The following is a 72,089-nucleotide window of genomic DNA, read 5'->3' as shown; positions in this document are numbered from 1 at the left end:
CTTCCTTCTTCCACCCTATACGAAACCTCAGTGGGATCTTAATTATTTTGTAGAGACATAATAAATGATTCTTGCTGAAACTTTTCTACTTTGTCTAATAGCATCCATATTGCACCTGGAAGAAAGTGGAACTATGTGGAACATAATGTTTGTGGTTAGAGCTTTTACTTGGGCAAAAATATCCTAAGTTTCAGTCTTTTTCTCAAGGACAAATTAGCCTAAGAACCATTGATTCTTATGACCAAGTTCAATATTTATTCATTATGGTTTATGTCCTCCTTCACAGTTATGGAAAAAAGTGGGAGGAGACTTCAACTAGATATAATTTTTTTAACATTTTTGTGACACTGAAATTCTTTAGAAGATGGCTATTGAAACAAAAATGCTCTTAACTGGCATTAATGTTTTTGTGTTTGAAGATAAGCCAAGATTTTTTAGTGAAAGGACAGAGAGAATTCAATTCCTCTGGGCACAGAACCAAAGCATACCTAAATTATATTACATTATTAAACACTTATTTCCTGAGATTTTTGTGTTGTAAGTCTTGTCAATGGAAAAACTTATATTGAAGTTCTACCTTCACTTGAAGCTCGCATATAAGCTGACCAAACTGTTCATTGCCTTTAAAAGTATCATCTCCTGAGGCTATATCAGGATCTATAAAACTATAAGTTTTTATGAATATGGTCACAAAGTTCCTCTGGATTCTTTTACAAACACAGTTTTGTTAAGAAAAAGTAGGTATGCCACCACCAATATACCTGCCAAATGTTGGAACCATTCAGGATTGCTTAAAATAACTGTTTAATCCCTGAGCAATTTGGCGCATGCATCCCGCTCTGCTCTCATGAATTTTCAGTTTAAATTGTCTTGTTTCTGACCATATGTAATGCACTCACTCCTTTCTGCTCAGTGTGCTGGCATGCTGCTGTGACTTCTCACAGGAAAAGCTTTGGAAGCTGCAGGACACATTTAAGCTCTTGAATGAATTTTCCAGTAATGACGTATGGGTGCCAACATTTTCTCCTGCCCTTTTTAATAAGCAGTCTCTTATTTGGACACACTGCTGATTTTGCTTTTAGCTCTGGATCCCCTGGTGAGCATGGGGTCAACATCCTGTTTTTTGTATTGCCTCTCTCCACAGATATGCTTTCTGCAGATTCACAACAGTAATGATTTTACCTTCTTTCTTGTTCTTAGTGTAAAGTTCAATCCAAATGAATTATGACATACAAATATGGGGCTCTCTCTGGTTTCATGAGGGAATTTCCTAGAGTATTCACCATAGATTTTATTCTAACAGAACTCACTAAGAGGAGAATAAAAAAAAGGAAGTTCGTGGCCCATTAGGTTCACAATTAAAATTTCAAATCTCTGGGGGAGGAAGGACAGGGAAACAGGAGAAAATCAAGTATCTTTTCCTGGTTTGATAAATTGAACAGAATAAATTTGCAATTGTTTTAACATGGTGACATCCATTGAATCTAAATTGCCTGGAGGGAGAGATTTGACATCTCCTTTTCTTGCCAAAGGAATTATGGTTTACATTTGCTGTGGAATACTGCCCTCCATACTCCTGTCTGCTTAGTTGAAGAATCCTCCTCCAACTCAGAAGTAACCCTAAACCTACTCAACTGGCACTTCAGTAGTGAAGCTTCATGGGCTCCCAGAACATAAAGAATCAGTATCACTTACATCACAGAGACTCTTAATTATAAGAAGATATGTAAATAAAACAGATTATTTTATTCATTAAACTAGAGTTAAATAATATTTAATAGAAAAAAAATCAAAGGATAAGTAAACTCAGTGCTAGGTTATGCTTTTAGGTTTTCCTTTGTTTTTATACACTTAATTTAAAAAAAGAAAAGGGGCCAGAAACTGTTCTCTGGTATGGAGGTAAAATGTCCCTGACTACATCACAGCTGTGTTGCATAGGGCTGGTTAGCTCTTTAGCAGTTTGTTTAGGAGAGAGCTAAACAGAGAAATCCCAGAGAAAAACAGTCAGCTAACAAGTAAGCACCAATGTAGACTGCCAGTCCAGTGCTCTTGCTGACCCTTCTGTATTTTAGACTTCATACATTTCCTGGTCTGGGAGGTTTTAGGTACTAATGAGATATTAATAAAAAAAATATTTATAATGCATAAAGTGACGGTCTTAGAGTTTTCTCACCCAGAAGGCTAGAGAGATGAGATAAAACACAATGTCTATCAGCTATCTCAACTTATGGCAAAATCACCTAATGTTTGTTGAATGCTTTCCAGTTAAGGTCTTCCTCTCTGTTCATGGAAACTTTGTACTAGGACATCAATAAGCAAAAAATGTAGTCACTTTCTTCTCCCTTCCTTCATCAAATTTCTGCCATTTTACTTTCCATATTGCTTATTTTAAAGGTTAATCTTTATATAACTATCGTCTTAGAATTATAGGACTTAACAAGCTGCAAAATTTCTTATTAAACTCAGGCACAGTAGACCAGATGGTGAAATAAAGACATGGAATGCCTAGAATAAGTAACACGGCTCCTGTATGCACTGTGAGCTTTTGGAAGCCCTTTTTGGATAACGTGTTAAAGGTAGTTGTCATGCTATACAGACAGCATCATTTTTTAAAACAAGATGGAGTGTCTAATGGCATAATTTGGTTCTTCATCTGTGCAATGACATTTAATCAGCAGTGCTTCACATAATAATGTCACAGAACTACAGATATTAAATGCAATTACTAATCTAAAATGCACTACTAAGTAAAATATACAAGGTAGTTTAATTAGCTGACGTTCTGTGACCACAGATATCTGCAGCTTACTGTTTTCTAGTTCATCTCTACATTCATCAGATTCATGTTTGTATTCTGAAATGGTTATAAATGGTTATATAGAAAATGAAATGGGTATAACATAAAATATATTTTCTGTTCTTATTCAGAATAGCATCTGAATTATTTTCACTTTGATCAATATAGGTACAAGAAGGAGTTAGTTGATGGATGAAGCGAGAAATCCACATAATAATTCTGTTTACTTTAAAAATATCTGCATTTGTCTTAATATTCTAGGTAATAATTATAAATTATAATAGTTTGCAAGAAAATACATAGTCTTGGAGCTTAGAATCAGATAGTCTAAGAGTACCTTCTTTAAAAAGATACACAGTGAAAGTTGCAATTTCTTACTTAACTTCTCCTTGCCTGAAACTTGCTCTTATTCAGTGGAGATGCATAAACAAATTTTAGTAAAAAAAGTAGTGGCTTATAAGGTCACTTACCTATAATAATGTACTGACAAGGTACAGTCGCATTTAAAGGAATAGCATTTCAAAGGCTTCTATTTCCTAGGGAAATTTTGTTCAAATGTAAACCCAGTTCAAGATTTACACTGGTTATTTCTATGTTGTTAACAGCACAGGTATGTATCTGCTTGCAGAGTAGGTTGGTGTGTTGTGTGTGTGGTCTTTTAATTATCATTCTAAATCAATAGAAAGAAGACAATCACTTTCTAAAGCCAAGTATTATCTTACAGAGTTTGACAGAAAAAGAAATCTGATTTGTTATACACAGTAAAATCCATGACTAAACACTGTAGAATGGGGAGGAATACATTACTGGGTTTATTGCTGAATGAAAAAAATATTCTTGGATAAATGCCTAATAGAAACAGTGATGGCTTTGAAGGAATTTCCTTTCAGATACGTTATACTATATAACCGAAGATTTGATTTTAGGATGTTTTTGATTAACAGACTAGTGCCAGGTAGGTATTGTTCTGAAGAAAGATTATTTTTTTTAATTCTTGCTTGAACTACTTATGCCAAAAGTTAAGTTTGTCCACTTACATTTTGTTTCAGCAGTCAAACAACTTTACTGACCTTGGAACTCTGCAGCGCCTTACTTAAGGAAATAATTCTGAGTAGTTTCACACTTCTACATAACTGAAGTATTGAAACCTATGCATCGATTTGAAATGATCAGCTATCTGTGGAGAAATATTCTGAATGGCAGAACATGTAGATATATTTCTGCCTGCTTTTATTTGTAAGGTAAATGAAATTCCAGTTATCCATAAAAAGCATTTTTTAGCTATTGGTTAGTTTGGTCATTATTGCATTGAATAAATATTTGTCAACCTAAGCCTTTCAAGGCAATGTACCTTCTATGAAGATTAGGCTTAATTTCCTTTCTATAAATGTCACAGTTCTGATATACAAAAGAGGAGGAGGCTGCGGCTAAATAATCATCCCTTATCACTCCAGTTGGTTGATTCAAAAAAGAGTCAATAACAAGATATAAAAAATTAAGAATTACAAAATAAACCATTACAATATAAACAATTGCCGGCAACACCCCAGCTGGGTGGTTCTGTCGACACACTGCAGGGAAGGGATGCGATCCAGAGCACGATAGGCTTGAGAGGTGGGTTTGTGTGAACCTCATGAAGTTCAACAAGGGCAAGGGCAAGGTCCTGCACGTGAGTCAGGGCAATTCCAGGCACATATATGAGCTTGGAGGAGAATTGATAGAGAGCAGCCCTGACGAGAAAGCTGGATGAGAAGCTCAACATGACACATCGATGCACACTTGCAGCCCAGAAAGCAACCAAATCCTGGGCAGCACCAAAAGCAGTGTGACCAGCAGGTCAAGTGAGGTGATTAGTCCACTCCACTCCACTTTCATGAGAACCCACCTGGAGTGCTGTGTCCAGCTCTGTAGCTCCCAATATAGAAAGGATGTGGATCAGTTGGAGCAAGTCCAGAGGAGGGCCACAAATAGGATTAAAGTGCTGGAACGCCCGTCCTATGAAGACTATTTCCAAAGAGCCCTTATAGCAACCTTCCAGTACCTAAAGGGGACCTACAAGAAACATTGAGAGGGACTTTTGACAAGGGTATATAGTATTAGGGCAAGGGGAAATGGCTTCAAACAGAAAGAGTAGGTTTAGATTTGATATAATGAAGACATTCTTAACTATAAGGGTGGTGAGGCACTGGAACAGGTTGCCCAGAGGAGTTGTGGATGCCCAATCCATGGAAAGGTTCAAGGCCAGGTTGGATGGGTCTTTGAGCAACCTGGTCTAGTGGAAGGTGTGCCTGCTTTCTACAGTGATGTTGGAATTAAATGATCTATAAGGTCCCTTCCAACCCAAACCATTCAGTGGTTCCGTGAATTAGGTTGTTTATATATTTGAAAGAAGAATGAAAGAAAAATATTTATATATCATGTATAGTCTAGTTCAAGACATTCCTTACAGGAACAGAAGAAATGGTCCCTAAGAGACAAAGAATTTTTCAACTTACTGAAGCAAAGAGTTGTTTACTAGATAGGTAAACACAGAAAATGCTTCCTGAGTAGCTATGTTGCCATCCACAGAAGGAAAACAAACTTCATTCTAATTAAGAAGATGACATGAATGTCTTCTACTTAAAATAAAATAGAGGACATTTTCAAATTAAAGGTTAAAGTGGTCTAGACAGTCCAGATACCTTACAAAGGGCAGTTTGGCCACAATAGCTATCCTTTTCCCTCAAAAAAGAAGGTCACCAAAAGGTCTTAAATGCTGACTTCTCTTTTCTGGGGAAAGAAACAGGTAGTCAGCTGTATAAGGGAAAGAGTGCTTTCAGATGTATCCTCAGTGGAAAGAAGTGAGTCTTATTTTTTCTTTATTGCTAAATATATGTTTATTTTAGGTGTCATAACTGGTCTACTCTGGCCTCCAATCGGGAGGCCTGGAGACACGCCATCTATAACGCAGCTGTCTCCTTTGAGAACACACGCAGGATCACTCTCGAGGAGAAAAGGCAACGCAGAAAGAACCGTGTATTGCAGAATACACCATCTAAGGAGTCTTTCTGCTGTGCCTTTTGCAATCGCATATGTCTGTCACGTATTGGCCTCATAAGCCACCAGCGTGCCTGTAGCAAATGTGGATAGAGCCTTCCCAAATCTTCGTTCGCGAAGCCTAGCCATGATGATGAGGTGTCATAAATAAGTCACTTTTACACTTTACTTAATTGGACATATGTAAGGCATGATTTTTTTACCTGTAGAGTTGTACACTGAACATTTATATGTTCTAGATATCTGTGACACTACAAAAGAGCTGAAACTCTCAGCACATCTTCATTTTCATCAAAGCATTAGTTGACTGGGTCCACTGCTTAGTTCTATGGCACAAATGAAGGTTGCACTTAAAGGGTCAAGGGAAGAAAATGTTTTCCAGAACATTTGAGAGATATCAATGAACTTCTGGTGCAAAATAAGAAATTAATAATAAAAATTTAAGCCTTGAGGAGTACCCGAGGAGTACCCTATGAAACATGCAGAATTTATTCCTTGAAGATATTCATAAGTGAATTTTGACTGAAATTATGTGCACTCTCTGTGCAGTCACTGTGTCATTACAGTTCTACTTCTCTCTAAGACATAAGAAGGCAAAGAATGCTTTATAAAAATAAACTTAAATAACTTCAAGATTTTTGCATGCAACATTTATTTCAATTTTTTTTACTTAAGATAAATGAATATTATTATAGTAACCAAGTATGGCATTTTTAGTGCCATCTACAAAAAAATTTAAGGAAAATGCTGTAAATGTCAATATGGCTTTTAGAAGAACATAACATGTAAATTTGGGGGGGGAGGGTTGTTTGTTTGTTTTAACAAAAACTTGGCTGAGAGAAATGTTGTATATGTAGGAACCATAAGATCTTTCCATCTGGTTGTTCCACACTTCTTCATAATTCAGTTTTACAAGCAGGGATATGAAAGGTAAAACTGATAAAAAATTTGGATTTGTTGCATTTTTTATTTATTTTTTAATTTTTAATTTTTGGGTTTTTTTTCATTTTCTCTCACTAAATGACTGTATAGTGACATCTATACCATCATAAAAGGGCATATATAAAATAGTAACTTAATGTCTTTAAATTATTGAGAGCAGTGAAACAGTCTCATTTCAGATTTGTTTGCGTTCTTTATACACTTCAGAGTCAGGTATCTGTTTTTTCTGCGAGATGCATTTCACGGATTATTAATTATGCAATGCAGTCTGAAGAACTGGTGCAGTGAGAACGGATGGAACTCCTTTTCTGCAAAAATCTAAACACCCTTGGGGTGTTCCATGGAATTACTTTCAAATTGAATCTTGAAAGTAAATGAGATAAGTCCCCTACTTTTCTAGGTTATCAGAAAACTATTAACGAACTTTAGTTTTGTTAAAAGAAATAATAATGGAGCTCCATTTCCACAACAATTTTTAAAATCTGGTTATATCACCAAGTTATAGGAGCATGTAGAATTTCTTTACCTACCCCATTCAGAACCCATCACAAAAAACCAAGAAATATAAGCTTTTATATTGCTGTGATTGGACGAGGAATTAGAAATCCATCTTTGAAACTTTGTATTTAAAGTCAGTGAAGTTGATCTATAGCAAATAAGTCTTGGCATAGATGCGCTGAACACTGGGGAGACATGCTACAACTGAAGGTCTAACTCTGAAGAGAGAAAAAAAAAAATAAAACACAATGACCACAAAACAGTTTGGGAAAACAGGGAGCAGGCTCTGTCAACTACATAATTGCTGACAAAGCCAGATTTCTCTAAACTGTTTTCTAAACTAATAGTAATCACAAAATTAGCCATTTTTTTTTTCCAATATTAATTTTCATTGTCAGTTCTGATAATTTCAATTTGAGCCTTGCAAACAGATGAGAGAAGTCCCCTGCTTTTCTATACTATAGAACAGGAATACCATCAAGATTGGTAAGGTGACTTGATATACACTGGTATGGAAAATAAGTTTTAGAATTATTAGTAGTATACTTAAGAACTATTCTGCTGCTCATGCTATTTTTAAGATCCTAAACATGCTGAAGTTAGTTTTTAATATGATTTTTCTGTAGAGTTTGTTCAGGTCTTTATCATAAAGAATAAAGCTAAAACAAGCATGAATGATATCAAGAAATTAGAGCTTTGATTAAGCAATCAAGTTGAAAAATGCAACAATAAAATAAATGTCTTCAAATTATTACCGTTTGATCTGGTTGTATTTCTGCTGGTTTATAATAATTTTGGCCCTAAAATCTAGTATTTTTACTAATGAAGTACATATATTTTCTCATTTTCTGACTAACTCTATAGTTAATCATATCTTACTCAGAGAATAATTAATTTGCTTATATTCTTGCAATTTCTGTTGTCATCAGTATAAATTAATTGCAAAGCATTTTGTTAACATCTAACAATTGATACCATAGAGACAATACATAGTACCTTTCTGTGATTTTTAAAGTATTGTCCACAAAAAGGAAAGTACATGACTTAAAATGGCTAAAGACTTTGACTGCATCTGAAATCCTTAGATGACCTGTCTATCCTGTAATATCTAAGCTCAAAGTCTTTTGTATATATGTACATATATACTAACTTCAGAGGCTAGGAAAAAACCCCAAACCTTTGACTAAGCTTTAAATTCATGGAGTTTATGTCTGTGTTCCTTAATATGGCCTTCCTAAACTCGTATAAAAACATTTATATGAATATGGAGTGAAAGTAAATATCTTTAACTATGGGTTACTGGATAATTAGTCCACTCCTGGGAGTACTAAAATTCTGCATAGTCATATGAGAAAGCTTATGAAAGTTTTGAATGAGGTTGATTACTGTAATACACATTTAAGACAGACTGAATTAATTCCTGAAGTGTTAAATAGTATATTCTTTGAGAATTTTAAATATTTTTTTTTAATTAACCATTTAAAATCTTAAGGTGTCATTAAAGATATCTACTTTTTGAAATAAAAGATCTGATAATCCAACATTCACAGCTCTACTTGCTGCCTGTGGCACAAGTAAGCAAACCTTTCAGTAAAATGAACCCTGCCTGCACAGCAGGACAAGATTAGATTATTGCAGCCGGGAGAAAACAAACATCAGAGCAGATGTTCATGTCTGTGAATCTTATTCATATTTTATGTAACATTTCCATTTAAATATTAAAGAAGATCGACTCTGGCATTTGTGAAACTTTTTATATGGGTTTCCTCTTAGAACAGTTTCTCTCCAACATTTTAATATAATTAATCAACCATAGCAGTCTGAGCTGCACACAGTTTGCAGCTTCCACAAAAGAACCAACTAAAACTATGGTTTGTAGAGGTGATCTAAGAATTTATGCCATAGTGCAGTGCTAGAAGAGATTTTCTAAATGAGACAACTTTTCTTTTAAAAATATGGATTAAATAACTAAAATGTGTTTAGATTCTTTTCTCCTTATAGCAACACATCATAAAGTATTACAATTGGTGTAATCAGTAGATTAGCAATATCTGAAAGAAACATGGCAGAGTTAATATTTAGTAGTCTTATTCCCTAAGATCTATGGTTACAGAAATCTTGCAGCTTTTCAAAGATGCTTTTCCTATTTAAACATTAATTTATCATACTACTTGTTTTTTATTAATATAAATAATAAAATAACTTTTAAATTTGTGAATATTGTAAAAAATCTTCTGAAATACTGATACAAGGAAACAAGAAATGCTGTCAGCTATTAAATGATCGTTGCTGGTACTTTGAAATTCACAAAGATTGTCCTTCCATATCCTCAAATAAAAACTAGGGGGAAAAAATATTTGAGAGATGATAGGTTCTAGTTTTACATATCTGGAACTACACCATGCATTTTAAATAAGTTGTAAGTGTATGTACCACACATTTGTAAGTGTGATCACACCTGTAACTTTTGCAGAACAGAGAAAATCAGCAGGGCTATAAGTAAACACCTTGTTTGTGAGAACAGTGCACCCTTTTTTCTGCCTTTTTTCCCCAGTTGCTACCATGCTGACTCTTCAGCACCATTAGCACTACCAACAAAAATATTACAGTCATTGTTGTCCTTTGCAGAATCCATATTCTTTTTTTCTCTTATTGAGATAAAGGTAAAAAGAAAATGAAAAATATGTCTTAAGCTGTTTTTTAAGCTGATTTTTTTTGAGCTCCTTGGCTACTACAGATTCAGTTGGAGCTGAAAATGCTCAGCATCTTCCTGAAGGCATTCAAGACAGAAACTGAATAACCTGCCTTTAGATGCCTACAATGGAGATGTCTGTGCTTGTCACCATAGGTTGGTTCCTTCTCTACTGTAGATGGAGAAAGAGACTTTTAAAGAAAAATTAATCTGATCTATCACAAACCTCCACTTTAGGGTGACATAAATTACTCACAAGATGCTTATTTCTCCCTGTTGACAACGAAAGTAGTGTTGAATGATTCGTTCAGGGAAATTTCATCAGTTTAATCCTGAATCTAGCATCTAAATTAAGAGTAGAAAAGTAAGAAAAGCACAAAAGCCAAAGGCGATAAAGTACAGTAAGATTCTGGCAGTCTAAATCTGTTAGCTATTTGACACATTCAGTGATGTAATTTGAATATGTTCTGCCTGTTTTTAAGCACTGGTATCCTACAACTGTACGTGACTCGGTCTATGTCATTCAGTAGACTATAATGTGAAATCAGTGGAGTACTGTTCAATGGAACATATTTATGCTTGTCATGGATCTGTCTTCAATGGGTGGACTTCAGCCAGTTCAGAAGGACTTGAGACACTCAATCTGATCAACATTTTTTTGAGTCAATAACATTTGTTCAACCAATCAGTGAGTTGGATTTCTATTAGAGCACATTAGAGAGAGAGGAAATAAACAAGCTTGATGGACAAGCACCACTTGAAAGTATCAATGATTTCCATGTAAATTAAAATTATATAGCTGAAAGGGAAATAACTACTCTGGAGAAATATTTGGCAGTCTGCCTGTTTGTTTAAGCTATTCAGGCAGCAAACAAGTGTGTAAGGGTATTTAGAATTACATCTGTAACTTTTCTTTGATGGTGAGTGTTTGGGAATTAGTAAATACTGCTTAAGGGTTGGTCTCGTGACTATGGGATGATGATGAAACCAATGAAGCTTGGAAGCACTGTAGGAGCGGCTGGACGGACAACAGCCCTCTGGATGATAAAAGAAGAAGAAGAAAATACTAAAGCAAAAATATTGTGGTCCTGAGCTAGCCAGAGATAGGATTAGTGTGTGTGTGAAAAGAATCACAAGGTCAAGCTGGAAAGGTGCTTAAAGCATGATTGTTCTTTGTGGCTGAAGCAATCACATGGGTATGTGTGGTATGTGGGGAGATAAAGAAACATCTGCCTGGTTGGAGAGCTCAGGGTCAGCAGAGAGTCCATATATAGAAATAGAGTAATAAAGTTACGATAGAGTTCTTCCTGGACAAAAGTCTGTCCAGCTTGAATTCATTCACCACAAAGGGTGCAGGGTGAGGACCTTTCTTCTGCATAGCGCTGCAGCTAGGAAGGCGGAAAAGCTTGAACTTTCCAATTTAATTATATAAAGAACATGATAGCCTTTATTTCACAGCAATTCTTTTAGATGATTCATTGCACATTTACATGGTCCTCAGGAGTAGTTATTTTGCTTATCTCACTAGTCAGACTATGAAAAAACATAACCTTGATTATTCTGATTACAAAATTTTATTCTGAATGCTTTTTGTACTGTTCCTCTGTTAAATCTTAAAGCAATCATTTCTAGAAGCAGAAAGCTAAACCCACTGAACAATAACAAGGCCTTCCTGAACTACTGTGGAATATATAAAAAATTAGAAACTGGTTTTTAAAAATATCCACATGATCTATAACAAAGCAAAGTGAGATGCACTAGATAGTTCCATAAAAGCTACAGTGAATATGAATGGAATGATGGATGCTGAGGCAAAGTTTTGTTGTCATGTTTTAAATGTCTGCCGCTTTGAGCAACAACATTTATTGCAATGAGTGACTCACCGTTCACAAATGACCCAATACTGAAAATGTGTAGTGAAAAAACAATACTGAAAAAATGCAGTTTGATTAAAAATGGTCAGAGGTTTATAAAAATGTTGCATGGGAAATATCTTCAACAGGTATGATAAAAAGATTAATAATACTACAAACAATCTTAATGCTATTTAGATTGATCATTTTTTTTACAGATGTTTTATAACAGTAGTTATCATACCTATAGTGTAAGATTATATTCCCGCTGATATAAAATGTAAAATTTCTATTGCATTCATAGAGCATTATTCATCCCTGAATTCCAGATATTTATTTTCACATTGGACCACTTCAGTGATAGAACTTGTGAAATAATAGTTGAGATGGAAAACAAATAAAAATATTTCGGTTTGAGGAGCCCTCTAAGATACTAGTTCCATCTGAAAACTTTTAACAGTAAAATTAATAACCAGGTGCAAAATAAACAGGTCTCTTATTTCCCCTTCACTTTCCCTCATTTATGGGCCATGTATATTATTTTACAGTTGTTGCGCTTTCTGGCTTACCTTTGAACTTGACTTTTATTTGCCTTTTTTTTTTCTCTTTTTTCACCCTCTTGTATTTAAAAAAAGGAAATGAAACATGGTTAGAAACAGAATGCCCCAGTTTTTTTGTTATTGCTTAGTCTTCTGGAATCTCCTTCCATGTAACTTTTGCTAAGATTAACTTTTGCATATTTAAAGCTTTTTGGTACAGTACATTTTGACTACACATTTTTTATTGAAACTGATGTACACTTACTCTTGCATACACAACCTCATTTTCTGGAGAGTTAGTGATCATTCAGGGGTAATTATTGTCACACTTAGTCTGCTTGTTGCAATTTTCTGAAAAAAATTCAAACACAGTACAAATTACGTTGATTTTTCCAGTTTTTTTTTGTAGAAGATCATAGAATAGAAATCATGTCTTCATAGATTTTCACCCCATGTTTGAGATAATCTAATTCTGAAAATTAAGAAAAGACAATTTTGTCATTTTTATCATTGTTGTTTTCTCTGATCTCTGTGTCATTTTGCAGAATATTTGACACTTTCCAGTTAAAAATACTTCTGAATGAGCTAGAGGAGAAAGAATGAGAAGAGAAATACCTAGATTTTCTATCCACAAAAATTTAGTCCTTGTTTCTTTGTCATTTTGCTCAAAATTGGGATAAAGAAAAAAATCCCGATTGTGAATCGTAACTGAAGGTAAACTCTTGCAAGAACTCAGAAACAAGTGTTAACTCTTTTGAGCTGGGGTAAGACTTTTCTGCATCCCATTCTAAGCAACCTAATTTTACTCGTACATTGCATATGTATTCACTGTATTCTTGGAGCACATTGAAAAGCTGGGTTTCTTCCAGCAGATTTGTAATGATTATTCTAATGCCTAAGACCTTGAGTGGTTCAACACACTGTTTTCACTTTTACTGTCAAATGTATGAAAGAAGTATAACTGCAGTCTCTTCCTTTCCATGTTACATCTTATGTTGTTATTTCAAACATTCAATTCTTCTCGTAAATTCTCCGACCCAATTTAACACAATTAATGCTTTAAAATTGAAAAGTGGATATGGAAAGTGTGTGAGATACTGATAGCTAGAAGAACAAAAAAGGTAGGAAAAGAAAAGTGTAAAATATTCAGCCATTTTCACAGAATATATTTTTGAGTGCAGGGATTGTTCTGGCAAGTTGAAATATCTATTAGATGTATCGTGAATGATGTAAATACTATTTCTCATACATTACATAAGTATGTCCTTTTTCTTAGACAGTTTATACACTACTCATATAATATATAACCATCTGTACAGAGACAGTGTGCCATTTTCTTTTATATCATGCTTCAAACATGGCATACCTTCCTTAAAAAAAAAATTAAAAAAATAAAAAAACTGATCTGAATTTATCTGCATCCTGAAGTTCTGCTAATAGAAAATTTTGTTTATAGATGTATAAAAGAAAAGCACTTTCTGAAGTGTCTATGCATCAGCATGAGCACATTAAGAAGTCCAATGTGAAATAGAATTAAAGTCATGAAGACCAGTTTCAGGTTTTGTCTGCTTCTTTTTCAAATATAATTCTGTCACTGAGGCAGTATCTTACATAATTTTATTTTCTGAACATTGACATGGCTATAAAACTAAGATAGATCATAGATGTCCAAACCTCTGCTCAAAATCTGTTCTTCATCAAGCCTTAAGTGAATGCAATTGTCTTCAATTTTGCATATTTTGTACATTATTATAGTGTTTAAAACAATGTTAATCCTTCTTATGCTGCTGTGTGCTGCACTAGATTTTATCCCTGTACCAAGAATACAACTGGAATTAAAAGTATATGGAGAGTGGGGAGTTCTCAGGTAAAAGCTCCATTTCGGATAAAAAAAGAAATAAATTTTATGTCATAGAAGCCTAAGAGGTCACAGGACACCATCACTTTGAACAGCCAATAGATACTGTTAATTTCTATTTAACGATAAATTATGATTTTTTTATGTTCTTTCACACCAATTTTTATTTTTCCAGATTACTTTCCTATTCTTACAGTTAGAATAACCAGTGGCAGATAGCAGTTCTTACTTTCTGAGGATATTTTCAGCATTTCCCAGACTATTTTTCACCTTTTCAGGTGATAAGTTACCATTACACCTCTATGCTTTTGCACTTATCTCAAGATGCCTCCCATTTCTAGGTACCCAGCTGTGCTTCAAATATGCCTGTTGCTCCCTGTAACAACCCTGTACCACATGTCAGATAGCTACATATGAGCCATTTCATTTCCTCCTCTAAGAGGAATTGTTTTCCAGCTCCCGAGTCCACAAGTTACCTTGGGTTTTTCTCATCTCTATACTGTGTACCACAGAAAACTTTTATGCTATTATTTCCTGTATGCAGTGAGAAGAAGGACTCACTATTTTTCCTGGAAGCAATGACTCAAATCATATTCCTGTTTGTTATTGGAACCTTAAAAAATAGCACAAAAGAATAGTATTTTTTGACTTAAGTAACACCATGAAGCACCTGAAAATGCACCTGAAATCTGCTTAGCAATGATTGTAAGGTATTGCAAAAGAAGATGGCAATTAGAAATTTGACATTAAAATATGGAGAAGTGTGTCTTGAAATGTGACCATAATCCAGGAAGTGATCTCTGCAAGCTAGAATAATATACATACGAAATAATAATAAAGGCTATATATATAAAAGCTATTAAATATCCACTTAAATTTCTTTTGATAAGGACAGGGAAGGAGGCTTTGGTATTTCCTTTATTTTTTTTTTGTAATAAATAACTTTAAGTATATGCAGACTTTAACGAAAAGGTATTAAATTTCTCCTGCGGGCAGCATTGTTCAATAATCATCTGCTAAAGAGTATCTTTTTCTATCTTACTCTCTGTCAAAGTTAAGATATTTGGCTAGATAAACTACTGGTCTGATCCATTATTGCAATTTCAATGTTCCTATGGCTTTTTATTTCCTCGGTAATGATTACTTTGAACTAGATAATACAATTTAATGCCTACTTCCTCTGTTATTTGGAATGAATAATACTCAGTATAATAAGAAAACCTTACAAAAAGCTTTTACTTCTGAGTAGTGAAATGATGCACTGACATTTTCAATAGTGAATAGATTTCACAAATAACACATTAATAGCCTTTAAATGGAGAAAGGTCTGGTTGTACATCTTCAAAAAGCTTCTGAACTTGAGATAAGTCTTTCAGTAGGAAGACTTATTTCTTTTTAAGATTATATATTGCCCAGGTTTTGTTGTGTTGCTTTTGTGGATTTGTTTTTTGGTTTGTTTGTGTTTTTTTTTTTTTAAATTTCAAAATTCTGTGTCAAACTGATATTCATACATTTAATTAAGTTGATATTTTAAAAATATTATGCAGCTAAGGCTACCATTAAAAGTGCTATATCTTAACTGTCTCACAAGGCATAGATTTTGTGGTTTTTTTAAGGATGTTAGTGGATAACATGCAAGATCTTACGGATAATATTTTGGTCATGGCCCTATGTGTTTCTGAAAGGTATTAATTAGTATTGTTTCACTAAATAGTGACATCACAGTATTTCTGAACCATGTAACACAGGATGCTATTTTATGAGGATATTATGCCTAAAAATTAAACCCCCCATATTTAAATGATTTTCTCCTGCAAACCTCCAGTGGGATCTTGGACTAATCATTTTGGGGGCTAAGAATAGATAATATAAACAAGACAAAAATATTATTTTCTCCCTAATTTGCCCTTGCATCAGCAACATATCAAATGGATAGTGTTGCTGTTGATGGATCATTGTTAGAAGAAGACAGCATTTCTATTTCTATTTCAACAAAAAAATAATGGCAGAAATGCTGAGATAAGACACTGTAGATTACTTCTTCTTGAGTCTCTTGTTGTTAACAGTTTAAACAAATTTACGTCTTGACCTCTGCATGCAAGTTTCATGCCTAGGTTTCAAATGCTCCTTTTAGATACCTTATACCTCAATTCCTCACCAATAATATATATGAGTTCTTAGGCAATGTATGTGGTAAGAAAAAATTAATTTAAAAATTTTGAAACATTTAATTGCCACAGGGAGCTCTATGAGTATCTTTACTAGATTACAATTTGTATTTCAGATAGGTCATCAAATTACATTCAAGCATTAGCTCCAATTTGTGATATGACACACATTTAAATTCAGAAATGTGGAATGTATAGCTAATATTAATCCCCTAAACTATTCAATATCACTAAATTAAATTAAGTCTTTTCAGAAGCAAAGTAATTAAACCAAAATTCTAATGTCATGCCATTGTAGCATAACTTGCTTCTTAACAGAATATCTTTGATAAGACATTTGGGAATTTATTTTTTTTTAAAAAATCAGTACATGTAGACTTGTTACCTTTATAAAAGCAACTCTAGTAGAATAAATAAATCTGTAGTCCAGCTGTAATAAAACCAATAATTCATGCCACTATCAGGAAGAATACCTGGGAAAATGGACAATACGAAACACGTAGACTGAACATCAGTAAACACAAATTAATCTTTAATTTTACTTACAGGCTCCTTTATAAAAGATACCTTTAGAAAAAGGACAAAAATTAGTATACTTTTAAATGCATAATTAATAAGTAAAAGTAGATATGTTAAATATGCTTGCACAGATTTAAAATTATTCCAGGCAGTAATTTTAAAAAACTAAAACAAAGTCTGGTGATGTCATCCCAAGTGTTCCTTCACTTATAATCTGTTTGAATTATTTAACTCTAGGTGTTAGGGAACACCTTGATGCCAAACAGATCTTCCAGAAATGTTAACATTACTTGGGTATTTGTGTCAGAAAGGACTACTACTTGAGGCAATGAAGACTAAAACAGGTTTGTGCTGTTTTGTTTTTTTTTTTATTTACTTTATATTGTTTCAAAGAAGTCTAATACTGTTAAAAATATTTAAGTCCATGCAAATGTAAAGATTTTAAAATTAAATTACACTTCTAGAGGGAGCTTTAATAATAGTATCAATGTGAAAATCAATTTGGTTTATAACTCTCCTTATGTTCCAAACTGTCCTTTCATGCATGATCAGCTCACTTCAATAAAGTTACTGTTTTGATTTTAATAAAAAATTGTCATCCAGTTATTTCTGTTACTTTAGTTCTAAAAATTATATATACATATATGAATATATATATGATACAAATACAGCGTTCGATTTTTTTTTAAGTTAAACAAAAGAAGAAAAAGGTCTTCTGTATCTGTTGAGACCACCATCTAAATCTAAACCTAAAAATAAAACATTTTCCACTGAAAATTATAAAAACATGGTTTGATACTCTCTTATTAACACAACCATCAAACAGCAACTCTTTGTGGTAATTAACATTTTTGATGCCCATTTTCAGTAGATAAATTAATAGATTGTGTGAATGTCTGAATTTTATCTGAGTGTCTGTTTCTCTTTTACATGCACTCAAAAACACAGAACCCTAAGTAAAAATTTATTTTGTTCTAAAGATCAGGTTTTATTAACTCAGAAATTAAAACCAAAGTTAAACAATCCATCTTATCATTTCTTCAATGATTGTCTCCAAATTTGTCAGAAATACTTTAGAGAAAAATATATCTTGCTAACTATAATTAAATATTTAATTTTGATTTTAGATATCATATTCGTATGTGTAACTGTATCTTCAATTATAACCTTAAGTATTCTATACTCCTGTTTTTTAAATATTTGAATATTTCAGACTCTTCTGTATTTATTATCTCTTTTTTTTCAGTTTATAGGATTTATATTCCAAAAACCCAGTTTGATTTTAAGCAAAAAATTATATTTATAAGTTGATACTCAAAGAGTTTGCAATAAAATACTCAGTTTTATTGAAATAACCATGGATTCTGAAAAAATATATGCAAACAAACAAACATGCAAACAACTTTACCTCAGAAAAGAATGGAATATAAAAATATGGTAGAAGAATGTAAAAAAATCCTTTTGCTGGCTAACATTTTCCTATAGAAGAATGTTGTGTTAATAACATTTACTTAGTGACACAAGATGTGCTTGTTCTTTTTCTGAATATTTTAACTCTGTCTGTTTTCTGTATCTTTGACCAAACAATTGTGGAGATATAATAAATGTGATAGTATTCTAAAGACAAAAGGGATTTATCAAACAGATTCTTGAGTGCTTAACCTCTTCTAGCTGATATTTCTTGAAACAAGTTTTAAGAAGCAATTATAATACATATTGCAGCCACAAAAGAGTAGAAAAAGTGTGAAACAAACTAATGAAAAGAGAGAAAATTCGTACTGAAAAAAACCATGGCACTAATAAAATTCAGGTCCAGATATAACAAATCACTAAGTGCAACTTCAGCTGGAGCTGATGTAACTTACAACATGACCTTCATGAATGTTAAAATAGTGAATAGTTCATTAACCTTTCCTTAGTCCCAGAGCAGCACCACTGAACAGCTGCTAGTTTTCTGGTCCTAGTGTATGGTCTGTGCTGACAAAGAAAAGTGGTTTCCTTAATGGGGATATCCTGAAAAGGATCCTTACCGATGGTTGTAGGAACATTACAAATTTTATTCATGTTTTTATTTGCAAGAACCATAACATCATCTATAAGTGAAAAAGACAGACAAGAACAGTTGTGTCTATTTTCACCTTAGGCCAGATGTAGTCTTTTGTCACATTCTTCTATTGATCCTACTATTGTAGACCATAATTGACTCATTTGTCCCACAAGATAGGTAATAAACATAATGATAATGATAATATAACAATACTGAAATCCCACTCATGTTATAACAACAGCAATATTGACTTTTAAAAGTCTTTTAAAACAGCAACAAAAAAGATACTATTATGATCTGTATAACACACTGTTTAATTTCTCCATCAATAACTTCTATACCAAGGCCAAATGACTTGAAATACCAAGGCCTATTATACAGAGGTCAGACTAGAAGACTAGGAATTCCATCTAGATTAAAATCTGCTAATTTATGAACCTGTGGTTGAACTCATGCAGATCTTCGAAAAAGGTAAAACAAAACTACAGGGAAAAAAAAAAGAGTGAATGATGAGGAAGTTTACCATCATCTTCTCCACAAAGAGTAGTTTTCAGAAATGATATCTGAAATTTATTCACCAAAAAAAGACTGCTTCAAACGCTGGGACATATTTATCTGAGCTCAAAAAATGTATGTTGAAAATTAAAGAATTTTAAGAAAGCAATCTCATTGACCAAACCACTGGAAGTAAATATAGCAGTGATGTTTTCTATTCCTTTAATTCCTTTAACTGACAGTTTAGTATTTATAGATTTTTAAATTTGAATCTAATCAATTAGTACAGACAGTATATTTTACTTTCGCTCACCAGTTTTTAATCAACATCTTTGTAAATGCAAATCCCTTTTCTTTGATTTAATAAAACAATTTTGTCACATGGATTAATCTAAGCAGTAATTAGACTACCAAGAGAGTAGAAAAAATGTTAAGATATATGTTTAATATTAAGGGCAAAACATAGTACCTCTAAAAGCTGCCTGCTTTTAAAGAACCATTAAGTTTTTATCCTGTGAGCCAAATTTGTATCACTTGAAGTATGTATACATGCTAAATAAAATATTGATAGACTGTAGAATGAAATCTTGGGATAGTCTTTATTACCAGTTACTATAAAAATCTGAGGGTCTTGCCAAGTTTTTATATCTGGTTAACGTTGCCTACATGAGGTTATAGGCAGCCTGAAGTCACAAACTGTTTTAACCTTTGACTAAACCCAATTGATAGTCTACAGTGAACAATGAAACATGAAAGATAAAAATCTTACTTGGCCCTGCAGCTGAGTGTTTTTTTCTAATGTTTGTTTTTCTGCCTCCTAAAATATTTTAGGTTATCTTTAAAAAAAAAAATGTATTATTTTTTAGGAAATACTCACTCTGTCTCACACACACAGCATTTTGTCACCTAACTTTCAATATACAGCAATATAGTACTCAGTGGCAATTCCATACTCAAGTAATATAAAAGATAGAGACCTTTGGAAGACAAACGGTCTAATCAGACAAAGTTATTCTTGTAAGAAAGAACATTTTTGATTTTAAAAGTATTTAGAATTGACCCTGAAGATACAGAGAAATATTTTGCCTCCTTTAAAGTTCCATAAAAAAGCTGCAAATAAATAGATATATGTATCTTTTTCTAACTCAGGAAAATTAACCCCCAAATATGTTATTTTATATTAAAAGAAAAAAAAAGGCAGAAAATTAAAACAATAAAATAATACAGATTTTAGCATTAGATTAGGAAGACCTCCAGGGCTGAAATGAAAATTCAGACAGATTAAATATCTGGAACTAAGTAAGAGATCCCCGGTGTAATTCAGAGACTCATATTTACAAAACCACATTCATCAGAGTTCCTCGGCTATGCAAGCAAATAAGATGAGCTTAGGGGATTTACAGCTTTCTAATGTCCTTATCGAAACTCCTTAATCAAAAGTCCTTAGGTAATTTATCTCTATTTTCTGTGCTGGGTACTCTAGACACACACTAGAAAAGTGGATTAATGAAAAGACACTGATATATTTTTATTTTCTGACATACATTTCTCTAATGTTCTCTTCCAAAAAAATACTTTTCAGTGTCTATTAGTGGTTATTTAACACTTACAGTTTACTCTGTTTTAGGCAAAACAAACAAACAAAACGAATCCATATCCTAGGACACTTCAAAGCCAAAGCCTTAGTGCTACAAATAAAGGTTTTACCATTGATTCATAAACTTGCGTAAACACAAGCTTAAGCTAAGCAAAAAAATTAAATAAATTCCAATACCTTATACCTTGCAAATCTGCCTGCATGTAAGATTGTGGCCTACTGAGAAAATCTCCATTAAAAATTTGAAGCAAAGATAACTAAAATATTTCATACTTTCAATTTTAACTATTAACCCTTCATGCCTCCTCCTCCCAAAAAAACAAAAAACAAACACCACACACCCAAACACCTCCCCTTTTGTGATATTTAGGAGCAGGAGTGAGTTTGTCAGGTTTTCTTCTGTTTAGTAATAGGTTTTCTTCTGTTTTCATGTCCTGATAATTTTAAAAATAGCTATCAATAAAAGAATTTCATATAAGATTTTTGCCAACACCACTCTTAACAGTTATTTTGCAACACTTGATGAGTACATGCTTGAAATGTTCCACGTGTGCTTTGTGTGAGGCTTAATACCATGCAACAAGCAGTCCTTGAGTCATAATGAAAGTATTTTGGTCAGTAGGTAAAGACGAAAGACCACAAAGGTGTTAATTTTTTTTTAATTGACCTGAAGGTGAAAACTGGTAAGGCAGCTGGGGTTGATGGAATTCCACCTGAAGTCTGGAAACATGGGGTCCAAGTACTCTATGCTAAATTTCACGAGTTTGTGGTGCTGTTGGGAACTAGGCGAACTACCATCAGACCTTCGTGATGCAGTCATCATCACTTTGTATAAGAAGAAAGGTACTAAATCAGACTGTTCAAATTACCATGGTATTACTCTGCTCTCCATTGCTGGCAAAATCCTGGCAAGAATACTCTTGAACAGACTAATACCCGCTATAGCAGAAGGAATTCTACCTGAAAGTCAATGTGGTTTCAAAGCCAACAGGAGCACCACAGACATGGTATTTGTTCTCAGACAACTGCAAGAGAAGTGTAGGGAACAGAACAAAGGACTCTATGTAACCTTTCTTGATCTCACCAAGGCTTTCAATACTGTGAGCAGAAAAGGTCTTTGGCAGAATTTGGAACGTTTAGGTTGTCCCCCCAAGTTCCTTAAAATGATCACCTTACTTCATAAGGATCAGCACGGCCAAGTCAGATATGGCGATGAACTTTCTGACCCTTTCTAATAACTAATGGTGTGAAACAAGGCTGCATTCTTGCACAAACTCTATTCACAATCTTTTTCAGCATGATGCTCCAAAGGGCCACGGTAGACCTCAATGATGAAGATGGCATCTACATTCGATATCATACTGATGGAAGCCTATTCAACCTAAGGTGACTGAAAGCCCACACTAAGACCTTAAATCATCTTATCCGGGAGCTGCTTTATGCTGATGCCACCACCCTCATTGCCCACACAGAAGTAGCTCTGCACATTTAACATCCTGCTTTGCTAAGGCTGCTGAGCTTTTTGGGCTGAAAGTCAGCTTAAAGAAGACAGAGGTTTTCTATCAACCAGCACCTCAGGAAGTCTTCCATCATCCCCATATCACCACTGGTGAATCAGAGCTCAAATCAGTCCAGCAGTTTAATTACCTAGGTAGCCTCATTTCCTCGGATGGTAAGATTGATGGAGAGATAGACAACAGGTTAGCAAAGGCATAATAGTGCTTTTGGAAAACTCCATAAGAGAGTCTGGAGAAATAAACACCTGAAGAAAAGTACAAAGATCAGTGTTTACAGAGCCACTGTGCTATCTACTCTTTTATATGGGTCTGAGTCATGGGTCATCTACCGCCACCACCTGCAACTCTTAGAACGCTTCCATCAGCGCTGTCTCCGTACAATCCTAAACATCCACTGGTCAGTTTATGTGACTAATACATCTGTTCTAGAACAGGCAGCAGTTACAAGTATTGAGGCCATATTGATGAAAACTCAGCTGCGTTGGGTAGGACATGTCTCAAGGATGAAGGAGCACCACCTCCTTAAGATCGTACTTTATGGTGAATTTGCCACTGGCTGCCGCAAGAGAGGAGCCCCGAAGGGAAGATACAAGGACTCCCTGAAACAACAGCTCAGCCTTGGGCATATTGATCTTCATTACTGGTCTACTCTGGCCTCCAGTTGGGAGGCCTGGAGACACACCATCTATAACGCTGCTGATACCTTTGAGAATACACGCAGGATCACTCTTGAGGAGAAAAGGCAATGCAGAAAGAACCGTGCCTTGTCACCTAAGGCACCTAAAGAGTCTTTCTGCTCTGCCTTTTGCAACCAGACTTGTCTATCTTGCATTGGCCTTTTTAGCCCCCAGACTGCTTGCAACAAACGTGGGTAGAGCCCTTTGCAAATCTTCGTTAGCAAAGCCTAGCCATGATGATGATGATGTTGATCAGATGAAGAGTTAGTGTAAGTCATGAAAGTGTCATAAAGTGGTACTGAGGCCATAACATTTCTTTTTCTTTCTTCTTCCTTCTTCCTTCTTTTTCCTCTTTCCTTTTTCTTTTCCCTTTCTTCTCCCTCCCTCCTTCTTTTCTTTCCTCTTTCCCTCACTCCCTTTTTTTCTTTTCTCTCTCTTTCCTCCCTCCTTTCCTTCTCTCTTTTACAGTTAAAGCCAGATCACAATTCACAGTGGAGTGCTTAGGTTGCTGTATAGGAAACAAGTGCTTTTAAGCAGTTAGGACTCCTGAAACAGCTAATAACAAATGTCAGAGTACTGCTTGCCTAAATTTCTATTTCTATTCTACATCTTCTAACTTAATGAAGCTGTAACAAAGTTTACCAGATGTTGAACTGCTTTGGATTTTCCACATGAATATTTTTCAGAATAAATTGTAATATGACAGGGAGTCACTTTCTTGCAGAATTTAAATGAATGAGACATGAGAAACTCAAATTTCAATGCTTTTGTTTCTTCATTTTAAAAGAAAATTTTCCACTAAAAATTCAGCTAAATTTAAAAAAATGTGTGCAACCAGAGGTAAAGCTGTACCAAAGTTCAGCATCATACTCCTTCATGGCTGAACAGAACGTGAGTTGTAATCATCAGCAGTTTGAGTCATCTGAAAGGAGAAAAATGTGGAAGTCCTAAAGTTTGTTAGGTAAGTGGAAAAAAATAACCTGATGATATTTTGAGACCAAATTAAGTGAGTGAGAAGACTAGCTATCAGCCAGGGACGGGTTTTCTATTGAGTTGCTCTAGACATACACATTAAAAATTTATACTACGGAGAATATTTTAAAGTTCTGCATAACTGTCTTAAAAATCAGGAGATCAATTTCTAGTATGCATATATTCGCTAGACGTGTGTTTATGCAACTAGCTATTACTGCTTTCCAGAAGAACCCAGTTCAGTGGTTCTTTGTGTCAGATGGTTGCACTCTTTGATCTGAAATACAAGGCTTGAAAAATTCACTGAGGTATAACTCAGAGATAATAATTTCTGACAATTAGGCAATCTCTGCTGAGTGGATATATTCATTGCAACTTTCCAAAGGATCACTTCTTTTACTAATTTGTGTACATTTTCAGAAGGTCAATAAAGATGATATCGAGAGAACACTGCATGGAAGTTAAATCAGAAACAGCACAAAAGGAGAGCTTTACATAGAAACAACATCCACAATTTTTTTTCCATATATACAAGATTCTGTAATTTTTTCCTTCTGCTTTGGAAAATAGCAAACCATCTTTATTGCTTAATTTTTCTCAAATGCTTAAATATTTTTAAAATTATGATCAGTAGAAATCTGTCTTACAATAATAAATGCTGATAATTAGAGTAGATTTGAGCCAACTGACCTGTCTTTTACTGGAACTGGTTCAGAATAATCATATAAAAACTATTAAGACAATAATATGATTACTGCAGGAGCAATCAGGAAGTGAAGTTAATGTTCTTTTAACTTTAGAGTTAAAGTGATCGACTTTAATAAGGTACTCATTGTTTACGTCATGGTTCCATTAATATGATTGGAGGAAAAAGGATTCTAAGATATAATAAATAAATAAATAAGATAATAAATAAACTCTTCAGGAAAAGAACCACAAAAATCAGTCTCACAGAAACTATTTCTTTTGTCCATATTATTTCCCTCCTGCTTTATGACTCATTTAGTTAAGACCATGGGAAGGATTCTTATTGTCTACTAAAATTTACAATTTTTACAATTAATGGAAACGTTTCATTAGCATGTATTGCAATTTTCTGTTACATATATAATTTACAGTATAGGTAGATACTTTTTAGAATAGACAATTCTGTTATTGCATTGTTCTTACATTTTACCCTTATATGTGATTACTAATGAAAACAAACTGGCTATAAAAATTGTCTGATTTTAGAAAAATGTAATGTTTCAATTCATCTTTCTAATTGACAAATAATAACAAAGGACAACTGATTTAGAAGAAAAGAAACAAATGAAAAACTTCTGCTTATCATATCCACAATTCAATTAGCTCAAAATTTTAAAGCTTCGCTCTTCTTTTCTTTCAAAGCATGTGAGAACTGCTTAACCTCATTCTATTTTTGGGCTTCAAACACACATTCAAAAAGCAAGAGATGGTGTTTGGGAAATTTTGTCAAACATAAAATGACTACATTTTTGTATTGCAGTTGCGTGTCCAGGTTTTAGTAGCAGGAAGGCTACAGGGGTGCCTTCTGTGAGAAGCTGCCAGAAACTTCCTCCATATCCAACAGAGCCAATGACAGCCATCTCCAGTATGGACCCGCTACTGGCGAGCCAATCAGGAATGACAGTAACATCTCTGTGATAAACTATTGAGGAAGGAAAAAAAATTTGTTGGGCAGGTGAAAACTGCAGCCAGAGAGGAGCAGAGTGAGAACGTGTGAACAACTATGCAGGCACCAAGGTCAGTGGAGAAGGAGGGGGAGGAGGTACTCCAGGCACCAGAAATGAGATTCTCCTGCTGCCCGTGGTACAGACCATGGTGGAGCATCTGTGCCCCTGCAGCCCATGGAGGATGCCAAAATCCACATGCAGCCTGTGGAGGACCCCATGCCAGAGCAGGCGGATGCCTGAAGGAGGCTGTGACCTCGTGGGAGATCCATGCTAGAGCAGGGTTGTAGTGGTTTGATATAGGCCTTCCTTGGCAATCAGCTCGAAACTAGGGAAGTGGTCATATCCCAGTATTCCATTCTATTTCTTTACATAAGCTAAAATATTAATACAAAGGGGAAGGAAGTGAGACATCAGACCTCTTCTGTTGGGGTTGGAGAGAAGAGGTAGCCCCGCTGAGCTCCTGGTGTCAAAGTATAGGCCCTGGGAGGAGGCGGCAGCGGCGACAGTGGCGCGATTCTGCTTTCTCAAGGAAAGTATTAAGATTAATTTTGTTGGCTAGCTCTCTATTAGTTGCGTATATCTACGTATATTGGTTTTTTTCTGTTTTGGTTTTGGAGTGTTGAGTTCTTTTTTTCTTTCTTATATGTAAATAGTTTTTTTAATTGTATATAAGTTTAAATATACTGCTTTAGATCAGTTTATTCCTGGTCCTTTGATGGTATTGGGGTTTTTTTCCCTTTTTCCCTTTCCTTTAAATAAGGGGAGGGGGGCTTTTGGTGCGGATTTGGGGACTTGGCGTGGAGCCATGTCCAAAATGACACAAGGGTCCTTGCAGGGACCTGCTGACCCACGGAGAGAGGAGTTCACACTGGAGTAGGTTTCCTGGTAGGACTTGTGATTCTGTGGGGGACCCACGTTGAATCAGGCTGTGCCTGAAGGACTGTATCCTGTGGAAGAGTGATCCATATTGCAACAGTTGCTCCCAGTTCCCAGAGCAATAGTTTCCCACTATTGCCTGTGGGAAAGACTCATGCTGGAGAAGTTCATGGGGAACTGTCTCTCGTGGAGTAGGGAGAGGACTCCTATCTCTGAGCAGCGGCAGAAACAACCTGTGATGAACAACCAAAACTCTCACTCTTCGTCTCCCTGTGCCAATGGGAGGGAGGAGGCAGAGCTCGGAAAGAGGGAGGAATGGGGGGAAGGTGTTTCTAAGGTTTATTTTACCTCTCATTATCCTGCTCTGATTTTTATAGTAATAAATTCAACTAATATCCCCAATTCAAGTCTGTTTTGCCCCTAATGGTATTTGGTGAGTGATCTCTCATGGACATTATCTCATATTTTCTTATATTTTCTCTCCCCCACCCAGCTGAGAAGGGGAGTGATAGAGCTGCCTTGGTGCATGTCTGGCATCCAGCCAGGGTCAAGCCACTACACCCCACAACCCACAAGTCAGGGTTGCAGAACTCTGAGTAAATAACAGGCAAACTCTGAACGCAGGTAGGTGCCTACAAAGGTTATTGGCAAAACACTGTTTTCTGATCTGCTCCTGATCTAAAGCTTGCCTTCTTTATAGGCAGTACAGACTGAAACTTGTAATCTGCTTACACCTTTTACACCAGAGTTATGAAGCGTATTCTCTGTTCATCACTGCCAGCAACAGCTTGAATATCTTAGTTTAATTAGCTGGAGAGATGCACTCTGAATTAGACTAATTATCAAGAGGTAAGAGACTTTTCTTGTTGGTTCTGTCTTACTCCTGTAACACAATTTTGGCAGTTGCTAGTGGAAGTCTTACTTGGAGGAAGACTTACTTTGTTTTGAAAATATTCTGGCTGTGAAAATGTCATGTTTTTACTTGGAGGATATTAATGAATAATCACCATTTTACCTGTCTCACTCTGAAAAGCTAAGTCCAACAGTTGAAGAAGACAACACAGAAGAGTGAATGACCGAAAATGATTATCACTGCTTTAAATATATTATGGTTAAAATGTTCTACCCAGTTTTCCAGCAAAATTCTTTAAATTTGAGGATTCCATGCTGTGTGTCCCATATTCATTTGAATGGAAAAAGCCCCCCTACAAACCCTTTACACCACATTAATGCATCTATGCCACATGCAAGTGTGCCATTTGGTATTTGTTCCCTAGTAAAAAATTCCAGACACTTAGGACAAACTCTTTTCAGAATAATTGTCTACCTTCATCACCAATAGAAGGATAAGGAACATATAGCAGTAAAAATCAAGATTTTGAAGACTAAAAAAAAGAGTAATTTAGTAGTAGCATATAGATACCTTAACTTTATTGTTCACCAGTGTTGACTTACTCGAAAGACCAAATTAAATATTTTCCTTTATTCCTTTCTCACTTTAAGATTTACATTGACTTTCTTATGCCAAATAATGTTTTTCATTCTTCTGAGTGAAATATGGGAGTGTAAATCCAATTTTCTTTTTGGGGTGAATGTATCTTTAGTCTCTATGACATGCACAGCTTTGCAATCAATAGAGTTCCAGTTTCTTTCAGCTTGGAATCATAAAGAATTAGTGTGGAAATTATTAAAAATAACAAGAGTTGCTGATTATATTCTTGTATATACAATGCATATACAATGAATGTCACTAAAGATGTAACAAGTGTCAACAGATATTCATGACTTCTCAATAATTCATAGGATCATAAAATCATAAAATGGTTCGGGTTGGAAGGCACCTTAAAGATCATCTAGTTCTGACTCCCCTGCTATGGACAAGGAAGCCTTTCACTAGACCAGGTCGCTCAGAGCTCCATCCAACCTGGCCTCGAACATTTCCAGGGATGGGGCATCCACAGCTTCAATGCTCTAGGACCTCAATACCCTCACAGTAAATAATTTTTTCCTATAATTTAATTTCAACTTGCTTTCAGTTTGGATCCATTCCCCCTTGTCCCATCCCTACAGGCTCTTGTTAGTCTCTTCCCACTTTTCTTGTAGGCTCCCTTCAGGTACTGGAAGGCTGCAATTAGGCCATCCCTAAGCCTTATCTTTCTTAGGCTAAGCTATCCCAATTCTCTTAGCCTTTCCTCATAGGAGAAGTGCTCTCTCCCTCTAATCAACTTGGTAGACCTTCTCTGCACTCTCTCCAACAGGTCCAGGTCCTTCCTGTTTTGGGGGCTGCAGAACTGGATGCAGTACTCCACGTGGGGTCTCAGAACAGAGTAGAAGGGGAGAACCACCTCTCTCATCCTGCTGGCCACGCTTCTTTTGATCCAGCCCAGGACACAAGTGGCTTTCTTGCTGCAAAGCGCACATTGCCGGCTCAAGTACAGCTTCTCATCCACCAGCACCCCTAAGTCCTCCTCGGCAGGGCAGCTCTCAGTCTGTCCATCCTCCAGCCTGTACTGATACTGGAGTTGCCCTGACCCAGGTGCAGCACCTTGCTGCAGTTTAATGTGTGATCTTGTTAAACTGCATGAGATTCCCATGAGTCCACTTCTCTAGCTTGTCCAAGTACCTCTGGAAGGCATCCCATCCTTCAGGTGTGTCAATCACACTCAGTTTGGTAACATCTGCAAATGTGCTGAGGGTGCACTCCATCCCTTCATCTATGTCTTTAACGAAGATATTAAATAGCACTGGTCCCCATATAGACTCCTGAGGGATAGCACTTTTCACTGACATCCATTGTGAGTCAACCATTTTGATTGGTGTGTTCTATTAAAATTGCCTTTGAACAGTAACAGTTCCCCTTAATACCCATTTACACCCTCAGCAAAGCAAGAAAAACTAATTGAGAATTACCATTTTGTATAATTTGTACTCATGGGTGAATACACATCACAATCAGTGTAAGTTTTAAATATATAAAATATTGATCTAAAAAGGGAAAATTGCTAAGACCAAAATATTGCTTTACATCCAAAAGCTCAAGCTGAATGTGCTATTGCAATACTGTCATGCAGCAACTGAACTTAGCCAACACCTACTATGAACATCTGACCGGATAGGGTGTTTAGTTAAATATATAGAAAAATATATATAGAACATTATATAGAAAAAAAGCCTTTATCGAGAAAATCTTAAAAAGTAAAGATAAGGAACTGAAAGCAAATATACAAGTTCTCACTACTTAATCAGGTTATCCAAGACATTTTTAAGATGATAGCTTTCTCTTTTGACATTTTCAGCATATTTTATAATGTTGGACGGTTGATCCATAACTAGATTGACTGGATATCCTACTTTTTCAAATACTGGGAAAAATTATATTTATTTTCTAGATATTCATGGTTAATTTCCTAGCTGAGGTTAGCTTATTATATGCTCTTTTCACATGGAAAAAATCTTGAATAGTGATAAAAATGTTTTTGAAATCGCTGATTACATGAAGAAAGCTCAATAAAATAAGAGCTGATTATACATGCAACATGTTGAAATGGAGTTTTATTCATTTAAAAAGGAACGAATAAATATTTGAATATGACAAATGATAGAATTAGTCAGAATGCTAGTGATACATGTGGAATGTGCCACCTTGGTTTATGTGTGAAGAAAATATTCTTCTTCTACTTGGAAAGCAACTTTGCAGAAAGAGGTGGTGGGCAACCACCAAGTTGAGGTTACCACAGCAATATGCCCTTGTACCAAAGGTCAACAGCATACTTGGGGACATTTAGAGGAGCACTGCCAGCAGGTGGAGAGAGGTGACCTTTCTTCTCTATCAAAATTGATGAGACATGTCTGGAGTTCTTGCGTCAGGGATGGGCTTCCCAGAGAGACAGGGACATACTTGAGTGAGCACAAAGAAGAACCACGAAGATGTTTAAAGGAGAGAAGTATCTATGTATGAGAGTAGGGTGAGAGCTGGCACTGTTCAGCCTGGAAAAGAGTAGGCTCAGTGAAGATATTATCAGTGCATATAACATACATAGTGGACTGAAGTCAGACCCTTCTCAGAGGTAGCCAATGACCAGATGCAATGAGCACGAGTAAAAACACAGAAAATTCCACCTATTTGTCCAGTTCCTCATAAGACCTTTGAGTAAAAAATGCAGTTTATGCTGTTCTGCAACTCTTAGTGTTCTCATTTATTTGCATTGTTATGCTTATTTAAAGAACATAACATCATATATTTTTCATTTCATGCTCTTGTGTCACAACTAAAATGACCTCCAGTTCCTTGGGAATTTATTGACCACTTCTAATATTTTATTTTCTTGCTCTCATGTCCTAGGTGAATCAGGAAGACAGAGTGAGATCAAGAATACAAAGAGATGTATAAGATGCTCTATGACAGATTCCACTTAACTGCAAGAGATGAAATTAACAATTGAAAAAAAATAAAGAGGGGGCTAAAATAAAAGAAACTGTTGGTCCTTGCAATAACAACTTTTAATACATAATGTATTCCAGCAAGAGAAAAGTGCAACAGGGGCATCCCTGATGTAATTACAAAGGAATTGACCAGGTAACCTCTGATGGAAAGATTTTCCCTGACCACTTTCCAGGATGAGCCTCTAAGGACTGAATAGTTTTTATTTTACATAATATAATACTACTTCACAAGGGTGACACATAATCTACTTCTGTTTCCTTTTCATTGCAGTGAACTTTGCATATGCATTGGTAGTTCTGAAAGGAATATGCAGCAAATTAATATCCTGATTGTCTTGCTATTTGTGACTCTGCAAGGTAAAAGTCAAAGCTGAATTGTTGCTGGAAATCTGAAGTCTGAGAGACAATAAAATCTACCATTTAACAAGAGGACAGTGAACAATATTATTATTATATGATTTTGAAAAATAATTAAACATACACATGGTCTGAAAATAAATCATAGCAATTTACAAAAAAAACCCAAACAAACAAAGCAAACCTTGTGATCTAGATCCTAGACTTTTGAAAGCTGAAAAATTAAAGAAAAATTATAGCTTTTGAGTTTGCTTCTTTTATTTCCATATTTTTCTGTCCCTTTTGAGATCTACATATAAATCATGATTTCAGTGCACATTTTCTTTTGTTATGGCTATATATAGCATCTATTTCTTTCTTATCTGTTTTAAAGTATATGCTGTTAATATGAGGTTACTAAATTATCTAATACCTGAATTCCATATTTTTTTAATGACAGAACACAATGAACTCTGAAAGCATTTGTTATATTTCTTTGTAAAAATTCCGTACATGGACAAGTGATTTAACTGCAAACGAATAATGACTTGGAACAAGAAGCAGGAATACAGGAAATAGTTGAAGGATTATGATGATTTTTGTGACTTTTAGCTTATTACAGCTGTTTTGAAATTACAGGAGACATCCAGAACTTTTAATGAGTTTCTATATTAAGGGTAACACTTTGACTTAACGTTGGAATGAAAAGGCAAATGACTGCAAATAATGGTGAATATGTCATAAGTCATTGTTCTCCTAACAAGCGAGTAGCATATGATCACTCTATGAATTTTTCAAGAGGTCTTCAAATCCCTTATGCATTGGAATAATTCAAACACATGGACAATAGCAAGACAAGAGCTGAATCTATAACTAGCTATTTCAGTTTATATATGGCTTTCCGAGTCAGTGGACATAGTACTTCTCACATTTGAAGTGAAATACATGTATTTTCTTTGACGGATTGCTATTTAGACATTGCATGAAAAGTTTATGTTTAGACAGGAGTATACAAATATAATATGAACAAAATGCTTTCAGAAATTCATTACCAAGAGTTATTGACCCCAGCTGAAACTGGGTTTCTGTTTGCTGTGACTGATGAACCTATGGGTGATTTCCAACTCTTCAGAAATTTTACATGGACATAGCTAAGAAATATCTCCTTTGCAAGCTGCTGTGGGACAGCACATGTAGGATTGATTTTTCTCAGTTATTGCTACATGATAGTGACATCTGTTCATGTAAAATGAAAGCACAAGTCATATTCAGTAGAAGTTAGTCCTTATGGGCTGTTTTAAGGTTGTTTGCTGTGATTGACACCCATGTAATAAACAGGATTTTAACATTCAGAAAGCATTTGGATCCAACTTGAAAAATCCACTTAAGACATGAAACATAGTTCAGGTCATCAATGAAAGTCCTTAGCAAAAAATAAGATAAATCTGAATAGTTTGGAACCTACTGACCATGAAATTCAGGCAAGAACAATGAACATTTCTGTAATCAGATGTAAGATTTCATGGACAATAAATAATCTTAAATTACAACTAATCTCCAAAAAAAGCCAAAAGGAACTATTTTCCTCAATGTGGACTCAGTCCTATAACAAATCAATGACATTTACTCCTCACAGTTGCAAAAATAAAATTTCTGCTATAATGAAAATGTTATATTATTTTTTTTAGTCTTATGATAAAGACTGGTGAATCCTTAAGGTACAGTACTGTTCCATACTTCTTTCTGGAAACTACTCTCATCATCTTGGGCTCAGATCTTCCAGATTCTTCAAAACATTCTGTTAAGTAAATGAAAAAAGTATATATTATTCTTTTTGTGTTTTTTTTTTTTTTTTCCTCTGTGAAATGCATAGATTACAGAATCAGACAATATGCTGAGGTGGAAAGGACCCATCCCCAAGAGTCACACCATGTGTCTGAGAGTGTTGTCCAAACGCTTCTTGAACTCAAAATAGGATGGTGATGTGATCAGTTCCCTGGGGAGCCTGTTCCAGTGCCCAACCACCCTCTGGGTGAAGAACTGTTTTCTAATATCTTATCTAAACCTCTCCTGACACAACTTCAGGCCATTCCCTCAGGTTCTATCACTGTTTATCACAGAGAAGACATCAGTTCCTGCTCCTCCTCTTCACCTCCTCACGAAGTTGTAGACTGCAATGAGGTCTCCATTCTCCTCTTCTCCAGGTTGAACAAACCAAGTGACCTCAGCCACTCTTGGTATGACTTTCTGTCAGGGCCCTTCACCATCTTGTTGCCCTCCTTTGGACATTCTCTAACAGCTTAATATCTTTCTTATATTGTGGTGCCCCAAACTGCACCCAATATTCAAGGTGAGGCTGCACCAGGGCAGAGCAGAGTGGGACAAGCAGCTCCCTCAACTGGCTGATGATGATTTGCCTGATACTTCCCAGGACATGGTTGATCCTCCTGGCTGCCAGGGCACTGCTGACTCATAGTCAGCTTGCTGTTGACTAAGAACCTCAGGTCCCTTTCCCTGGCACTGCTTTCCGGTATCTCATTCCTCAGTCTGTACAAACATCCAGGGTTGCCCCTTCCAAGGTGCAAACTCTGACACTTTCCCATGTTGAACTTCATCTGGTTGGTGATTGCCCAGTCCTTTAAGTTGTTGAGGTCTCTCTGCAGGGCCTCCCTGCCTTTGAGGGAGTCAACAGCTCCTCCCGGTTTTGTGTCCTCTGCAAACTTGCTTAGTATCCCTTCCAGTCCTGCATCCAAGTAATTTATGAAGATGTTGAAGAGCACAGTGCCTCAGATGGAGCCCTGTGGAACCCCACTAGTGACAGGTTGCCAGTCTGATGTTCTCAGTTAAAGCATTTTTTTCAGAATCAGAATTGGACAACATTAAACCTGAACTGTTTGCAGAAGGGGAGACATGTAATGAATATAATGTGTGGCCTCAGAAGAAGGAAATGGAAAATAGATACATACAGAATACCACAGAAGGGTCTTCTTCCTAACTTCAGTGAGGACTTCAGCTGAGAACAATTTTCTTACACTGGAACTAAAGCACAAAAATAGAGCAAGGAAGTGGATAGGTTCTCACTTGTTCTGTAGCACCAGGCTGTTGAGGTCAGGTCTGTAAAGCCCTGCGGCCAGTCCTCAGGAAACTGGGACTTGATCTGGGAACTACTATGGGGGGGTAGTAAGAAGCTAGAGACCCATCTATTTCAGTGTTGGCTTGGATGGATAGTCTGTTTTTGTTTGGTAGATAGAGGGCAAAAAGTGTATCTTCCCATTGTTATGTTCAGATTCATGTATATCAAGTTTGATGTTTAGCAGTAGCCAGGAGCTGCACCTCACAATCATGGTTTTTATGGCTCAGCTTTCCTGAGTTCCTTCCCTGGCACCTTTTCTGGTGCTGGTTCACAAGCTCTCACCCAGCTTCTCATAGACCCTACATGGCAACTCACTCTGTTCGAGCTGCTCTTTGGTATAAAGGGAACTTTCCTACTAGTCTTTCTTGCCCATATTCCCTCAAAAGCTCGGAAGTTGTCAAGAAGTTGGATGATTGTTTATTTTGTCTGTTTCTCAGGCTATGTGCATTTATGTCCATATACATGAGTGGGAACTCCTTTCAACCCCTTCCATATTTTTAGTGTTTCCACAGTTCATTCACAACTTGTATGGGTAAAGAAATTAAGTACTTCACAGAGTACACTATCATCTCCACTGACAATATTTTGAAGATTTATTCTTCCTGGTCTCAAGTTACAAATATATCAATAGAATAAAAGAAGATATTGTGCCAAACCAAAAATTTTTTGCAGTATTTAATATTCATATAACACTCTGCATATATAATATCTAAATATGCACCGAAGTTGGAAAGTGCTATCCATTTATTGTGCTGGACACTGAAGGGCAATATTTTGTTAAAAATATTCCTCTAATGAAATAAGCAAAGAAAACAAAATTTGGATCTGATTGTCCTCTGAAGTATACCTGTTTCATGCACTGTATTGTCATCTTTATAAAAGATTAATATAAAATAATAGTTTTTTTTTCCTGATGCCAGGTGGATGGAAAAAGAAAATAATCTAACTTATTTTCCTAAAATTTTTACTCCAAAAGATGTGTTTCTTTTTCTTTTATCCTTACAGGCAATACAAAAAAAAGTGGAAAGATGTGAAAAGATTGTAAGTTGTATTACCTGAATGCAATTTTCTCCAGCTATGCTCCCTCAAAGATATTAGTAATTTATCTACTCATTTACCTTTAGTTAGAAAGTATTACACAGTTTTATCTGAAAACACATGAAAAAGATCCATTACAGGACTATGAATTCTACATGGTTAAATGATTTATTGCTTGATCATCCAACACGACCTACTAATAGCTATAATAAGAAAGACTTTGAAATAACTATGACATTAAATTGTTTTACCATATGCTTATAATCATGATTTTCTTGCTAAGGGTCAGAATATGGCTACCCTTAAAAGAATGAGACAAGCAGCATAAGCTTCTCTGTTAACTGATGTTCTTTACATAAGTTGAGAGCAATAGGTACAAAACATGTTGAAAATCATATTATAGCTGGCCAAGGCATTATAGGGCCTGAATTTCCTGGGTGATAGAATATTTTTTAAAGGAAAAACAAAAAGAAAATAGACATATTAAAGAAGATTAAGATTAAAAATAATATATTTACTAGCTCCAAGTATTCCCTTTAAAAATCTAAAGTAGCAATTCATGTGATTTCCAGATGTTAGATCTTAGAATTTCACTGCCTTTGTATTTTCTTAGAGAACCTGCTAGCTAAGAACAAAGTAGTTAGCACCCTCATGAAAGAAATTCTGAGTTAAAATAAAAAGGTTGTGAAATAAGCAAAATTTAAAGAAGACGATCAGATAGCAAATAGGTGATTATACTAAAATGCTTCTCCTTTTAACCAACTTGGAGTTCTTAAATTTCTCTAAGAGTAAACATAGCACTGAAAATGTTACTTTACTCAGGTTTATTACTCAAATGATCTTTTGTCATTATCTCTGGTGCTTCTGGTCTCTGAGTACTTTCCAGAGATTTATGAATGTTAAATTCAAAGAAATGAGAGATGCACAATGCTGTGATACACATTTCTTCAACAGGTACATTTGTTGGCAATTTAGCCTTTGAACAGTTAAAACGCTAGTGTCAGATGTCACTGTTCTGTATTATGGCACTATATTAGCAGCACTATAGATTGGGAAGACAGGTAGACCGCTGATGCAACTATCCATTATATTTCCTGCACTGACACACAATCAATATTCAAAATATCTTCAGTTTTTCATATTTGTAGCTGTGATCTCTGGGTATAGTGAACTCTGGGCACTGGAGTTTCTGAACTGAATTCTGGAATTTGATATATATCAGGAAACGAGTGAGCAAGTTGTCCAGATTTTCATCGCTTATCATCTGACATATACACAGTGGGAGCGGATCAGGGATCATCCAGAGTAAAACGAAATGACAGTCCAAAGCTTTGTGTTTCTTTGTAACCTGGCCATTCAATTACTTGCCACTGTCTTTGTTTCATGGGCAAAATAGAAATTATGTCATACTGACTACATTAAGTCACAGTCAAAAACGTTCCAAATGTATATGCTTGTAAACCTGTTTGTAGCAGCACAAGACTGCATCTTGTTCAAACATGAAGAATAGTGTCAGACATATTCTAAAAAACAACTTGAACATAGAGTAGTACAGCCCAGAGAGAGAGAAATACATTGCGAATTCAGCAGCTTAGTTCAGTTCTCCGTAAACCCAGTTTATTAGTTTCTGATTTAGAAAAAGTTACTTGATAGATTTTTGTTTCAGAATGAGACTACTTTTAATTTCCATATCATTGAGAACAATTAGATGAAAAAAAATCTAAAAATTGTTTAGATAATTTTTGCATTTTCCTGTCATAAATGTTTTAGCAATAATGCTACTAATATTGCTAGTTTGTAATGCTAGTAATATTGCTAAGCCACTAAAAAGTTCATCCTTTATACACTATAATAATTTCTTATTTTTCATATTAACCTTATCTCTTTAAATATTTTGAATAAATGGTGACTATTAAAAGTGAAATGCAAAGTGGAGTCATTTTATGTGGAGCTTCATAAAGACATGAAGCAGACTGAAAAAAAATTAAAAAAAAAAAAGTTCTCACACCTTCCAATGCCAAATGACAGCTTTAGTGCAGATTGTTTGGCTTGGGTTTTTTCCCCCTGAGAATAATAAGGAACCTCAGAGATCAGCACATGAAAGCCTCAGCATTGAATTGACAGTATTCTTTGTTAGGAAGGGAAGCTGCCTTATGTATTAAATCTCAGAAAAAGGCTTAACAAAATGAATGCTGCTTGTGATACAGGGGAAACCATTACACTGGGAGTGATCTGCTTAGTCTCTTTCACCAGCATAGAAAGGAACAAACACTTGTTCTGGATCTGTCTGGAGTGGGATTAACATTTTATTATAGCAGTCCATATGACACTGTGCTTTAGATTTATGATCAAAGTAGCATTGATAGCACATCAATGTTTTGTTCATTGATGAACATTGCTTGAACAGCACCAAAATCTTTTCTATTTCTCATTCTTCTACCCCATCTGGGAGGAGGCTGCAGGTAGGCAAGAAGCTGTGCGGGGGCATAGCCAGGACAATTGACCCAAAGGAGTTATTGCACCTTATATATAGCCATGTTCAGCAAAAAGACAAATTCGAACATTGCTTCCTGTAGGCCGGCAGGTATCCTGGGAAGTTGGGCCTCAGCACACATAACTGCTACTTAGGAAGATATGTGCCATAACCATGAATGTGTTCCCTCCTTTTTCTGAGGATTTATTGCTTATAAAGACCAACTGACTTGTGAAGGGGACTGTTGCCTTGTCCTTCCCCCTGCATCCCCCCCACCAATCTGACCTTTATTTTCTGTAACCCTGCTCAAGGGAAAATCACCAGTGGCAGTTGTAATGGATGTGTCTGGTTGTGAAGGCTGCATCAGACTTAAAAGAGGATTTGGGGGAGACAGATCACAAGACAATAGTCAAGGGGATTTTGAGCAATGTTCCCACCTAAATATAGTGCTGGCTAAGTCTGGAGGAAACTAACTTCTGTAGTCAGTATGCAAATACCACTATAAGTCAACTAATTTACTTCACAAATAGTAAGTAGACAGCCCGGGGCCCACTGAGCTCTCTTGCATGGCAGGAGTCTGCACACCAAGATCTCATCTTGAGTAGCAACACGTTTCAAGGTTACTCCTTGAGGTTGAGAGATTCCTTGCTGCAACAGATTCTTAGTAAGTGATTAATAGCACACTAAACTTGGAAATCTTAGCTAAGTGCTATAAAGGGTTACTTCTGCACATATAATCCTTTAGACATAAACCATTGACAAAGTATGGGACTAAGTCTGGATCCAGAGAAGGAGTTTAGAACGCAAGAGCGTCCTTTCTGAACCTCATGGTTCAGCAGGAGGATCTCCCTGACAATTTTGTCTGACCCTGCCTTAGATAATCAAGTGTACCTTGCCATCAAATCTTGTTAAAACACTGATGCATTTCTTATTTTCCAAACTTTTACAAGTGTCACTCCATCTGCGATGTGATATATCTGTAGTCTCTTGAGTGACTCTAACATTTTTATTACAGCCAAATTCATCAGGCAAGCTGATACCATCTGGAATTACAAATAAGAGAGGGTTCATCTAAATAAACATTAATGCTACCTACATACTTGACAACACAGCAAGGATCAATCATACTGATAAAGGACATGACCCATAAACTTTTTTCTCCTGCTATTGGAAATATGAATGTAGAAAACAAAACCGTACTGTCTATAACTAGCAGTAGATTTTCTTAGTTCTTGGTGCAACAACAGTTCTTTTTTTTTTTTTTGTGGCTGGAAGAAAAATCTTTTTTTAAATGTTTTAGGATCCACTACAAGATTTCCGCAGTATTTCCTTTTCATTTTCTCTTTTGAAATTCCTTGGATTATGAAACAAGCAATAGTCATCATATCTTTTGTTTCTATAAGAACTTTCTAGTGGATATTGATATAGATTGTCAGTGAAAGGTTTAGGGTCAATCAGGCTGAATACATTCCTTCTCTATGATGCGAGGGAGCAGCAAAATTACAAGCATAAGAAGTGTAAGATGAAAATGTAATTTAAGAAACCAATGGCCATTTTTATTCCTTTCAGTTGCCATGAGCTCCTGTGACAGTATTGAAAAATAAATGATTTTTTTTTCTCTCCCATACAGACTTACCTCAAATTCCCACAATTTTCATATCAGGTCCTTATTGATGGTATATTAGTAACACTGAAGGATGAGGGGCTGAGTTAGCCACATACTTGTCACTTAAGTTTTTAAATATTTATGTTTGAAACTCAGTCTTGTTTATTTTTCTCTTGTGATTATATATTTTAGTGCATCCTAAGCTCTACAACATAGAGGCCCTAAATCTCAGCCTATGGGTGCTAGAAATATATAAGGATAGCAAAAAAATCTATGCATCTAGTACATAATAGACCATGAGATTAAAACTGGATACTACTAATGGAAGCAAAGAGAAAAAGACATAAATATCAATGAACAATTCCATGACAAAATATTTTGTTTTCTTTTTTTAAGTCTTTTCCATTAGGTAGAAAAATCAGCATTGACAATTATAGAAATTAGTTGATCAGTGAGAGCTTCACCAAAAATGACTTCTCATATCCCTCTGGCCCTAATTAAAATGGTAATCAGTTGTACACAATGGACAGGACCAGCTTTTTTCTTTTATTACTTGGTGTAAAACTGGAATAAGAGTATTGACTTAGCAATATTATTCCATATTTATGGTGAGTTGGAAAAAAACACGATTTCTTCTTATCTATTATACATCCTGAAGTTTATGTTGTAATTTCTTCTTTGTCTAATTCTTTTTTTTTTCAGTATCATTAAAGCTTCCAAAACTCCTTTAAATGTTCTGGGATTTCTTCCTTATGCAGTTCTCAGTCACACAGGAGCTTAAAACTTTTGGTTTGACCAAATTGGTTTTGCTGCTCTTTTAACTTTATGCATTTATTTATGCTTACATGGCTTTTTTCTTTCTTTTTTTTTTTCCTAATGTGACCTACCAAGAATAGAATCTCCCTTTTCCACTCTGGATTTTTCATGAATTATTGAATTTTGGCCACTTTTATTCAACTTGTTTCACATTTCCTTCAAGTCAGCACTTCTTACAGTGCAATATCTTTGTGTTTGCTGACCTCTTTACAGAACTCCATCAGCATTTCAGACTTAATGATATTATAATAATGGTATCCTATGTGCTTTCCAACTTTAACCTTGTTTATCTTACAGCAGTTACTTGATTTTCAATTATTTGGCCCTTTTGACCCCATTTGCTGCTTATTCAACTTACTGCGTAAGAAAGAAATGCTTTCAAAACTTTTTCTGTAGCTTTCTTATTTCTATTTCACTTGCTTGAATCTTCTTTCAAAACCACAAAGAGTACTGTACTGCTATTTTAGACAACTATCTTTTGCATATAAAATTTTGTGTCATCTCTTTATACTGTTCAGACCTCACCATAGCAATATAAAATATGTTTTCAACAAGAAATCATGCTTACATTTTCAATTACTTAGCTCAGTCTTGTTATTTAGTCATATCAGTCAAAAACACCTTAAGCCATTAAAAGGGTCTCTGCTACTGATATTTCTGATATGCTAGTGATATTTTTGGTTCCACATATGTTAATCTGGTAATGAAAGTTAACAGTCTACTTGAGAGCTGTCCCTTCAAGAATGGAGGCAGAAGACAGATTTCACTATCAATGCTTCGTAGGTATCACTATTAACACTTAATTATTTCCCCTCTGTACACCATGCAGAGGGATCTTGACAGTATTGAGCAAGTATTTGATACTTTGAAAACTGCATGAAGTTCAATGAGGTCAAGTGCAAGGTCCTGTACCTGGGTCTCAGCAATCCCAAGCACAAATATAGGCTGGATGGAGAATGGATTGAGAGCAGCCTGGAGAAGGAGGACTTAGAGGTGTTGACGGATAAGAAGCTTGGTATGACCCACCAATGTGTACCTTCAGCCCAGAAAGCCAACTGCATCCTGGACTGCATCAAGAAGGTCATTTTATGTTCCTGATTATGTTTCAAAAGCCAAAAGGTGTCTTGCCTTTTCTATATCCTCTCTTCAGCATGGTTCTATTATTTTAATTTGTATTTTTACTTCCCCCTTCAGAAAATCATCTAATAAGATTTTTGACTTGAGTGAAACCATTTGATTTCTCATTCTAATACGACAAGATACTGAGCACATCCTCTGAAGCATCTTACAGGCAATGATGTATCTTATACTCTTGATAATGACTATGAGAACCCACTCTGATACTAACAGTAGTTTGTGTTCAATTATTTTACACAGAAAAGTATCCACAACCAAATATGTCTTTTTATTCTAATGCTGATTTTAGGCAAAATATTTCACACATTATGTAATTTTTTTTTTCATCACAGGCTGATTCACCTAAAAACTGTCTTCAATTGAATTCTGATCCAGATTTTTTAAAGATAAAAATATTGGATGCAGTAGCAAATTGTTTTCTTATGAAAATAGATTCAAAGTGATAATTTTTTGTTGAATCATGCTATCAGCAATATAGATTGCAAAGACAGGGAAATATTTTTTTCTATGCTCAGTCCAAAATGTAGACAGACTACATCTTATTTTCCTTACAAATTAAAAAATTACTTACATAATTTCTGACACAACCCTATATTGGAAAACATTGATGCAGAAAGCAACACTATACATGTACAATATGTCTTAGTTATTAGTAAAAAATAATAATAATAAAAAAGCTGGCAATAAAGTAACAAAAATAGAAAGATTAGGCATTAAACACCTGACTGAAAGTGACCTCCTGCCAGGTAAGACTGCCAGTGAGCATATCGTGAAAAGTTTTATGTATTTTAGTAATAAAAGTAATTTTCATAAGTAGAACAGGAGACTGCAGTCAGTGCTGGTAGGGGATGTACAGTACAGTGCAAAATCTGGGTATAAAAGCATTGGAAAAATGTCTTCAACTAGCAAACTTATAGGGAATGACAGCCACAACAGGCATACAATCCAGGACTGTAAGCAACAGCTTTCAAAACGCATTTTATGTTCTTCAGGCTGATATATTCCTCTGTGACATATTATGTCAAGCTGGGTCAACTGAATAGTTTAATAGAAGGGGTTTCTTAAAATCACAGTCGAGTAAACTATTATTAGAGGAGGAAAAAGAGCTTATACCACCTGCACACACAGAGAAAGTTTTGACACAAATTTATGAGGATAATTAGTGCTGTACACTATCTATTTCCACCTGCAGATATGGACATTTAACATTTCCCCTTGTCCCGTCACTACTTGCCTGGGAGAAGTGGCTGAGCCCCACCTCACCACCACCTTTTTTCAGGTCTCCCTTTGTCCTCATTTTCTCCAGGCTGAACAACCCTCTGCAGAGTCTTCATCCAAGGCAGTAACCTTTTTAAAGAAAGACCAGTGTACGTAGAAAAAACATAGTTTTGCGTGTTTCAGGTATTTGCATGGAGATTAACTTCTCTTTGAAAAACCCTGTACAGGATAGGAACCCTAATAGGAACCCTATACCTATTCAGAAACCTGTAACTGTGTAAGTAGAGAGGTTATATTTCAGACTCCAAGCACAGATGTATATGAAAGAACACAGGTATAAATGCTGTTGCCCTTCATACAATATATTTCTATATAATCTGATTTTTACCTGTATGTATGATTAGTTATATGAATATGTACATACATCTAGAAAAATACATGTCTGTGTGTGAAAAGTATATACATAATTTATACATCTCTATAAAAACACATATAGGCAGGCAGATGGAATTAGAAATGAAAAATTCTCCCTTCTCATTTTTGCCAGGGTTTTGTGGAATATTCTGGAAATATATATTACAAAATATTGCTTTACCATGTAGGCTAAAGGGAAACAGAAAAAATAGGATAAAAGTTAATAACATTCCAAATTCAATTTTTAATAAATATGAATAGAATGGACTGTCCAATCCTAGAAAAATCTGGCACTTAATCAAGGTTTACTAATCAACTGTTTGGGATTTTTCTCTGAAACTCAGACTAAATACATTATATTTATTTCCCTAGACAATAATACATATAATAAAGTTTTCAGAAAGACAGATTAGGAATCAGGAAAATGCCAACTAATCTGTCACATCAACTCAGAAGATACTATTCCTTCATCACCTCTTATAAACTTAAATAAAACAACATCAATATTAAAAAAACCAAGGATTGGTTTAACAAAATTGAAAAGAGAAACAAGTCTTGATTGCATCCATTTCTTAGATCTATACGTGTTATTGTAAGCAAATGAGAGAACTTGACATCAGAGTGTACAAATTTATTCATTTACACCACAAGTGAGCTCAGACTGCATGCTTTTAATCACAAGCTCATAACAAGACTTAGTGTACAGTAATTGCACACCTAATTCTATTAGATCTGATATAAGCTGACAATTATTATTTGTATAGGGAAACCATTGCTATTTGTAATCAGTCACCAGAAACAATACTGAATCAACTAATGAAATAACATCTGAATTTAATTTAATGGTTCAATGGAAGTTAGGAAAACAGTCCTAATCCATTTGCTTATAAGACAATTTTATATATTTATTTAAAATAATAATTTCAGAAATGGAAAGAGAATTGGTACATTCTGTCTTTCAGCATGTAGAACAGAGAAACTCCAAAGAGTTAAAAAATGGCTAGATTAGTGTGCTATTAAATGATCAATCAGTCTCAACACTGGTTTCTAAATAAGAACAAATTGTGCAAATTAAATGATAGTAGTTTTGAAGGGTCCATGCATGTGCTTTTGAGCTTGTAGGCAAAATTATATGAGGAGGAACTTCATCTATAACCCTCATTGATACATAATGCATCTCAATCCTATAGAAGTGTACTGCTACATGGCAAAAAATAATAATTGCATTATTAAACTGCATATTGATAGTGCTTATATATGTATTGAATTAATGCCTTCGAGACCTTTAAGTGCTTGACTTTAAAACATTCATAATTCCCCTCTTACAAAGGTTTCAAGTTTAAAACTAGAAACAAAGCTATGGACTTCTCATCTTCTTTATAGTCATGGATCATCAAGATAGTGAGATGCACTGCAAAGATCTGTACTACAGGGGCTACTAGAAGCCACAGGAACAGAAGCAAATATCAACCGTCTAGCTGGAGAAGGAAGACTGTGAAAATCTTGCCAACTTTTCACAACTTTTTCCTGAGAGTTTAAGAGTGAATTTCGGTGTTTCTTTCCTACAACAGATTGGCAGCTTTTACTGCTGGTAACAAACTTGTTGTTTCCCATTCTCCCTTGCCCTTTCCTCCAGTTTGGAGTGTTTTTTCCTCTTCTGAACTATAATTGTCCAAGATTGATCTCTCTAAAGTTGAAGATTCCTTTAATCTTTTGTTTCTTATCCTATGCCAGTTTCCTCTCTCTAGGCTTCTAATTCTTGTCTCAGTCTACCTTTTTCATGCAGATTTATTTTTTCTCTCCAGAATTCTAACTCATATAGCTCATGTTTACTTCTTCTAACATTTTCCACATCAATTGTTTCAGGTCCAATGTCATTCTCCCAGCCAGCTGAGGCTACTGTTGTTTGTAGCTCAAGGTTCAGCACCTTGAGGTGAATTCCCGTCCCCTTCTCTCCATTCCAGATCAGTTCCAATATTTCACTGTTGAAGTAAATTCTTATTGCTATTCCAGCCTTGTTTTTAACACATACAATGCAAACATGTAAAAGAATTTAGAAGAAAAATGTAGGCACACACTTAATATGTGCTTGGGTCTGAGACTATGGCAACTGTTGCAAAAAACAATGGAAAAAAAGGGGAGGAAAATGGTGTTAAGGAAGGAGCTTTTGCTACAACATGGCCCTGTTTTTATTGTACTCAAAATTTTGTTATGGGCAAAAAGGGGAACACACCTTATATAGGAAGTCAGGAATTCATTGTCCTTTTAATGGAAATTCTTTACACTTTAATCAAAATATGAGTGGTTATTGTTCTTTCACTTACAATGATAATAACTCTCTCAGTATATAAATATCTAAATAACAATAATATGTCTATATATTCATATATCTATTATTATAAAAACATGGACTAAAAATGCATCAAGAAGCTTTAATTCCCCCCAGCTGGTCTCATCTAGGACCTTCACTCCATCTGTCCACATCCCCAAAGCTCCATTTAAATTAATTTTCGCCAAGTGTTTTCTGCTCATCTGGACATTGTTGCTGGGATTCCGGAAAGGATCCCGGACTTGACTTGTTACCTTGCTTTGTTTGGTTGTCACCAGATGATTGAGAGAACCTGTTATGGACACTGTCCCTGTTTGGCAGTTACAGTTACTGTGCTGTGATCCTTTTGGTTGTTGACTTCTCTTCCGTTGTGGAACAGCCTTATTTTATATTGAACAAATAGGGTGCAGAGAGCCATGTGCAAGGGCAAATTAAAATAAGTTTGGTAATAGATACCTACTCATCAGGCAAGTGCTATTCTGGCTAGAAAAAGTTAAAAGAAACGTCCATAAAGTCTCAAAACTGTGAAAAGCTAGAATAAGGCCTGTTGCACGTTATCAGTGATGTATAGATATCAGTACTGTATAGATGGACACACTTATTAACTAAACCGTATTTGTTCCACTTTTTCAAATCCTAATATGTGTATTTAGAGCTGCAGCTACTTTAAATTTCTGCTCTTTAGTGCAAGTTGCAAATACTTTTCAGCAGTTTTTGCTATCCTTAGCCATGCACTTAGTGAAATTGCTTTAAGCCTGCGGGCTGCTCTTCAACCAGAAGGATCAATATTTTGCATGAGTATGTATTGACAGATGATTTAAGAGGAATGGTTCTTTTTCTAAAACTGAAGAATCAGGGAACTGACATTATTGTAAAAACTGATTGAATTATTCTCAGCTACAGTAGTAACATATAGGCCTTTTTCTGTCAATGGCTCATTTGAAAACAGACAATGGTTTCAAAAATTACATCCATCCTTCTAATTTACTTAGACGTATTATGCATTGTAGTCTTAGCAAATTATTCAGTATTGTACTGAGTAGTCTGAATTTGCTCATTGGGCCTGATTCTTAGGTCTAGTAATATGAGATATTCATTTGAAAGAAAGCAGAAATTGGTTTTATGATGACTTAGCAGTTCTATAGTAGTTAAAAGATGATTTGTTCTTTTTGACTTAAAATTTTCAGCTGTGGTTTTCATCTACATACATGTCTTTATGTCCAATGATTGCCATGATTCCATCCTAAAATGTGAAAATTAATGGAATATATTGTATTTCTCCTGGAACAGAACTTTTCAGAACTCATATGTGTGATATAATTCCATATGCACGATATAATTCCATCCCAAGAGATGCAGATGGGAGAAAATGTCTGTATATTAACTATTTAATACTCCTTCCCATAGTTCCACACCATCTAGGCTACTGAGGAAATTTCACCTTCTTATCAAATATCTAGCTTTGACTGCTTTGATGAGAAAGGTTGCTCAGACACTGCTCAGACAGAGTGGTTAATTTTCTATTGTGCATGCCAACCAGCTGAGAACATTATTGTCAGGGATGCCAACTTAGACACTATTTTCTGATGTGTAAAACAAATGTGGATCACTCATGAAAACAAACAAAAAAATAATCAACTATCCTTTCATCTCTTGAAAAATGATTAGTGTGATATACATCATATGAATGTCTTTCTTTAGTTTCAGCTCCTTATTTTTATTCTTTAGAATGTCAGCTGCAAATATATATGAGTGGGAAAAAACCATCTTGCATCTGAGTCTAGTGTAATGCAGAAAAGGCAAGAAATATGTAAATAAGTGACTCCTCTTTATAAAATGATGACATGGTGTAGAGTTATAACAGATTTAAAGTCCTTTGATTTCTGTGGATTTTATGAAATAGTGAAAAGGCCTCTTAAAACAGCAACAGATAAGTCAATCTCTCCTTGTTTTCAAAACTCATTTTGATTTCCTATGTCCCACAACTCTCTCCTTCTGTGAAAAGTTATCAGGGAAGTCAATAGGCAGAAGAGAAGCCCTACGTTTAAATCCTAAAGTACATTTTCTAACAACTAGCATCCAGTAAAGCCAATGAATTAACTGCTGTGGAGTTTTACCCTGAAGTCTCCATCTTGGTAAAAGTAAATGAGTTTTTTTTCCGTAGATTTTCTTTTAATATCATTTAAAGTACAAGATGAAGCCCAGTGATACTGTCTAGTATCACTGCCCTTTTTTATCAGAAAACAAGACAAGAAAGATTAGAGAATGTACGCACGTGCTTTACACTGATTACTGCTTACCATATCAGTAGTTTTAAGTAACAAATTCTGTTTTCTTCTATTTGTTTTGATATCTTTCTATTCTAAATACTGCACTAAGCAATGTTATTGTTGCACTAGATTTTTTCACAACCTTTAATTGGATTTTTTATTAAAGAGGAAGAAATATAAATTTAAATCAAATAAGTTAAAATTTTAACAAGAAGTTTTTTTGTGTTTTCTTTTGTTTGTTTCCTTTTTTATAAGGTAAAAAGATCAAAACCAAAAATAAAGCAGCCTCATCTAATAAAAACAGTGAAAATTTTTCCGTTCATTCATTTCAGTGGTAATTTAGTTAAATACAGGAAAACTATTACTACCCATCGTTTGGCATTGTAATTTATGTTGAAGTACAAAGCTGAATTTAGAGAGGCACTTCAATTACGCAGCAACTATAGAATAGATAGTTACAATCGTAACTCAGATACTTCAGTGGACATGGTTGAAGAACCCAAACATGTCTGAGTCATAATGAAAGTGAGAGGAAAATAGACATCAGACCATGATGTCCATAAAAAAGAAATCTGGGGACACAGTCCACTAGGTGATAAAATTAGATGTGATCAAATGTAACAGATTGATTTGTTTTAGGACGGGTTCCGGGAAAAGTGGTTTAAAGATATAATATTCTTTTTTTTTTGCTTTAATTTACAAGTCAGACTATACAATTTCATAGATTTGCAATAGTGGGACACAGTATAGGTATTTTAAAGTGAAAGGAAGTTGCAGAAAAATTTACGAAAAATTAAAAAAATCTAATCAGTCATAATGCAAGTGATTTAAGTGCCTTATCTTAATTACAATAGCAAAATAATATCTGTTTTGGTATTTTATAGATGAGTAAACCAGGATACATTAATCCAGCTATTATATATGTCTGTCTTGCAAAACAAAAAAAAAAAAAAGGAAAAACCCCACAACTTATTTACTGCTAAATCTTCTATGTAAAAGCTCTAGATAAAAAAGGAACTAAGTAAACATCAAACAAAGGATTATCCTTGTTCATAAAGAATTTGTTCTAGTAGGAATTATAAACAGGGACCTTGACATTAAAGTGATGGGGTAGATTCTTAGGAAGTTGAAAGTAAATCTTCTAGTACTAATACCTAATACAGATTTAAGCAAAGGATTTAGCTGGCTAATATATAAGATTAACCATAAACAGAAACAAGTCACAACACTTTGAGCTGGCCACACTTAAGCAGTATTCATATTTCAAAACTTTTTGTTAATAACATATTTTCTAACTGGTACAGTCATCTTCTATTCTAATTACCCTGAAATAGGACAATTTTGCAAAACATGACTACTTCCTCTTGAATTCTTAACTGTTACAAACTGGAAACTGCCAACCATTCTCATGTTCATAGATGCAACAATGATGCTGTATCTTGGTTGTGTCTCCATTACTCAAAAATATTGAATATTTAACTCTAAATTTCCTGATGACCAAAAAGGCAGGCTCTTGCACCTTTTTGGAAACAATCAGGGACATATAATTTTATAAAACAATTATGTAGTTCTACTTAATGAGATTAGACTCCTAAAGGAACTGGGTAGAAGTGACTTTCTTAATGTTTACGTGGAAAAGCCTTAGACAATATTTTGTTAAATTGGTCCATGACCTTCTCAAAAGTAGTTCTTTAAGTAACAGCTTGATATTGTACTATTTCCACTGCTCCTGTGTATATTTTCACTATATTTTATTTCACACAGGCAAATTGCAATATTTCTCTGACTGTATAGAGAAGTTCCCTACACAGGAGTGGGATAATGGTCCAGAGACAATTCATAATAGGATACGACTGCAAAGACTGATGAGCTTACTAACACAGAGCTGATACTACCTAGTAACTAAATAATTTTGCTCTGTAATATTTCAAGGTGATAAACCAAAAATTTGCTCATCATGTAAGAATTATAGAGCACAAATCTGTCACCTAAAACCTTACTGTCATTGTACCAGCTGGTAAGGCACAAATGAAAAAAACAACCAACCAAACCAAAAAAACAAACTAATCTAAAATAACAGAAACCAAAAGAGATGGGGAGATAGACTGCACCCTTAAAATTGATCAGTGTGAAAAACTATATGCCAAAACACTTCTGATACACTATTCTTTACAGTACTGTAAGAAGCTTCCTTTAACATCATCAGCAATTACTATTTTCAGGGAACAAAGACAGTGCTGTGCTCTTATTTGTAAAAACAAAAAATAATTTTATTTTTAAGTGTGTTATGGATAATTAGATTTAAATGAAAGACCCTTTAAAATAATTAATTTACAATATTTCTGCTCCTCTGCTCTTTCTTTTTTCTGACCTCATGGGTTATCCAGTCTTGTAATTTATAGGTCCCTTTTACTTACTTTTGGTTTTTCCTTGTTTCATATTTCATATATGACTTGACTGGACTTTAATACCTTAATTCTAACACTGTAGTGTTTAACTTTTTAAAGCAAGAGAGATTTCTTTGCTACTCCGTCCTACATTTGATTTCAAGCCTAATTGCTAGTCAAAATAGGTGTTTCCATTTAATACACTACAACATATAGAAATTTTTATCCCTATGGTCACATTAATGCTTACACGTGAGTATTTCTGAGATCTGGTCAAAGTGCAGTCTTGCAGGTTATCTTTCATGCAGAAAATGGGCCCAGCTGTGATACCTCTAAGGGTTGGGGATGTATATTCTTAAATAGCCTAAAAATTAAACAGAATGATATTATGGATGTAATAGCTGTGGCTAACGTTTCTGGATCCATTTATTTGGAAATGTAATGTCTATTCTTAGGAAGTGTTGTTTTCAGACAGAAACAGTATGAGAATTTATTTGCAGTGACTTTTTCACAGGTCAAGAACTTGTTAGCTAAGAGATGATTGGTTTTCAGATTCAGATGGGATTCAACTGATTTTCAAGTTACTGTTTTCATGCTGACTTTGAAATACTGCTATATTTTAAACAGCAATATTGTAGTGGGAGGAGTATTAGCTTGAACTGCTTGTATTTCCTGACTCTGATGCTTCATTCCAAAAAACTCAACATGGAAGTAATTGAGTCATGACAAAACTGTAATATTACTAATTATGTACAGAAGAACTTCATGTGCTCCTGGAAAATTCTGCTATTGTTGCTAACTCTCAATTTGCAATAAAAGAATACTGTGGAACCGCCTGTTTTTTCCTTAGGAGATGAGGAATTTTGAATTCCTGTGTTTATTAAGAGACATGCATGTACCATCTTTTTTTTTCTCTCTTTTCATCCTTTACTCCCACCTTTAGTGAAAATTGATACAAAACAGAAGATACAGTCCTTATGTCCTCTCCCCAAACATCTTCAGCACGTTACCCTAAGTTTTCTTAATATTTCAATGATTAAAATTGAAAAGTGGCCATCCACGGAGTCTCCAAACAGGTTGATAGTTGCATGTGAAACATGCTTTATGAGTAAAATGATCAGTATTGTCTTAAATTAATTTAAAACGTGAGCTTAATTTTATTCTTAACCCTGTAAAAGAATGTAAACAGCCTCCGACTTGTGAAGCTGCTGATGTGAATTGGTTACCAAACTGATGTGAATTGGTTACATTCAAGGAGTTGCAGGTTTTCCTCTATCATCTAACAATGCTTGTTTTCAAGGTACAAACCTATTTCCATCATTAAGGAAAGTGGACAGAAGCAAAGATTGAAGAATACGGGAACAAGTAATAATAAATTAATTCAGTTCTATGTCCGCTTATATAACTAATTACCTTTCTGATAAGCACAATATAAGGATGAAAGCCAATATTTACAATCTGACATTCTGAAAGACACACAATCCACTTCCTGATGTATAATCTCTTGTCATGTTTAACCAGTGTCAGTAGACTTCACACACCCTACCCCCCAGTCTGGCTGCTTTTCCAAACACAGCCATCTAGAAGCCTTTTCCCATAAAGAGTAGCTTGCACAAAGCAGTAAATGCTGCTTTACTATGAATATGCAAATTGTAAGTAACAGTACCAGTACAGCCTAAGAATCATCCAGGACTTCTAGATCTTGCAGATGTCCTAGACTTGCCAGATGATTAAAAATACTCCCTAACAACTGAAGCTAATTATTGATGGGCACACGTTACTATCCTCACTCCATTAATAGTTCCTTTGAAAGACAAGACACTAAAGTATCTGGCTGCAAATCTTACAAAATCAGCTGCTATTCCTAAAAGGTGTGCACATATGCAAAACTTACTGTTATAAAATTAACTAGGAGGAGGGAGGAATTAGTGTCTGCAGGTTACAGATGTCATTTTCATAGTATAGACCACACTTCACACCTGCATTTGTTAAATTTAGCAGCCTAAATTGAGCCAGATGATCACACTGTTCCTACTTATTGCTCTACCTTTACCTATATGGTATTTCTTACCCTGTAAATGCTTTGAGCCAACAACAGCCTTTTGAATTTTTGTTTCTTTGTTTTACAACATAGGCAACAATTGTTTGGGTTTTTTTTAAATGAATTATTTTGAATCAAGCTATATAAATTAAAGAATCAATAGCATTACTGACAGTATGTCTGAGGATGTGCCTGAATCTGTGAGTTATAATCCATTAAATCCTATTCAGCACCTTAAGGATTTCCAATGATGCCTTTTTACAGACTAATCTTCAAGTAAAGGGACATGACAGAGCTTATACAAGGTGATAAAGTAATCCTGTGTACATTTTCTGCATTTTTAAAGAAAATTTTTAAAGGTCTTTAAAAGGTTTTAAAAAATAATTTAAAGGACATAGGCAGACTAGTAACTTTCTTTGATATATCCTCAAAACATTTCGCAAATGTCTATTCCCTCAGTGTCCTGAATTTCTGTGTTATGCAATTCCAGTTCCAAATCATGAAAAGAGGCTGATTTGTGAATCATCCAAACAGATCTTAGTGCAGCGTTTTGCAAACAAAATTCTGTAAACATTACAAGCTCTCAAATGCATGAAGATCCCCTAAGACAGAGAAAATATTTTCAAATATCAAGATCACTAGAAACTGAAAAGTATAATAACTCAACTCTTGCAACCTATGCATTATTTATTTGTTATAGAAACAATATTAGAAGCAGTTTAAAAAAATTACTTTGAATTTGCAGTTGAGTAATTTAGGTGGAGTGGTTTCATGTTGATTTCAAAAATATTTCCCCTTTATTTTAGATATATGTGTATTCTAAACATATAAATATTCTAGCATTTTAACAAAATAATTCATTAATACTTTCAAAATATACAATTTGCCTTTTCCAATATCTTTTACTTTGAACACCTGCTGCAATCCTATAAAATGTTTAGAAAACCGAATGCATCTTCTTTTTTGTTATAATTTCTATTTTTTTTTGTTTCCCCTAAGGAAGAAATTCTCAACGCATTTTGTTTTCTACATTAGTTCAGATAAATTACTTCTGTAATGCTTCTGCTCCTGTAGTTGTTTGTTCAGCAAATCAGCTTTATTTTAAATTATTTTATTGTATTTCTTGAGCAAGTTCCACAACTTTTTTTAACAAATTAACTAAAACTATTGAGATTAATCATATTACTATTCAGATTTTTCTAAGAATAACTAAATTATGCATTTGATTTAAAGAGGTTACTACAGTGAGTCAAGCTACCATCAACAAAGAATTGCTCTACCTGAGAGGCTATTTGCATGCCTGAACTCCGTTGCAGCATTCACCTGAAAAAAAGATTTCTAATGTAGTTGAGGCACTGTGGAAAATCCCACCTGGCCTTCAGCTGCTGTTCCAAGAGGCTGCAGAGCTTGCAAATCCTGTGCCATATCTGCCATCCCCATGTATACGCATACAAGTAAACTAAGGTATTTCAAATGGGATTAGATACCTGTGGGAAATCCAGATCACAGATTCGAACTAACTGATATCACTAATCAGTTTCTGTATTTCTGTACTTCAGTCAATATAGAAGGGACTCTTTGCTTATGAGAATGACTATCTTAGGATTACTTTGGTCTGCTGAGTATATAGAAAGTAACTCTCAAAAGCAAGGTAGTTTACTGACAATTTGGTTTACTTGCTTCCTAAAAAAAAAGAACATTGCCCACTGAACTATCCAAGAACTCAGTATGAAAAGAATAATAAAATCTTCCCTTAAAATAATAACAGTAGCAATAACAATAGTAATATTTACTACCAGAAAGCTCAAAGTCATTTTTTACCATCTTTAACAATGAAATTGCCTCATTGATAGTTGAGACAGTTATATTCTTGTAGAATATAACTCCAACTGAAGTAGCAACATCATTTTTCCCAGTGAATGAAATATATCACTAATCTATTTGGAAATCAATGGTTTGTGAGGAATATCTGTACACTATGAAAGATGAGGATGCAGTTAAAACCAGAGTATGAACACTGAACTGATCCATTTCACCTGACTCATATACCTGTCTGATTGCGTATTTAGATAATGCATTGGTTTTTTCTATTCCCATTTAAGATTTCTTCTAGTAGTGTCAAATTCTAACTATAAAGCATAAGAATCCTCAGGATGTTAGTGAATTGGACCCTATGTGTCTCTTTGTAAGAAAATGAAAAGAACTGGCAACACAGGAAATTTCTCCATCTGTACATTAAGTGAAAAATAGACGACAGCACAGTGGTCTCCTTTAACATGGCTAGGTGATTTCTAGTAAGACAACATAAGAGTGAAGTTCACCGCATATGTAAAATTTTAGGTTGTCTGCTTGTGCTTTCAACCAGAGTGGATCATAAGCGTTTTCTGTCCAGAGTGAGACTGCAGCCTAAATTGAAAAGTAGACGCTGTGGCAAATATAACATCTATCAGTTCATCAGTGTTTTACAAGCCAAATAAAATATTCTTCCGCAGTTAATCTCTCTTGGCAGTACTTTTAACACACACCCATGCACTGTGCACAAAAAAACAAACCAACCAGCCAAACAATAAAAGCAAAAAAACCCAGCTCCTAAATGCTCATGAATAAAAAGAACCATTGACAGGTTGCAAACACCAGTTGGTAATCAGATTCAAATACCATCAATAATACAAGATCAGTGTGTTGCCAAAGCCCAGTAGTATTGCAAATAGATCCATGCTACGATTATATTTCATCCACAGAAATTCATCTACAAGTTTTCCTGAACGGTATAAGGATTGTATGGTTTCTTAAGATTGCATACTTATGCATAAGTAAACAATCAACTGTGCTTGACATAATTCTGTTCTGAAGGACCATTTTGCCCATCCACTTCCTTATCAATCAAAGTTGCTTACTGAAGCAAATGTAACTCTGGATGAGGACTTTGGACTGTTGTTTCTAAACACAACCTCAAAATATCCTAACGATTCTTGTTTTAAAATTCATTAGAGATAGGAAAATTCTATTAGGCTGCAAAAATTATTCTGATAATCAATTACCATATTAAATTAAATTATATTGGCATTACTTTACAGGTGTCAAGATCCAAACTAACTTAATGAAATGTTATAAACTGTACATGTACTATGGTGTCAAAGGATGCACGTAGCAGTTACACATGCAATATTCAGTATGTTTTATATCTAAAACCTACATTATCATTCTTGTATTCATAAACATTTCCATTGTTACCCGGAAATCTAACAGTTCTTCTCACCACATAGGCATTTGATACAGTATTCAAATCACTTCCTAGCCTTCTCTTAACAAATTAAATGTATTGTTCATCACAACATTAAAATTCTTGTCATGATTCCACGTTGAACCCCTTCTAATAATTAAAGTATTTCAGCTGCTCTTTTTATTTCAGTGAACACTGAAAATGAACACTGCATTACAGTAATGTGAAAACTGGAATGTAACTAAGGGTGAATTGCTGTAAATTAAGCAGTATTACCAACGTTAACTACAGAAGTAATATAAAATCCATGTTTCTATTTTTTTTTTTGATTCATCTAAGCTTTCCTTAGCCATTTTGACCACAACATTGAATCAGGGTGTTATCTCTAGCAAATTAATCACCATGACCACCAAGTTTTTCATGGTAAAGTAGTAAGTAAAGGATGAGAGGCCCATATTTTTAAATATGCCCTATTTTAGGTTATATGTTTATGTTTATCTTTAAGAAAAGACAAGTTCCTTTGTATAATTCAGTTTACCAAGAATTCCAGTAGTTCAGGCAAAAGTATTTTTTTCCAGGTCATTGCTAACATACTTTAGGATTAAAAAGGGGATTTGGTTCATGAAAGTTTCTGAAAACAGAACTGTTTGATGATGATTCCCCATTAAGAGCATAATATGCATTTTGATTTTGTACTGTTTTAATTTCTTCAGCAAAGAAATTGATTTGAAAATAGGAATCAGTAATGGTAATGGTAACATGACTGATAAATATTGTCTCTATTTCTTTGCAGTATATTTCACATTAAGTGCATCTTTCATGCCATTAAGTCAGGAAAGGGGATATGAGTGGTGAACCTTACTCATGGAATTAAATTAGTTGTCAGATTTGGGGCTTCAGGAGTAATATTCCCTTAATCTTACTGGTAAAGAATGTTTTTGTTTGTTTTTCATCTTCTCCACAATCCAGGAATTTCACCTGGAAGTTGCTTTTAAATGTAGGAACCTGAGACGCTGGTGATTTTTCTGTCTTCACAGCTTGATATTGTTGCAATTTTTAACATTTTTTTTTTAAATACAGATCTTGTTACTGAGAATTGGGAAGTATCTTCTGGTTTTTCCTGTAATGTTACATGAAGCAGAGGCTCTGTCAAATTTTCTGAACAAAGTATCTTTTAAGTAGTTACAGAAATAGTACAGCTGGAAGTAATGCCAATATGGGAACTTTATTGCACCTTTATGTTTCAGAAAGCCCTGTTATACTTGACTTTCTTTCCTGTAAAGTTAAATTAAAAAGAAAATCATATTTATTGTTTGTTGCTTCTATCAAACAGGAATACTCTGAAAAGCTAACGAAACCATTTACTGAAGCAATTTAGTCAGAACCTGAAAGCATAGCAGGTTCAAATTTATATCACTCACTCTTGTCAAAAATTTCGTGTTGTTTGCTAAGGGAGTATATAAGCACTTGTACTGAAGTAGCTTGTAGAAAAGACCTGTAAACCTCATAGTAAAAAAAAAAAAAAAGAGTAAATTGAGGGTAGTCAGAAATTCCACAAGCAGTGGAAAAATTGCTGATTGTCAAAAAAACTTGTCTTAGTGATTTGTAAAAAACATAAATCAAGTTAAATTTCACAAAGTAAATTTAAATGAAGTATTAAAATTCTTCATTACAAAAAACCCACAAAAAACAAAAACACAAACTCAAAAACCCAACCAAACAAAAAAACCCCCCAAAATTCCCTCCAAAGCAACAACGAAACCCCAACTGAACAAACAAAAGTTATATTTTTGCAGCAGTAAAAATGTAGCAAAAGCAAAGCAGGAAATGAGAATAAATTTAAACAAAACAAAATAAAAACACACACACACACACCCCAGACAATAAAAACCCCTCAGGGGAATCAGAACTCTAACCTAACAGTTTAATGAGTCACATTTCCCTCTCAGAACATCAAATGAACTTTTGCATTATGACATCAACCCAGTGATAAAGGTTTTTAATTACAAATATCAGTTTTTGGTGGATAATAGTTCACTGGAAAAGTAGCACTTATGTGAAGAAGAGTAAAAATTCTTAACTAGACCTAGATATCATACAATGCCAATTTTAAAGAGAAAAGCAATAGAGACATAGGGACATGAGAAATGAATTTAAATAGTTTTTCAAAGGTTGTTTCTACCAGAGTAATCAGATAGGTTTTTTTTTAGTCTGGAGAATTGTGATATATCTAATCTATACAGATTTTAGTAAAACATTCTAGTTTAGCACCACACAGGAAATTACTATTGAAGCTGAAGAAGATGAGCCATAGAACTGTAAATTGTGTAGGTCATTAAATAAGAGATGACAAAAAAATTCTTCTGGAAGAGGACTATGAGACAATGGAACTAGTTTATAGAGTTCCTTGAAAATTTGTCTTTGATCATTTTAAGGTGACTGATATTAGTGATCGTGTCAAAGAAAGACCTCCTTAATGATATATTCTAATTATATGGTGATGTGAGATGCTATTAATACAGAAGATTAAAATAGCATATAGAAAGATTTGGATGACCTTGAAAGGCTGAGCAATAATTGACATAAAAAGGTTTATGTACACGTTGATATAAAAGGTAATTCACAGCTTTTCTGTGCCTACTATTTGTATGATGCACACCTCCACTTTTGTGTAGATCTAGTCATTCAAGTATAGTATGAAGATGAATTATGAATAGGTGATTACAAAGATACCACTAAAGCTCTTTGTGAAAATGGGAGCCCATTGTAGGAAAGTGACTGTAAAACTTGTTGAATGAGGTGACACTTTTGGAAAGGTAAAGGTTTTTTTATGCCCTATCAAAAACTAATTCAAAACAAAATAAAAAAAATCCCAAATCCAAACCTATTAAATACACAGGAAAAAATTTACATCAAAATATATAAAAAAATAAATAATCATAAAAACATTGTGAGCCCTTTCTGTGAGGAAATTAAATGAATATTTAATGAATCGTTATAGATTTACATTTTCTATGTTGCCTGTTTTGAATCCTTCAGTCTCTGAGTACTGATGAAATGTTCCAGTGTATTCTTGGGATAAAACCTAGTTTATGGACAAATAATTATTTAGTTCATCCTGTTTGTCTTTTTGAAGTATTGACCCATTAAATTTCTTCTACTCCTCTGGAGCATCCCTAGAGTTCCAAGACTTATTGAAAAATCAATGTCGATTGTCTAGGGAGATCTCCAGCCAGGTCTTTTAAAATTATTGAATACAAGACAAATTTTAAAATACCTAGTTTTAGTAGTGGCTGCTTAACAACTCCCAAAGTTACTGTGGGAGGTATTTCATAATAATCAGAGTCTGATGACTTTTTCTACAAGGAGAGTAATGAGTCTATTTCTGCTTTTTCTGCAATATTAATGCCATTGTTATATGAGTTTCTTATACAAATAGAAAAATATCAGCACTAGGATTGCTTTTGCAGTTGTTATTTTATTGTGGAGATATCCCAGACACCTACTACAGTGGAAAATTATTATTATTTTTTTTAAGTGTCTTATGAACTCTTAAGAGAATGTTTCTATACTCTTCTTTCCACAGACACTCTGTCAAAGATTAATTTGAACAAGTATTCATTATTAATGTGCTGATTCATCTCATCCTAAAGCACACATTTAAAATAGAACAGATGACTCATGCTGTGAGAATGTCCATTGCTTTCTACTGCCTCTGAGTGTAACCTCAGATGGACACATATGTAGCTTAAACAAGTGGAACTTACCTTACTTTCAGACCACTTTCCACACTGACAGTGCTGCCACTGCATAGCTTTTCAAGAGCTATTTTAAGTTCTGTCGTAACATAGCCATATTCAAGTCAAATTGTCTCATAATTTGTTTTCCTAGTGATCATGTCTTGTGCCTTGTTAATAGTTTGGGGCTTGACTATCACAAATGTTTTATCCAAAGTTCTGCCAATATTACTTTCTGAAACAGCTTATATGAGCCTTACATTCCAGTCCAGAAGCTTCACGCTTTTACCCATTTACACTTCAATTTTAGACTTCAAGAGATTTTGCCCACATGACCCCTTACAAAGTCTTCGATACCTTGAGTTCACATTCAGAGATGAAATCTCTCTAAGAGATTTCTTTTAATTAAGTGAAAAAATAGGCATTTTGGCAAAAAAGGTTTTACAGAAATAACATGCCACTTCCCAAAAGCATTACAACAGGTACCAGGACTAACAAGCATTGCTAGTGAGTAGGAAACCTTTGTTACACCCAGCAAACACAAACTCCACACAACTTAAGTGAAATACAGACAATAATGTTTAACTTGCCTACAAGAGGAAGGAAAGAGAGATCAAGAGAAGAAAGAATAAAGAGAGAAAGAGAGAAGAGAGATATATTTACCACTCTGGGGATCACACACTGAGAAATCAAGAGGGTAGCCACCAAGGGGAGATGCATGTCTTGTGCATGTCTATTTATAGATTTTGGCTATTGTGGCCACTCCCTCTAGGCGGGACCTTTGACTCACTGCCACTCCCTGTACCCCTAGCCAAAATGAGGAGTGCCACAGCCAGTCAGAGGCTCCAGGGGGTGCGGTGTGGGCAGGCCACCAGGTGGACCTTATTGACAGCCCAGCCACATGGCTTTCCCTGCCGTCTGCTCTGCATGGATGTGGCCATGTTGGCTGCAGGCCTTACATGTGCCTTCCTGCCATGGGCCGGCAGATGATGTGTCTGAAGGCCTAGCCTAGCCCTTCCCACACACACACACACATACATACCCCCACAACGTGGTTCTGACCCAATAATAACTGATCTGGTGTCTAACAGAGCCGCACAGTCCTCCTGGCTTGTTGGCATATCAAATTTCTAACATGTTGCGTACTTAAAATATTTTGATTTTAGCTTCCTCAGTGCTTTCTGAGATGAGGCTGTAATGTCAGTTAAACAAATCAGGAAGTACAGGAAAGTATTTCAGAGAAAATTCCTAATGTCACCTCTGCTCACACATGCAATGATGTTCAGATTAATTTCTGTATTTCCAGTGACTCCTAGAAAACCACTCCAGTGACTAGAAAACCATAGCTGAGACTTACGATCATGGAACTGAATACTCTTTAGCTATAATTCCCTCTCCAGAACCTTGTGAATTAATTTCTAAAGAATCTACTTCCTCTAAACCCTTTCTAGCCCTTAGAGATTTCTTCTTCCAGTTTTAGACCACTGTAATTCTGATCAACCAATAGACAGGAAGTAGTCTCATTTTTTCCTTCTTTTATTGTGAGACATACTCACTTCTTTATAAATTTGAGAGGGGACAGAGTTATCAAAGCAAAACTACTTTATTAAGCGAGTCAGCTGACTCAGGTATCTCTCTCCAGGGAGGCACACCCACACACCAAAATGGACAACCTTTTATCTCCTGCCCTGGCTGGGGGTGGTCCCTGTCCACTTTCCCGTTGGCTGGGTACTCCAGGACTCACATTCCCTCCTGACCACCTCCTTTGCCCCAAGTCTCCCCACCTTCATCTTCTGCCTTTTCTGGCAATTCTTTAGCATAGCCTTTCCTATTGGTTCTTAACAACTCTGCAAGGAACAGTCTGAACCACATTTAAACAATAAGCAGCTATAAGCAAGAAACAAGGGTTAGCCCCTCCCCACCCAGTCATTCTGGCTTCAGCAAAACATAGCTTTATTCCTCACAGTATTATTCAAAATTCTTACTTCTTTTTTCTTTACCTGAATCTTCTTACTATTTAAACTTACTTTCAGACTATCTCCTTCTGCAATGGTTTATAAGTACTCTGAAGCTGTGCCAGTAGCCTCATGTGCAGCCACAAGGTAAATATATAAAACTATACGGTTGTACAGACATTGACACATAGAAGCCATCTCTCAAAAGAATATGCTATCTCTCAGCTCATTACCTTATTCCAGGGACCTGGAGAGAAAGAGGTGTCTTCAGAGAGTTATTTCACCTTTCCCAGGCAACTATTTTGGATGAGATGAATTACTGCCCTGAAGAGTAGAATTCATTCTGCTTAATTTTAGAAATGTCAGACATAACTATCTACATGTAAATTAATTGCCTGCAACTACCTTCACAGTCAGAGGATAAATAACTATTGCATGTTTCTGTTGACTATTTCAGATCGCAGAATCATAAAATCATTTAGGTTGGAAAAGATCTTTAAAATCATTGCATTCAGCTGCTAACCTAATACTACCAAGTCCACCACTAAACCGTGTACCCAAGTGCCACATCTACATGACTTTTAAATACCTCCACGGATGGTGACTCAACCATTTTCCTGGGCAGCCCTTTCCAATTCTGGACAATACTTTTCATGAAGAATTTTTTTCCTAATATCTAATCTTAACCTCTCCTGGTGCAAGCTGAGGCTGCTTCCCCTTACTCTATAATTTGCAATTTGGGAAAAGAGAGTGACACCCACCTCACTACAAGCTCCTTTCAGGCAGTTTGAGAGAGCCTTAAGGTCTCCCCTGAGCCTCCTTTTCTCTGAGCTAAACATAGACCCCTCACCAGCTAATGTATATTTTTAAGATGAGACGAAAGACATTGTAAAGGCCTATTTCTTTTAGGGGATTATTGTTATAACCTACACTGAGCAGCTCTTTGAGCTATGACATTGATGAACATGTTGCAGATATTGGTCAGAGAAATCCTATCTAAGAAGACTTTTTCTGTCTTGAAGAGTCAGGTAGCTAGTTTGGGCTCAACCCCCAACACTTAAGATATTTCATGAATCTGAGTGTAGATATGTGCTGTTTGGACTGTTAGTAATGAGGGAGATACAGACCATGTGTTCTGCTGGCTAATATGTGTGTAAACATTATGGTGGAGAAGTAGTTTAATTAATTCCTGTCTGGCACTGACATTCTATTTACATTTTGTCTCTGATCCTATTTACTTCCACTTCTATAAAACTTTTCCTTTTGGAATACCAGCACAGTATTTTGTTATTCTCTTTGCATATATGAATGTAGTCCAGTTGTAGTCAGTCACACATAGCTTTTAATAGAGAAGTGAAACAATTTTCATTTGTCAAGGTAATGTCCAATAAGAAATTCTTTTGAGTTGAATATAAGAGTCTGAGTCAGAAAATTTTATCATACATTATGCTAGACACATTTGAGTACTGTCTGCTCAAAACTGGCACATGTGCCCTGTAGGCACCTTGATAATGCAGTTTCCTTGGACTAAGTTTTTTCAGCTTGACTGTATGGGGGGTTTCTTTATTTGTGGTTTGATTTTGTTGTTGTTGGTTTTGTGGGGGTTTTGTTTGTTTGTTTTGGTTATTTGAGGTTTTGTTTGTTTGTTTGTTTTTGTTGTGTTCCCCCCCCCGGGGTATTGTTTTTCCCAAGCCAATTAAGAAAACTGAACTTTCTTTTAATTTCCCCAAATCCTGTAGATATACAGGATTTATTAAATTGTTTAAAGCATATATTTACAAATCAAAATAACTGAAAAACTACTTCTCCTAAACAAACTGTGATAAGCCAATCAATTTTCTACACTTACTCAAATTTGTTACTTACTCAAATTTATCACAGAATCAACTGAGAAGTTCACAAAATTTCTGAGTTCAGGAATATCAAGAGTAAGAAAAGAACTCTAAATTATTTATTAATTTAGATTTATAATTTTGTTTGTCCATGAATAGCCCATGATCTCTTCTTTCCTTGTTCATTAATTTCTATTTTATTTTTGTTCCCTACAGTTTGAGAAATTTGTTTCAATAGTTAGATCATATTTAGCATAGGTTCTTCAATTAACTTATAGCTATTGCTGTCTGACTTAAATTATTTTGGCTGTTTCTAATCAGGAGGGAAGTAGTGTCTCCTTCAATTTTCAAAAGTTTTTAGCAATTACTTTCTACTCTTCTCTCTCTATATTTCAGTATAGGTAAATAATTGGAATCTAGTTTTTGCCTACTACATAATATTCTATTAGCATGTGAGATTTTATGCTTTTCCCAATAGTACCTGAAGGTTTAATGTAAACTTTACAAGTAATACCAGAGTCCAGTACATTTAAAATTTAACAACATGCATAATGTTTTTAGGAAAAGGTGACAAAACAAGACTCACTAATATGAACAACTTAAATTGTTTAAGGCTAGTTTAATGTTCTCTAGTTTTGATGCCCTTGAGATAATGTCTATACCATTTTATGATTTGTTAAAACATCAGTAACATTGTTGATATTCAGATTAGAGTAACATTAGATTAACATTTCTTAATATTGCATTGTTGTGGGGGTTTTGTACTAGACAATCACACTTAAGTTATTAAAACTTACTGAATTACTAAAGCAAAATCATTCAACAACACTAACATCCTTTATGAATAGGAAGAAAGAGCCTTTCTCATAGTATTCTTGCTAGCATTATTTCTCAATTACAATCCCAGTCTCTCTTCTGGAAAACTAATAAACAGATACGTATAAAAAATAATTATGTTGGAAAAATTAACACATTTCTCAGACATCTGTTTTTTTTCAGAAGAATTTTAAATCATCCACTAGTGTAGTTATCAATATTTCATTGCAATCATCAATAAATTTCACTTTCAATAATTTCTATCTTAATAACATAAAGTTTGTAATAGTTATAAACCACTGTATCAAATTACTTTATGTCAGAACTTAGACTACTCTCTGCACAAAGTGATATAAACTCCTTAACTTGACTAAGTTTTCATCCCATAAGCTCTCACATTTTAAGGTTGCATATTGCTTCATCATTGCTGTGTCCAAATAGACTGATTATGCTGCTAATTGTAAAGGTCACATTGAATTTTATAATAAAATGGGACATGCAAAAACTATATTTCTTAATTTAATATAAGCGCTACAACTAGGTGAAAATAATGCTGATGGTGAACAATTCTGTTGTTCATGAGTCACGCTTATAGAGCTGGTAAATCAGTATCAACATTTAAAATGTTTCACTATGTCTTGCATTGCATTTTGCTCCTAAATTTATTACTGTCACTTGGATTTTTCAGCTTAGAGAAGAGGAGACTGAGGGGAGATTCATTGCTATCTTCAACATCCTCATGAGTGGAAATGGAGGGGTAAGTACTGATCTCTTTACTCTTGAAACCAGTGACAGGACTCAAGGAAATGGCAGGAAGCTGAGTCAGGGAGGTTTAGGTTGGATATCAGGAAAAAGTCTTTCATCCAGAGGGTGGTTGGGCACTGGAACAGGCTCCCCAGGGAAGTGGTCACAGCACCAAACCTGTCTGAGTTCAAGATACATTTGGACAATGCTCTCAGGCGCATGCTGTGATTCTTGGGGCGTCCTGCACAGGGCCAGGAGTTGGGCTTGATGATCCTTGTGGGTCCCTTCCAACTCAGCATATTCTAGGATTCTCTGATGTCAGTTAGTATGTTTTATACTGCACAGTGTCAGTATATGACTTTCTGCATCCCTATTTCACATTTTTTTATTTCATACAAAGAAGCTTTGCCTTAATTACAATAATGAAATAATTTTTATCATGTTTGTTTCAGGTCTCAACTACTGCTTCCTTGCTGGCCATATAGTATGTATAGCTCTGTGTGGAGAGAAGGTTTCTCATATTCAATTCCAACCTGCTTTGTTTGGTCTTGCTAATCTAAAGCACAGAAGTTTCTAAGTTTTGTATACAACCGATACATGCATTAAACTCTGAACAAACAGAAAGAGGTTGACCATTCACTGATATAAAAGAGGAGGGTAGATCATAATAATAGAATATTCACAAGTACCCAAATAAACAGGTCTATCACCTCTGATCTCACCAGTTCAACTAGGTGACTAGCAAGAGAAAGAATGATCCATGACACTCATTAGTCAAATTACTCCAGCAACGAGATCTATTGCAATTAACTCAAAACCATTGCTGTCCATTTTTTGATTTTTTTTAATTAAAATTATGATGCTGCATCCCCTATATTTACTAGTTTTATCCAAACTCTTTTAATTAATTACTTGCATTGGCTGAAAAAAAGGAAACATTATTTCAGCATTTTTGTTCTGGGTTCAGACTCACCACTGATTTTGTTTGGTTGGATTTTCTCACAGAATCACAGAATATGCTGAGTTGGAACGGACCCTCAAGAATCATCGAGTCCAGCCCTTAACCCTGCACAGAACCATACTCAAAAGTCACACCATGTGCCTGAGAGTATCATCCAAACACTTCTTGAACTGTCAGGCTTGGTGCTGTGACCACTTCCCCAGGGGGGCCTGTTCCAGTGCCCAACCACCCTCTGGGTGAAGAACCTTTTCCTAATATCCAACCTAAACCTCCCCTGACACAACTTCAGGCCATTACCTCGGATCCTGTCACTGTTCACCACAGAGAAGAGCTCAGTTCCTGCCCCTCCTCTCCCCCTCAGGAGGAAATTGTAAACTGCAATGCGGTTTCCCCAGAGTCTCCTCTTCTCCTTCCCAAATAAATCAGGAATATAAATGCATCACTTATAGCCTACCCTATTTGATTCAAGACATCAAAGCTCAACTCATACATACTCCATATACATTTTCTGGATCATTAAGCTCTTTCTTTGTTTCTGTCTGCCTCTTGTCTTCACCAGCCTCCAACCTCAACAAAGTACAAACCATATCCTATTCAATTAAGAAAAAAACAAAACTTTAAGTAAATTTTATCAAAACAAATACATTTCAGAAAATAGATTTGTTGCAACGAACTGTGATTTATGTTTTACTTAAAATAGCTTACTTGAAAAAAATTTAAAAAGCTGATAATCACATCTATGATTAATATATTTTTATTAATAAGAAAATATTTATTAGACTAAGATTTGACAGAAATAATGACTAGGAGTAGTCTACAGAGAAATGGAAACAGTATCATTAATAACTATATATGTTCAAGATATCACAAAATTTTGAAACACAGCATGTGGATTTAGTATTTGATTTTCTAAAAAAAAAGAAAGAGAGGGGAAAACATTGACCCCATTTTTCAGTTGTCACAATAAGTTCTATAATCATTCAGAGGCGAGCTTCATAAGAGCTTAATAAAATTCTTCCCTTTCTATGTTTCTTGAAAAAAGTATGTTTGATTTAAATGAAAATTTTAAATAATAGCTTTGTATGCCATTATTTTGTCAGGGACATCTGCTATTTCTCCTAAAATTGCAATTAACATTAAAAAAACCCAACAAACCAACATCTGAAAGAAGGTCTCATTTTCTTTTTACAAGTAAGGATGTATAAACAGAAATCAGCAAATTTGCTGATACAAAACTGGGAGGGATGGCTGATACACCACAAGGCTGTGTTGCCATTCAGCGAGACCTGGACTGACTAAAGAGTTGGGCAGAGAGGAATTTCAACAAAGGCAAGTGCAGGTTCCCATACCTGGGGAAGAATAACCCCATGCACCAGTAAAGGCTGGGGACTGACCTGCTGGAAAGCAAATCTGCAGAAAAGGATCTGGGGCTCCTGGTGAACAACAAGCTGTCCATGGACCAGCTGTGTGCCCTTGTGGCCAAGAAAGACGAAGGTATCCTGGGATGCACCAGGAATAGTATTTCCAGCAGGTCAAGGGAGGTGATCCTGCTCCTCTTCTCAGGAGGGAGCTTGAACTAAATGATCTCCAGAAGTCCCTTCCAACCCCAACCATTCTGTGATTCTGTGATCTATACATTTATAAACATGTGAGACCGTATCAATCAGGGTCATTGTGTCTGTAATGGGTATGGTGGGGTGAATGTCACGTTCTCTAGAGCAGCTCTTATTGTGCTGTGTATTTAGAAAAAGTGTTGATAACACACCAGGGCTTTATCACTCTTGCAGAATAGCAAAGCTTCCTCTATTTCCTCTCCCCCAAGACAGGAGTAATTTGTTGAGAGGTTGGAAGGCAATATAGCCAAGAGAGCTGACCTGAATTGACCCAAGTCACACAAAGCCATACCATATGTCATTATACTCAGCTATACAAACCTAGGGAAAGGCGTAAAGAGAGGAATGTTTGTAGTTAAGATGTTTGTCTTCCCAAGCGATTTTTAGATGTACTGAGGCCCTGCTTTCTTGGAAATTGCTAAACATCTGCTCTGCTGATAGGAAGTAATGAATAAATATTTCTTTTTCTTGACTTGTCCATACAGGCTTTGCTTTCCTTGTTGAACTATCATTACCTGTCGAGGACCAAGAATTAGAATGGGAACAATTCCAGAAATGGAGAAATACGTACAGAGATTGAACGGACTTTGTGATGCAGACTTTACAGTTATTATGTATATACACATTGTATGTTTCCCCAGAATTTGTATCTCCTGGGCATGTCCCGGCTTGTTCATTTCCTTCTCCCTGTTTCTCTGCTGATTGGCCGAGAAGCTGCAGAGAGGAGACAGCCCCCATTTGCCCTTTCCTCCCCTGGTCCCTCCTGCGCTCCTCCCCCTTTTGCCTGCGTCCCTATCTTGGTTTGTCCCCCCGCTTGTCTGTCTCAGTCTCATGCTCCACCCCATCTTCTGGCCCTTTCCCTTCCCGAGCTGATAAGAAACCGCGTGCACGTTGGAATAAAGGATTTTTCCTGCACCCCACCTTGTGTCCCAGACCCGTGCTGTGCCACGGCCCCATTCCCTCCTCGGACCGCGGCAATTACCTCTATCATGGGCACCTTTGCCTTCCATGTTTTTCTTTATCCTATGGGAGAGGGATGTGAGAGAGAGGCTAGGTGGGTGTTTAACTGCTGGTTGAGGTCAACACACCACAGTGTGTTGTAAAGCCCTGTTACTCTAGGTCATGTAAGACAGACACATGCATGAAGAAATCAGCCTCTATGCTGGGGCTGTTGCGCAGCCAGAATTTTCAAACCAACTTCATCCATAAAACTCATGTTCAACAAAAATAAACATGAGGGTAAATAGTGTCTTACAGTATATCACTTTGTGATGATTGTTGTATTCTCATCTAAAAGTGTGAAAGCCACAAGACATTCCTTTTAATTCCACATGAGAACATATAAGAAGTAGCTGCAAATTTTAACATCTGGAATAGGGATGATGTGATTTTATGAGGTTACAGTTACAAATTTATGATGTGATCTTGATCAATCAAGTGGTTGATATTTACTCAGAAAAAAGACATTTCTCCTCTATCTAATGAAGATTACAATGTACCTCAAGAGTCCATCAGGTTACAGAAGTTCAAAGTAATTAGTAATATTTTACCACATTAGTTCCCTGAATTGGGGTTCCTAGGGAATTAATTTAGTCCTACAGCCTCAATTAACCTATGCACTTAAGCACATGTGTAATTTTAAGTCTCAGTAATTTGAATTATATAGCTATTTAAGTATTCTTACTGACTAAAATGTGACTAAGTGTACATTTAAAGAGTTTGGTAAACTAACATCTCTTCAAGAGCACATGATAATTGCTGTTCATCCCTTGCATATGTACTAGAAATGTAGGTTGATACTTCAGTCTTTTTTGATAAAGTTTTAAGAGAATTTGAATTAATGTATCCTAAGTAATTACCAGGGATATGCTCCAGTCTTGCTGTTCTCCACTCTTTTCCCCCCGCAAAAAAATAATCATACTTACAACAGAAAATTTGAGATTTCTCTGAGACTACACACATATGAACCACACTAAAGAAAAAAGTCATAAACCAATGTGTCTTTGCCTAGAAGACAACTTCCAGTGTCTTTACTGTGGGGTTTTTTAATTTTTTTTTAAATAATGTATTTCACTTATTTGAAAGTTCATAACACACTAGAATTGCCCCAGAAATTGCTATTAATTACACTTTACTTGTTGCCATCTACACATTCAAGCACATCCATTATAAATAATTCTTTTTAAACATGCTTTCTTGCCATTTTCCCTCCTCCTGCCAGTTTCACAGCTCCAAGTATTTGTGTTAGGTTTCTGTGCGGATCTTTTCCTTTTATTTCTCTCCTACTTTTTATTGTTCTCTGGTTCAAGACAAATCTGTTTAACTTTACTCCCTTGATGCCTTTTCTCACGTGTCATGCCCTTTTACTCACTGGTTGCTACTTCCATGTTTTTTACTGGTACTTACATGGCTTTTATCATCCTACTTATGTATACAAAGTCCTCTCTCTGATCTAATTGCAGATTACTTCGGGTTTTAGTCTTCTTTAAAAAAAAAAAAAACAAAACAAAAACCAACAAAACACATAAAATTTCACTGATACATGCTGCAGATTGTAAATTCTAAAGTTAAGTAAACATTATGGAAGATAAACTGAGCTGGATGTAGCCAATTTTCAAAGTAAGAGGAAGAATTTTTTGCACGTACAATTGATTTATAATATTTATAAACAGATTTTATTGTTTTAGTGATGGGCAAGGTGACTCACAACCATTAGCTAAATAATTTATATGAAAAACAAACCAAACCAAACACCTTTTAACCAATAGCTTTGTCATGTGTTTATCAATATCTTCTTAAGAGCCTAAGATATTGGTAGTGTTCCATAAATAAAAAAAAAACAACCAAACAAACACAAACCAATTTAGAAAAGGCACAGTGGATCTGGAGGCATATATGAATAAGGCATAACACATTACATTTTTAGGGCAGATATTAGGTTTTGTTGTTCCACTAAAATTATTATTTACTTCTTCCAGCATTTAAATTTCATTAAGGCACATATTTGATTTTTAATAGCATTTTTATTTAAACATTAATTTTAGTTTAATTGGTTAATGAAACAAACAGTATTGATCAATACAGACGGTTATATATTTTAGCCATTGAAACTATAGTCAACAGACTATTGAAAGTCTGGGAATTTGGTGACACTTTTTTGGGGACTGCCAAAGGAGATATGATTAAGTTTATAAATGTTATAGAATAATTTACGAATGTAATATTTCTAAAGGCATCTCAGCTCTGACAGAAATATTTTATATGTCCATAGCTTAAAATGAAGAAAACTACTGTTGTGTTGCAAAACAAAACTATTTTAAGTCATGAAACACAAAATCAGAATATGTGCTCACTGGAAACCACTCTGACTTCATGATAGATGAATCTACTACTGAATGCATTCATCAAAAGAAACAATGCAATATGGCATTGTTTTTTCTGTGGCAAGTGCTACCTGAAGAACTCCAGACACCATGTAATCACTCACTATTTTTCCTAAAATTTAATTAAATACATAATACTAGGAGCTGACTTGTTGAAATAGCTTATGCATTTGAAATATTATGTTTAGAAACTAATGAGTCCCTTATAATATCTTCTGTATACAAAAGGGACTTTCTTCTGTTCTGAGTTCTGTATAAAGTTTGATTGAAACAAAAATTATTGACTGCAACTTATGAAAGTATTACAGAAAGTGCAAATCAAAAGTGTTCAGAAATGTGAATATTTTTATTTCATGGTCATATATATGCTCATATATGAGAAAAAATGGAAAGATAAAGAACCTGTGTTTGCCTTTAAATATTTTAATAGTTATATTTGATCATTTCTCAATATCTAAGAAAAAGATGAGGAAGCAGAGGTAGTTGTAATAGATCATACAGTAAGTCGAATTAGGTGAATAGTCCATCAAAGATCATTGCTTGTTGTTTTGGCGGGATCACAAAAAATAGCAATTAAACAATGATAAGCATGCCCGTGATCAGAAGCTAGGAAATAAGATGGTCTTCCAAGTCCAAATCATTAAGAAACTGACATGCATACTGAAGAATGAAAGTGCATATCCCCTTTAAAAATGTAATTTAAAAATAGTTTTTATAAAAGTATTACAGAAATCTTATTCATGGTAAACGTTACAATAAATTCTGCACCTTGATTTGTGCTGTGAGAAATTTTATGGTTTTGTTGTTCATCATCATAACACAGAATCAGTCTTTCTCCCTGTGATTGTCCTCTTCACTGCACCAATTTTGTCCTCCACCGGACTATTTGTCTCTGGACTATTTTTTCTCCAGCCAGTGTTACCACGCACCAAAGAAAAGGATGGGATTTCAGACCTGAAGCATAATGCCAAAATTCTTATTATTTCTCTGAGTCTGACATAATGTTATACATTTACATTTTTATACATTTACATTTTTAAAATTTTACTGCTTTAAAATGGTGCTGTGAGTTATTCCATGGAACCATTACCATTACAGAATTTGATGAATAGTCTCCTATTTTTCCTTTCTGACAAGTCTTTGCTGTGTTGGTAAGGTAAGGTAAACCCCAAGTAAAGCTTTGGTTGTACAGCATCACACCTGTGATAGAAAAGAATAATTTTTTTCCTAGAGATTAGTGACCAGGATCAGACCTAAGTAACTTCACTAAGAGTTTCAAGTAGAAGTAAATGAACTTTAATGGACAAGTTTCTTTTCCATGAACAATAAATTCCTTCTCCATCCATCTCTGTTTTATTTTGCTTTGGCCTCTCTGTGGAGGAGCAAATTCATTATGTGTAAGACGCA

The sequence above is a fragment of the Pipra filicauda genome, unplaced genomic scaffold (genome assembly GCF_003945595.2).
Source record: "Pipra filicauda isolate LSUMZ 115617 unplaced genomic scaffold, ASM394559v2 scaffold128_size5466820_pilon, whole genome shotgun sequence".
Taxonomy (NCBI): Eukaryota; Metazoa; Chordata; class Aves; order Passeriformes; family Pipridae; genus Pipra; species Pipra filicauda.
Note: the sequence above shows the minus strand (reverse complement) of the source record.